Source organism: Microtus oregoni, unplaced genomic scaffold (assembly GCF_018167655.1).
Source record: "Microtus oregoni isolate MIOR12 unplaced genomic scaffold, Mior012 000055F_ref0000237, whole genome shotgun sequence".
NCBI lineage: Eukaryota > Metazoa > Chordata > Mammalia > Rodentia > Cricetidae > Microtus > Microtus oregoni.
The window spans coordinates 2,026,277-2,096,995 of record NW_024543831.1 but is presented as its reverse complement, the minus strand read 5'-3'; the positions used below and the strand labels follow the sequence as shown (position 1 = coordinate 2,096,995).

The following is a 70,719-nucleotide window of genomic DNA, read 5'->3' as shown; positions in this document are numbered from 1 at the left end:
CAGCTCTTTTAGGTGCATACACCTAGGAGTGGACTTGCTGAGTTGTATGGCAACTCTGCTTACCTTTTGGACAAAATTGTCTTTAAATAAGGTTTTGTTTTTAAATCCAGTGATTTTTTTTTAAAGGATACAGTTTTTATCGGATGCAACAGTAAACGAGAAATAGGAAACACATCAACTATGGCTCCAAGAGGTAGCTTTGAAAGACAGTGATATGCCTAAATCTCTCTACCATAGTTCATTTTCCTTAATCTTAAATACTCAGAACCATGCTTCCATGTGTGGCGGCAGCGGCCTCTCTTCTGCCTCTGGGGAACTCTAATCCAGCGAAGAGGGAAGCAGGATCGGTTGTTTGGTTTGTTTGTTAGCAGTTTCTCACCGAAGTACAATGAACTTTAGCTTTTCACTCAGTACCATGTCTCATCCTCTTCTCCTCCCACTGAAACCTACTTTCATTTATTTTTTTTTTCTCACAAATAATTTCGAAGTCTCGAGTGCCAGACCTGAGCTAGGTGCTGAGATTCTGCTTAAGTCTGGAACAAACAAACAAACAAACAGCAACAATAAAAACTGAGTTCTCAGTAACTTTAGCCATCCAAACACGAGGGCCCTTCCCCCTCACAGATAAGAAAACGGAGGGCGTGGAGGAGAGATCCGTATTCTTAAAAGAAATTCATTTTCAATAGGTTGTTTCCTAATTTTCTGAGATATCGCCATACTGATTTCCAAAACAGCTGTACCAGTTCTCACTCCCACCAGCGATGGAGGAGTGTTCCCTTCACCCCACATCCTCTCCAGCGTAAGTTCTCCTCGTGCTGGCACGGAGCAGCCCTTCGCTGCCTTTTCACGGCTGGTGGCGCGCTACTATGTGCCAATGTCACAGTTTGGTTGCCCTTTACCAGGTGGTTGAGATCCTGTTATGTCCTATGCGGGGCTGTCAGGCTTCTGGAAACACATACCTTGTTGCATAAATGATTTTTTTCATTTCTCTTATACAAATACCCGGAAGTGGAATTATTCAGCCATATGGTGTTTTGTTCAACTTTACAAGAAATACTAAGCCATGGCTTTCATTTTTATTGCATTTATGTGTTTATTTGGCATGTATGTGTAGGGGCACACACATGCTGTGGCACTTGTGGAAGTCAGGGGACAACTTGAGGGAGTTGGTGCTCTCCATCCACCATCAGGGTTCTGGGGATCCAGGTCCGATTGTCAGGCCTGGCGGCAAGTCATCTCACTGACCCACTGAACTGTTTTTGTAAAGCGGTTGTGCTATTTACTTAGACATCAACATGAGGAGAGCCCTAGTGGCTGGACGTGCTCACAAAAGCCTGCTACTGTGTCGTTCTCTTTCCTGCCCGCACTGGGCGTGCATTGCCTTTGGTATGGTTTCTAGCTGCAGCTTTCTGATTTCTGTATATGCTAAGTGAAGGGACTCTGACCAGCTTGAGCGTGGCGAGCATGGATCTGGCAGGCCTTCCCGGATTCCTCTGTCTTACTAAACTGTTAGGTTGCATTCTTAAAGCTAGCCACCAAGAAGGTCTCTTTCCTTACTTGGCCACTTTCTCCTCCTGAGGCTGTCTATCAAGATCCAGTTATTGAAATATTGAGGTTCAGCAATGAGAAGCCCCCTTTGATTCACCCAATTAACTTGCCAATTAAAATTAAACACCTCATCCTAACACCGGGTTTCTCCCTTTACCTTTATAAACCTCCATTTTCCTATGTGTCATGTCTGTCTCCAGGACAAATACTCCTGCCCCTTTCCCTTGTCCTCTTTCCTTTCTCCCTCATCCCCTATCTCCTTGGCCACCACATCCTAGCCCATTTTAACACAGACCTCCCCTTTTCTCTTAAAATTACACCTGCAAGGTCATTTGCTATTGTTTTTCTGAAAGGGTCAGAAAGGAGCCATTTTAACTTTCTTCCCTGCTTAATAAAGAATCTGTGAAAACAGGTGTTTGGATGGAGGCTGTGTCTAATCCGGGGTCTGCGAAGGAGCCCCTGTTGTGCAGGGGTCCCTTTACTGAGCATGACCTCTACTCTTTGGTGAAGTCTCACTAAGAATTTTGCCTTCTCACCTTTTTTTTTTTTTTTATGAACAAAATCATGCAGACTTTTTATTCAGGTTGGAGTACAGATTTCAGAGTTACTTCATTAAGCAACAGCTTGATCACACTCCTGCTTCTTTTTTTTGTTGTTGTTGTTTTTTAAATTTATTTATTTATTAAAGAATTCTGTCTCTTCCCCGCCACCGCCTCCTATTTCCCTCCCCCTCCCCCAATTAAGTCCCCCCCCCCCCCGCCAGCCCGAAAAGCAATCAGGGTTCCCTGTCCTGTGGGAAGTCCAAGGAATCCCCACCTCCATCCAGGTCTAGTAAGTTGAGCATCCAAACTGCCTAGGCTCCCACAAAGCCAGTGCGTGCAGTAGGATCAGAAACCCATTGCCATTGTTGTTGAGTTCTCAGTAGTCCTCATTGTCCGCTATGTTCAGAGAGTCCGGTTTTATCCCAGGCTTTTCCAGACCCAGGCCAGCTGGTCTTGGTGAGTTCCCAGTAGAACATCCCCATTGTCTCAGTGTGCTTCTCACCTGTTTTTATCTATTATCAAATAATAACTTTACATGTAGTGATATCTTTAGCACAATCTCAATATCTGAAAATATATTTTGCAAATGTTTTCTTTCAGCCTGTGACTTTTTCTTTTCTTTAGAAATGCCTTTTAAAAGAAAATTTTTCTTTACATATTTCTCTCTCTCTCTCTCTCTCTCTCTCTCTCTCTCTCTTTGATCAAGGTTTCTCTATGTATCCCTGGCTGTCCTGGAACTCACACTGTAGACCGGGCTGGTCTTGAACTCAGAGATCTCCTCAGAGGCTTCTGCCTCCAGAGTGCTAAAAATAAAGGCATGTGCCACCACTTCCCAGTCATTTATTCCTTTTTAAAAGTTGTATTCCGCATGACTTATCCAAAAGTCATTGCTTAATGGAAGAGTGTTTCCTGCTGCTGTCCCCTAGAATTTTATAATTTCACCTTTTACACTCAGCGGCGGTGGAGCACACCTCTAATCCCCACTCTTGAGAGGCCAAGGCAGATTTTGAGTTCAAGGCCAATCCTCTACATAGAGAGTTTCAGGATAATCAGGGCTACACAGAAAAAAAACCCTGTCTCAAAAGCAAACAAACAAGAGCAACAACAAACCCCTGGGAATGTTTAGTTGCTTTTCCTGCGCCTGCATAGTCAAGAACGGAGCCACAGTTCAAGGATGAAGTCCATCACGGAGAAGGAGCCCTGGGCAGTGAGTCCATCACATCTCCTGTCAAGACAAAAATGGTTACTGCCCAGGTCACTTTCCTCCTTTTCCTCAGCTAAGGACTCATGGAATGATGCTACCTCCTGTGGGGGAGTCTGCCACCTCAACTAGCCTCTAGAGAATCCTCCCAGAAATGAGAAGCTGAACTAATAACCTGGGCAGTCTTCTACCAGCATGCCCCAAAGCTTGTCCCCCAGGCCATTCTAGATCCAGGCAAGCTCACAGTCAGTACTAATCACACGACTATTTCAGGTTACTGCTTATACGCGGCATGAGGTGAGGATCGTTTGTTTTTCGCTGTCAGCATCTAACTGCTGAGTTATCCTCTGTCAGAAAGACTTTGTTCCACTAAAGCGCCTTACCTATGCTGCCAAGCAGGGGCTGACTGAAGCAGGCTTGGAGCTCTTGGTGGCGGGAGCCCTAGAAGAATCTGGGGCATTCTTCTACATTAGAGTCAACTCCTCAGCAGCACTGAGATGGTTTAGAAATAATATCCTATACAGTAGGATATAGTAGGCAGTAGATGTCTGGTGTGGAGCACGGCAAACCCCCAAACCGCCAACCCCTAGACAAGAATGAAAGGAGGGTCTTCGAGCAACCACACATATTATCCCAGGACTGACACCCACGAGGTCAACTGAGAAATGTCTCACTGAAGAGAGTAAGGAGGAACTCCAAACACAACACTGGGCTCTGTCTTGGAAGAACTTAAAAAAAAAAGTGTATGTGTATGTGTATACATACATACATACATACACACTACTACACACATATTTATGTATGCATATATATATGAGTGTGGTCAGGTGCTTGCAGAGGCCAGAAGGTAGTAGAGAATCCCCTGAAGCTGAAGTTACAGGCAGTTCACCCACCCATTAAACTGTTACGTAAAGCAGTTATGCTATTTGCACATTCACTGGCCCCCGATACAAGTGCTGGGACTCAGTCCTCTGGAAGAGAAGCAGGTGCTCTTAACTGCTGAGCCACCTCTCTAAGCTATCCTCTGTCACAGACACCACCCCAGAGACCTCTTCTAGTTTTTCTTGTGAGGTGTCAGATGGGCTGTCAGGGGGCTGCCCTGGTCAGATGTGGGACAGAAGGAGAGACATCACTGACTGAACTGGGCCAAAAGCACTGATGCATGGGTCAGAGTCAGGCATACCTGCATTCCTAGGTAGAAAGAACAAAAGAGAAGAGAAGGGGGGGGGGGGGGGGAGAGAGAGAGAGAGAGAGAATGCTATGTTGCGTCACTCATAGGAAGTCCAGCCCAGACTAGCCCCAGAACTGGCAGTCAATGAACTAGGAGTCTGTACGTGAAGGCGGCACAAAGCACTTAGATTATTTAGCACAATGGTTCTTAGTCCTGGCCTCAGAAAATATCATCTGTCAACATTCATCAATTCGCCAGTGGCCAGGTATGGTGGTACCTGACCACTATCCTAGAACTCGGAAGGTTGAGTCTGGAGGATCTCAAGTTTGAGCCTAACCTGTGCTACATAGTAAGCTTCAAACCAGCTTGAATTACATAGTGAGACCTGTCTCACAAAGATCAAAGGAACTCACTGTTATTTGGCCCTTTCCCCACCAACTCTGCGGGGGCGACCTGGATGAAGGTGCTGTTAGTCCTGAGAACCCGTGTTCACCTGAGAGAGGTGGAAGTCAGGAGCAATGTTGGGCAGACACTCAGGTGACTGACTGTCCTCGCTTGCCCAGGACTGAGGAGGTCCCAGGCGGTGAGAAGTTTCAGGTTTAAGGAAGAACAGTCCCAGAAGATGGGGCTTTCGATGCTGAAACTGGGAAGGAAGGTCCCAGGAACCGGAACAAATGGCTGGTCTCATATACACTGTCCAGTGTCTTTCCCAGTTAAGGTGACAGACCAGGTGACCAGTGAGTTGTGGACGGCCAGTGGGTGTCTAGCTATTAAGTTTTTAGTGTGTAGAACCCTTCTGCTAACATCTTTAAAGATCAGCAACAAGGCGGTTGGTCAATCTCCTCTGCAGGAGGCTTATACAGTAAACAGCATAGAGGCAGGGTGGGGATGGGAGTGGGGGTGCTCCATTGAGGCCATATATGGCTTGGTTCAGACATCTGTTTCCATAGTTTCCTGCTTCTGTGGAGTGCACAGGGCTTCTTTCTTGTCTAAATCTTCTTCCTACAACATACTTTCATATACCTCTCCCACGGAGTTCTTACCACAGCCATAACTTTGTACCTCAATGTCTCAGTGTGAGACAGAGCACTGTAGCTCAGACTGCCCCTAACTATATAGCCAAGGATGACCATGAACTAGTGATCTTCCTGCCCCTACCTTCTGAGCAATGGGATTATAGTTATATACCACCTTGTCTGGTGTGTGTGATAATCTGATTGCTGATGCAAAGGTTTTAAACAAGGACAGAGGCCAGGTTCTCTTTAGCTGTTTATGGTCTCATTGTCGGCTAATAGTAAAGTAAGCGACACGCAGAGGTGCCCCACAAATGACTTTCATACAAGGAAGTCTTGTATGAAAGAATCAGGGAGTATCATTACTGATTTGTTAGCCTTGCATCCTTCCGATTTCAGTCCAGCAAGAGGTGAGGATTGAGTCTTTGTCTAGCAAGGTCCAAACCGCTCTGATAAAATCCTCCAGACAGAAGCACAGGCATAGTGACGAGGGTAGTAAAAGCCCTGCTTCAAGGCCTCTTTGGGCCACTTACTGCCCAAGACATGGCTCCTTCTGGAAGTAGAACTACTGATTAGCCTCGTATCCGGCCCCCACACCTTCCTGCTTCAGCAACTGCATCGGACGTCATTGTTAACATCTGTGATGCGTAGGACTCGCCAGGCAGGGTACACAAACTCATTGCAGAAGGCCTGTGGATTTTTCGTCATCCTCACCGCCATCGCCACCATCATGCTCACCCTCATCATCGTCACCATCAGATCGTCACCAAACACACCATCGGTCCAGGGAATATGCTGAGTGCTGCGGGGGAGAGGGGATAAGATAAAAGCCACTAATCAGACATGACCAACATGTGTTACATTCCACAGCTGGGGAGATAAGATAAGTACTTTCCAAAGAAGCTCCTCAAACTGTAGGGCAGTTGTAATAAATGCCAGGCACACGGCGAAGTTGGTAAGGGGTGCCTCGTTTCAGAGGAGGGAGAGAATGAGCTAGAACTGTGGGTGGGACTGGGCTGGGTCACGGTGTTCTCCACTGTGTCACCGTTTCCTTCATGTTTCATGGGCAGGCGTCAGTCTCAGGCACCCTCACTGTACTGCCCAGGTACGCCAGAAACTGGACCGGACTCTGAGGATGACAACACGTGAATGAACCAAGAGACGATCTCATCTGCACCCAGCGCCGGCTGTACGGAGGTGATGTGGTCCTGCCCGATTCTCACGCCAAAGAACACCCAACTACTGAAGTCATCCCTGCTGAGTCATTTCCGGGGAAGCGGCTTGAAGAATCCGCCTGCTCTTTCTGATGTCCCACTTTGCAGCATCTGTCTTAGGGTGCCACCTAGTGACATCACTCGGAAAAGCTGTCTGCGCCTCCCACCTTACCTCATTTACCTACACACGCCCCCACCGTCCACCCCACAAGGTTCCAGCTCCCAGTACAGTAAGACACCCCTCTTTCCAGTCCCCTTCCTCTATGGTATCCTCATTGTGACCCTTGCCCTGAGCATCCCCTTGAAGAAACAAATCATCCTGCCAGCTTCTGGGATTTCTTGGACTTCTAAGGCATCCTTTCTAAAGTTAGCCTGCGCCTTGCAGGTTAGGTGCAGAGGAAACCAGTGCCAGGCTTCAAGTCCCTGAGATGCTGGGCCAGGGCTTATGAGCCAGGGCTTACGTCTCCAATGTGGCCTGTGGATCTGTGTCCTTTTCGAGCTTCCCTTCCTCTGCACTGAGTGCCACACTATACCAAATTCTTGAGTCCTCACTCCCTCAAGTGCCACCAGCTCAAGGCTGCACATGTAGCTTACTTTACCATCAGAAGGGAAGGGCTAAGGTGGTGGTGGTGGGGAGGGCTGTCATTGTCAAATAACCTGAAGCAAAGGAATGGAGATCTATTGAACTGCCCAGAGATGGGGCACTTAGGTGAACATGATATTTGTAGCCCTGGCCTTATGACAGGATGACCAGTGTTCTGGTGGCTCAGGGTTGTTCAGGGTATGGGATCCCTGGGCTGTGCAGACTGCTAAGAGTCTTACTCTCAGGAGAAGTCTGGTGGAGGGAGGCAGGGGACAACTGGCAAGTTAATTAATAGATGATTTCTGTAATAATAAAGCCAGAAAGGAAAATAAAGTGACTGGTCAAAGGCAGAAGAAACTAGTTGGTGGTCCAAGCCAGACCTTAGTGATAAGAAGGATTCAGAGGAAGACATTAAAGAGGAGGTGGGAGAGATGGCTTAGCGGGTGGGAACAGGCGTTTCTCTTGCAGAAGACCCAGGTTTGATTCCCAGCAGTCACGTGGCAGCTTCTCCTTAGCCCTTTATATTCGGTGAACGGATCACACACAAAAATTACTTTACGCAGGGGAGTTTTTCCTTTTTCATTTGGTTCCTCTCTTGGTTTTGGGTGGGAATTAAAGGAAGAACTGAGATTGCCTCCCAGGGAGCAGAGTAGAGAACACTGCTTAGAAACAGAAGTGCAGAGGTGAACTCACACAGGCCTCCCCTGGAAATCCCTCCTGAGGAGGCTCCCACGACAGCAGCTCTGGGAATCTCAAAGACCAGGGAGTATCACCAAGCTCAGGGTCACAGTCTCCACCCCAAGGAGTCAAGTTCTGCCACCTGCCCTCCAGAAGCCGATTTAAACAGCCAAATGAACAGTGAAAAGTAGGAAAAAAAGATTGGTTCTCTGTGGCCACATTGGAAAGAGGCAGAAAGAGGTCCAGTGACCACTTGAAGCCCATTTCAGAAGCCTAAAGTGGAATTAGAATTTAAACAGAGGGCTAGGGACATACACATCTAAGCAGTCCTGGCCAGAGTGTGGTAACCCCCACTACCGACAAATCATTGTCTGCTTCATTCCATCTCGTCCCGTGAGGCGGTCTGACAAGCTGTGCATGCCTTTCTGGGAAACAGGAACCCTTCCCCACTACACCTCCTGCTAGTTTGATGGTCAGGTCCAGGGAAATCCATTTTTCCAAGCCTGTTCCTGGAGCACAGCTGACTTCTTGGATGTAGTCCTCAATGCATCCATGTGCCCTTCTGAATTTGCCTTTGTGTCGGCATCTCATGGTGTCCTGGGCCTGAGGTATTACTGTGATTCCCACTTAAAAGCTGAGAGAGTCCAGAAGGCATCGCGGACCTTGCTGAAGATCAGAGAATTGTGAAGAGGGAGAGGTAGGCTTGGCTTTACCCTGGCACCCTGAACCACACAGGACGGATGCTTCTCCAATCCCCTGACTCCAGTGTCCAGCTGTGCAATGCTTCCTCATTTCTTTCCCGTCACAGCGACTTTGTGCTGAGAGATGAAAGAAACTCGATGGTGTAAACAGCTCTCCACCAAAGGCACTTGGGTCAGTTTCTGAAATTTTTTTTTGGTTGTCATTGAAAGTCCTGGATGCGAGGTTCAAGGGGATGCTGAGGCAGGTTGTTGAGGGTAAGAAGTTTGTTAGAAGAATTATTAACTCCATGGAGAGACAGACAGACAAACAGCACGGTGGGAACTCTGAGGAGATTTTGGGTCCCCAGGATCAGGCACAGACAACATGTCAGGGGCTCTGAAAAGAGGAATCAGGGTGCATATGACTGAAGTGGGGATCTCTTCTGAGGATGTGGCGGTTTCAGAGTAGGAGCCGGCAGCCAGGCACTTTGATTCCCAGGCAAGAGGCTGGGGAAGCAGTGGGGAGCATGATGTGGGCCACCAGTACCCACTTTGATGTACAGTCAGTTCTGCAGAAGAGAAATGCTGGCAGCTGGAATTATGTTAGTCACGGACCCCTTGTCCCCTTGGTGGGGTTCCTTGTCAGTATCTGGGAGAGGGGGACAGGCTGTGGCGGGTGTTGTGGTCTGAGCCAAAGTCTAGTCTAGGTTCTAATGGTATCTTCTCACGATCCTCTCTGTTGGAGCATGATGCCAGCAACGGGGAAGTTAGTCTAAGATACACGACACAGACACCCACAGCGGAGTCAGCCAGGCCAAAATGTCACAAGTACTGAGGTTACAAAGCCCCAATAGGGTAAGGCGAGGTGGGGACACCAAGAAAGCATGTGGCCACTGTGACATTATCATCACAATTTAACCTCACTCTGGGGCCTGGTTTTCAGCGTGTCAAATTTTGAACCCTGATTTTGTGACTTCTCAGAGATAAATCTTCGAAAGAAATGATTCACAACCAAGCCAAAAGTCTGAAAAACTTTACTCTTAATGGTTTTAAAGCCGACATCCCCTGAAGCAAAGCAAGAAACTCTCCCCATGATTCACACAATGCTTTAGAAACACAAAAATAATAAAAAACAAAAAGCAACAGCACAAACTCCCTCCAAACCTCTCCCCACACCCTACCCCCACCGGCTCACCATCAACCCACCCTGCCAGGTCTATTCCAAACAACACAGTACCTGACTTCCTGCTGGCAGGTGACACTATCTGTCCAGCTCTTCAGTGGCAGTTGAAGCCCTTCAGACCTGATGATAGTTCAAGACACAGAGACAAGGCCAGTGCATTCTCTAATGACACATTTATTCATGCGCCATAAAAATCCTGCAAAAGGGGCTGGAGAAATGGCTCAGTGGTTAAGAGCATTGCTTGCTCTTCCAAAGGTCCTGAGTTCAATTCCCGGCAACCACATGGTGGCTCACAACCATCTGTAATGAGGTCTGGTGCCCTCTTCTGACCTACAGATATACACACAGACAGAATATTGTATACATAATAAATAAATAAATATTAAAAAAAATCCTGCAAAAGCACCATCGAGATTTTCCTTTTCAAATTTTTATGTTTCATGTGTCTGGATAGTTTGCTTGCATGTATGTCTGTGCACCAATTACATGCATGGTGCCCACAGAGGGTGTTGGACAGAGTTTCCAGTTCCTCTGGAAGAGCAGCCAGGGCTCTTAACTACAAAGCCGTCTCTCCCGCCCCCTCCCATCTGCAATCTTCTTGTCAACAGAACTGTGCGTTCTTGCTCAGCAGAGGGCCACTCCGGGACGCCAATAGCTTACCCAGTGGGGAGCAACTATGCACAGTGAAAGGATTGATGTTTAGAAGCCTCAACCTTCAATAGCGTCCTTCCTCACCCCATGATGAAGAAAGCCGGATCCTATCACACAGACGCTAGTGTTGAGTATCCATCGCTTCAAGCTCCTTCTGAAGGAGGGACACCAGGCCTTCACCCATGACACCCTTGCCCTCCGTCAGCACACCGTCCAGGCTGTGTCTGAGTCTGTCTGCAGCCCGAAGCCCATCAGGCTCTGGGCCTGAAGTGTTGCTAGTTTAGTGTGTGTTTCCTTGGTCTACCAGCAGAACTAGTTCGTGAGGGCTCCGACGCACCTCACCCTGGCCCTGCGTTAGGTCACCTGCGACTTTCTATGTTGTGTCACGCTGACTTGAGCAGATTCTAGGGTTGGGTGGGCAGGTTTAGGTGCACAAACCTTCCAGCTCTGGCAGAGTCAGGATTCAGTCCTGACTGCAGCACCCATCAACCATGCAGCCCTCCCATCAACCCTTGGGTCTCACTTCCCCATCTGTGGCAAGGACGACTAGTTACTGTCTCTTGGGGTCAGTGCAAGCATTGAGTACAGAGCTTAGCTAGACTTTCTGTCTCTGACACAAAGGAGGAAGGTTTATTTGGATTCGCCATTTCAGAGGTCTCAGAACGTGAGCCTCACCCTTGAAGAGTCTGTGCATAAGATCAGGCACAACATAATGGTAGCAAGAGCGTGTGGTCAAGGCTACTCACCACCTGGCAAACAGGAAGCAGAGGCGGATAGAGAGGGGACGGAAGCAAGACCTATCTCCCAAGAACATGCCCCCTGTGGCCTACCCTCTCCAGCTAAATCTTTCTTCTTAAAGTTTCCAGACCTTCCCAAAACAGCACCCCTAGATGAGACCCAACCCTTCATACAGGAGCCCTGTGGAGGGAACACTTCATAGCTAAACCATAACATGTCATCATGTCTGTAAGTAGCTAGACAAGTGCCCAGGAGAGGGACAGCTCTCTGTAAATCATCACTGTCACCTATGTCCCTTAGCACTGAGCCCAGCAATGGCAGCTGGCCCCTTCCATTGTAGGTACCCAGTGCATGTTTGTGACTTGGGACTGTTTGGAACTCCTTGTTCATCACTTGATCAAGCACAGGGACTGTTTGCCCAGTGTGGACCAGAGACTTGAGGAAGAGGAAAAGGAACATGGGTTAGAGCCCTGTGTGTTCACCCTATTTCACCCCTTTTGATCCATCTGACCCCAGCAGGTGACCTAACCATTCACTTGAAAAGTGAGGCAGATATCAACCACCTTCAGGGTCAGCCCTGCCCTAAAGGAATATAACCTGAGTTACAAATATGGGCCACCTATGCGGTTCTTAAAAATGGAGTACTTGCATTATAAGCTGAAAACAAAACTGCAAGCCAGTGAAATGAATCTCACTATTTTTTCTTTAACTCAAATATCTAAAATATTGTTTTGATAGATCAATTTTGAAAAAATGACATACCATTTTGTATTTTCTCTGTCTCTCTTTGCCTCTCTCTTTGTCCCTCTAACTAGTGTGTGTGTGTGTGTGTGTGTGTGTGTGGAGGCCGGAGATCAGTGTTGGATGACTTTCTCAATTGATCTTTACCTTAGTTTTTGGGGCCGGGTCTCTCACTGAACCAGAAGCTCTTCTATTTGGCTAGACTGGCTGACCAGCAGACCCCAGGGATCCTCCTGTCTCCCCAACTGACAGGATAGACCAGCAAGGCTATGCTTGGGGACAGAACTCGGGTCATTAGGCTTTTATTACAGTGAGCACTTTGCCAATTGGTCGAGCTCCCCAGCCCCGTATTCTTCGTTTCCTAATATGAGCCCTTGAAATGCAGCATGTTTTGTATGTATTGTATGTTTTAGTTCAGACTAGTGTTCAACTGTCACAGTCTCAAAGCACCTAGCATTCGAGACAGCATAGCTCTGGCCTGCAGAAGTATAAATGATCTCACAGGTAAATTAGGGGGTTCCAAACAGGTACATGGTAAATGTTAACATTATCGCTTCACTGTTTAAAATAGATAGCACAGGTGCTTCTCTGAATAGTTACATGATGATCCTTTTTAACAGCCATGTTTTCACTCTGAGAACTTAGAGTTTAGCAGGTACAGGCGGTGGGTACAGCCTCTGCCTGGGTGGATCCAACTTGTGGGGCTTGCTATCGTGTGGCCTGGATAGATGACACATCTCTGTGCCTCACTGACCCATCTGGAAAAGGATTTAAATGGAGTCCACATCTCGGGGAGGTAGGAAGAGTGAAATGAACTCTCGTGTGCGGAATGGCAGTGCCTACATACAGTAAACACGCAGCAGGTAGGTATTATTGTGGTTCTTTTTTTTTTTTAACTGAAAACACAGAACAGTTGGAGGAAATGTTGGTTTATTGATTTGATAGCTTTTTCTACACACACACCTCCAAACCCACTTTTGACATTTCTCTTCCGTGGTTTCTTGATAAAAGGTGGGGCCCCACCTATTTCCTCTTTCGATAAGTTATAAAGAGCCTTTCGTAACTTCAGCTATAAAATGCCTTTAAAAGTTCCTCCCTCCCTTTTCTGCCCTTGTCATCTCTGGTCCCAAAGCGTGACCCAGAAGCCAGATGAGGGTCAAAGGACACTCCTTGAATAAACAAAAATAACAAACCGAAGGGTTTGCCCTTCGGCCCAGCAGCATTTCTCTGATCCCTGTCAACCAGTGGCTGTGTCATGAGCCATTAGCATATGACATCTTGTTTCTGACAAATGTCATCTGAGATGAGATTGTTGATCTAGTCACACGGTAGAATCTCCGCATGTCCAGGATGTGACACCATTCCGTGTGACAGATAGGCCCAGTGCCCTCCTCACTCACCCTGAACAGACCCAGCAAGCTTTGGCAATATAAATATAAGTGTGGCCTGCCTGTGTGTGGCTACCAGCCTGGGTTTCAGCTGAAGCTCTGGTGCTAGGATCCGCGTTCTGAAGCAATGACTGACACACTTGGGTGTACTTAGAGACTCACTTGGGGGAGTTGTTAAAAGTCTTATTCTGGACTCAAGTCTTAGAAAACATTGCTTAAAAGCCAGGCTTGGTGGCACATACCTATAGCCCTGAAACTTGGGGGCCTCAGGCAGGGAGATCGGGAGTTCAAGGGCATCTTTGACTACACAGTGAGTTTAAGAACATCCTGGGCTACATGAGACCCTGCCTAAAAACAAAGAAATAGCATAAGGAAAATGTTATGTAATAGCTTTGGGATGCCTAGAGTCCAGTGTCTCTTTTCCAAGCCAGGGAAGGTGAACCACTGGTTTTGGAGGTGATGTGATTTACATGCCATATGTCACTATGATACTAAACATACCTGTGACGCTGGGGGAAAAGGGCCATGTCTTGGGTCTAATGTCACCCTTGCAGCACGTTAAGGGTGTGGCTTCAGACAAGTTTCTTCCCTCCTTGACTCTCAATGTATCGATCTTGAAAACGGAGATGACAAAGTCAACCCTTGAGCTTATGAGGGTTATTAAGTCATATTACAGATGTCAGATGGAATATTACATATTACTGATGTCAGCACCATCTACAGAGCAAACGGCAGGTGTTCATTCGTTCAACAATGTGCATTATTGCAAATATGCCTTTTTTGGATTATATGCTAGATGTGGACACATGCCAGGCTCCATTCTAGATTTGGGGGCAAAAAAGGAAGGTGCTGCCTAGCTGCCAGGTGCTCCCCACATGCAGGCAGAGAAGAGGAAATAATGAGTCAACAAGGAGGCAGAGGATTCTCCTAGGAATATGAGTCTCCTTTCTTTATTAGTAATAATTATGTAATTATTATTACATTAGTACATCTGAACTAAATACATTATTTTAGATGACAATTGCTACCAATTCAAGAGTTGAGAAATGCCCCTGCTGATGTCCCCTTCTTAACTGTTTCAAGTAAAGCTAGCCTTCAGCAAAGCTCAGATTCGCTAGAGGCCCCAGTCAGGCTGCAAAACCCTTGTCTTACTATGGTGTTCCCAAGTCTTCCAACAGTCCTATGGCTCATTATCTTGTGAGACAGTCTCCAGAAATTTCCTCCAAGGAAGTCATCTTTAAAAGAAGGAAATTTTACCTGCAAAATTAAATATCAAAATGTATTTCAACAAAACACAGGCCCCTTCACCACGGAATCCCCCTTGTGAGAAGCCCACCCTGAGGAAGCCATTATAGAACCTCTCAAGGAGTGTGTGAGGCAGGATGTCTGCTTCAGTACCTTAAGTGAGAATTTTTACTTTAATAGCAATCAAGAGAGGACTTGACTAGGTAGATGTGGTATTTTCAGAAATAAAGCTCAAAACGAGGAACAACCAGTACATACACAAGTTCTGAGAGCCTGTCTTGAACCAGGTGTCAACTTTAGAGGTGCCTGATTGGAGGAAAGTTGAGAAGGGTGCACTGGGGCAGGGGTGGAGAATAGCTTGAGTGTTGTACCAATGCTCATAGTCTGTTACTGAGTGGAAAAGTCAAATATCCACAGAGGACATGAAGAAAGGCAGAGTGGCTTACACATGTAATATCAGCACTTCAGCGGGTGGGGGGGAGTGATGAGGCAGGAGAATTGCTAGGAGTGAGCTCTAGACAAGCCTAGACTAAAAGTAAAACCAGTAAAATTGAAAACACTTGTGGTATGAATGTCTATGCATTTGCAAGATTCACCAAACCGTGCTGAGGCTCTGTAGGGTTTCTGTGTGTCATGCTCTTAGAGCCTTCTAGAGCACTGTGGTGCAAAGTGGGGATTGCAGTTCTGTGTTTTGAATGCAGTGGGTCTGCCTAGTTCTCAATGTGGCAATATTGAGAAGACATCAGAGCTTTAGAAGGTGAGCCTAGAAGGAGGCCTTTACTAGTTTTTTCCAAGTTTTCTGGCTTCCTATCTTGGGGTGTGTTCTGCCTCACACAAGATCTCTCACCATGATGCCACCTGTCAGGAGGTGCTGTAGTTAAGGGACCCACGCTAGACCTGGTACCGTGCTGCTTGGGCTGGTGAGGGACAAAAGAAGAATTTGGGTTGGTGGCAGCATATTTCTCAGCAGAAACCATGCAAGAAGGAAAACTATGGAGTGACATCATTAAAATATTGAAAGAGAAACAAAACACAACCTGGGCAAAACAAAATAAAATCTTCAGATACGTCAAAGTTAAAGGAACTTCCCCCATATGAACCACACTGTTCAGGGAAACCATTCAAGCGAGAAGAAAACGATACTGGGAGGAAATCTGGACCTTTGTATTGGGACACAACATGCTTAGGAAGGTAGTAACTTCGTTAGTAAACATACAGATTTGTAAAAATTAGTTAAATCCCTTTCAAACATAAAAGACCATTGCATTTTAAAATTACAATGTAATATGGAGTTTAGAATATGTGTGAAATGTATAGGAAAAGTATGATAAAGGCTGGGAAGAGAGAGACACATGTGTATTGTAGGTTCCTGTACTATGCATAGGAAATGACACAGTACCACATGAAAGTGAAGATGCATAGCCTATACCCAAGAGCAACCAAGCAACCTAATGACAGAGTTATAGCAAACAAACTGACAACGATTCATCCATCCAGAGAAGGTGGAAGCAAAGAGGACAGGGGAAGTTAGAGAAAATGCGAAGAGGATAAAGACAATAGTGAGATGACAGCCTGGGATCTAAGCATGGGGATAATCATTCTAAAATATGTAGGAAACGCACTGTAGATACAAAGAGACATGTAGGTTAAAGGTAAAAGGACAGAAAAGACATACCATGCTAATGTTGGTCAAGGGAAAGTTGAGGCAGTTATATTACTATCAATCAAAGTAAAATCAGAGCAAAAATATTACCTCATATAGAGAATTTCATGTCATAATAAGGGACATGAGCTAATCAAGAGGATTGCTAATTCTTACTGTTTATGTGCCTTCGAAATGGCTTGGTGGATTAAGGTGTGTGTAGCCAGTTCTGAGGACCAGAGTTCAATTCCCGGGTGGACCCAGTGGTGAAAGGAGAGAACTGATTCTGAGTTGTTCTCACTCACTGTGATGAGCGCTCTCTCTCTCTCTCTCTCTCTCTCTCTCTCTCTCTCTCTCTCTCACACACACACACACACACACACACACTCACATACTCTAAACAAATCTGAAAACAAAGATTTTTTTTTAAAACAGAGAAAATGCAAATTATTGGAGCCAGGATTGAGAAAACCTTTCTTACCAGGCTCTACAGATAATTAGAAAAATAACGAAGCAATTTTATAAATAAATCCATGTCAAGAAGCTGAAGATAATGAGCAAAATGGACAAATTCTTGAGAATTAGAAAGTACCACGGCTCACTCCAAAGAGACTCACTAACCTGAGCAACCCTGCAACTGTACAGTGACTCAAAATTATCATAAAAAATCTTCTCACATAGGAGCCTTCAAAGGTAAAGTTTTCAAAATATTTATGGAAGAAATACTGCCCATTTGACACAAACTCTTCCAAGAAATGGAAGAGAAGGGGCACTTCCCATTTTATGAGACAGGCGTTACCCGAGACCAAAATGAGACACAGAGAAAACCAGAGGCATCGTGATACCTCAGATGAGCGCAGACAGAAAGCTTCCAGAATCTCAGCCAGCAGAACCCAACAACACACTGAAAGGAAAACAAGTTACAATGAGGTCAACTTTATCCTAGGACTTGGGCGCTAAATCAACAGTGAAAACTTCCTCAATGCACCCCACCAATGTTAACGAAGTAGAGAGATAAAACCGCATGTTTATCTCAGCAGATTCTGGAAAAGTACTTGGCCAAAGTTAGTACATATTCCAAAAACTTAGCAGCAAACTAGGAATAGAAGATAATTTCTTTAGTTGATTTTTTTAAAACTATACGTGCATGTTCAAAGCCCATTGTCACTCTGCCAGCAAAAGACTGAATTTTGGGGGCCTGGGGAGACGATGGTTCAGTGGGTGAGAAGCTTGCCATATAAACCTTAGGACCAGAGTTTGTGTCCCCAGAGCACACATAAAAGCTGATGTGGTAGCATTCACATCTGTTAGCCCTGTGCTTCTATGGGTGAGTGTGAGGACTTACAACAAGTTGTCCTCTGATGTGCAAATGCATAAACACGTGTGCGTGCACGCGCACACACACACACGAGTCTGGGTTTAACCCTAAGATTAGTAACAGATGAGGTAACAGGTAGCAAGACTCATATATCAAAAAGGAAAAATAATCTGTGATACTGTTACACACTAGTACAAAAAGCCAGAAACCAAAATTTATAAAACAGTATCATTTATCATCACCACAGTTTTAAATATGTCACCTTTCTTTAGTTATTATTGTGATTTTGTTTTTGTAGACAGGTCTCACTATGTAGCCCTAACTGGTCTGGAACATAGTATACAAATCAAGTTGATAGACCACCACCTACCTCTGCTTCCCAAGAGCTGGGATTAAAGGCATGCACCCCTGCATTAGAGTTAAAATCTCAACTAGCTGTATGGTAGTCATCAAGCTTCAATGACTCCACAAATTTAAATCATTAAGAGACCAGGCTACAAATCAATGAAATGAGATCAGAAATGTTTACTGCTCAAGGATGAGGAGAAGGAGGAGGAGGAGGAGGAGGAGGAGGAGGAGGAGAAGAAGAAGAAGAAGAAGAAGAAGAAGAAGAAGAAGAAGAAGAAGAAGAAGAAGAAGAAATCATGCTTCTAAAGAACCCAAAAAGCATAATGAACATCTAAGAGATTTTAACCAAGTGAGAGACATAACTAAACATGTGAGCTGTGAGCAACTGTGCTCAAAGGGAACTCCGTAACCTTAGATATACAAACTAGAAATGAAGAGAAGGTGAATATTCATGATCTAAGTGGGCACCCCAAGATGACATAAAATCAAACCCAAGGCAAGCTGTGATAGAGATAAGAGCAGATATTTATGAATAGAAAACAGGGTTAAAATTCAAAATTGGGGGCTGGGAGCTGGCTCAGTGGGTAAGAAAGAACATGATTGTGGATTCCCAGCACGTGAAAAGCCACATGTGGGGTTCGACCACTAGTGCTAGGAGGCAGAGGCAGCATCTCTAAGACTTTGTGACCGTGAGCCTAAGGGATGAGAGACATGAACAACTGACAACTGGTGAGCTCAGGGTCCAGAGAAAGATCCTGTCTCAAAGGAATAAGATGTAGAAAAAGAAAAGACACTTCCTTGTCTTGCCTTTGTGTCCATGCCCACACCACACTCACACACATAAGCACACACACACACACACACAGAGAGAGAGAGAGAGAGAGAGAGAGAGAGAGAGAGAGAGAGAACAGCACAGAGAGTAATCCTGTCTCCTATAATCAACTGTCCTGACGTAAACATTTTACCTTACTGTGATACATTTGTTCAATGAATGGATCTATATTACTACATTATAATTAACTAAAGTCTTTGTATGATTTATATTTCATTTTCTGTCAGGCATCCCTTTATATTCCTAGATATAATATTCTGTAAGTTGGCATATCTCCTTAGGGTCCTTAACTGTGGCAACTCTCAACCTTCCCTTGTTTTCGATGACCTTGATAGTTTTGAGGCTTAACGATCAGGCTGTAAAATGGCACTTCTGTTGGAATTTGGTTGATGTCTTCCTCGTGGCTATCCCTGGGTTCCGTGATGGGGAGCCAGTTTACAAGGAGAAGGGTCACTTTTAATCATCACAGTTTCTTAGGGATGTGTCTTAGTCACTGTTCTATTGCTGTGAAGAGACACAATGACCAAAGCAATTATTATAAAAGAAAGCATTTTATTGGGGATTAGCTTGCAGCTTCAGAGATTTAGTCCATTATCATCAGGGCAGGAAGTCATGTGAGCAGAAACTGAGAGCTACATCCTGATCCCTAAGTAGAGAGAGGGAGAGCAAAACATGCTTGGCCTGCTATGGGCTTTTGAAACTTCAAAGCCTATCCCTAGTGACACCCTTCCTTCCTCCAACAAGGCCACAACTACTCCAACAAGACCACACCTCCTAATCCTCCTAATCCTTCTCAACTAATCCTGATGACTAAGCATTCACATATATGATCCTATGGGATGATTCCTATTCAAGCCACCGCAGAGTGCACGCTATTGACACAACTAATCACTGTTAGTTTCTGTTTGGAACAGCTGGCTAGGGTAGATTTGCTAGCCTTCTCCACTATAAAGTTATTCACACCCACATCTGTTGTTTTGGGAAGGACATCACCACGTACAACCTAGAGTTAAGGAGAGAGGTGTTTCATCCCCTTATCCCATACAACCATCAATTTCAGACTGTTTATGTAAATTATATAGACTTTCATACGTGAGAGCATTACCTTACCTCCTAGTTGGGATGAACAATATATTTTTAAAGGATTTATTTTACTTTTATTTATGCATATGTGCGTACATACGCCACATGTGTACAGTGTCCATGGAGGCCAGATGAGGGCATCATGTCTTCTGGGACTGGAGTGCCAAGTGGTTTTAAGATACCTGATATGAATACTGGGAACCAAACTCGGGTCCCCTGGAAGAACAGCCGCACTCTTAACCACTGGGCCATCTCTCTAGGCTCCAGGAATGTTTTATTTTGAACTTGTATTAGCAGATGAGGGTTTGTCCAGTAATGATGTGTATTGAAATAGCAGCTTGGCTGAAAGCATTTCTAAAGTCTGAACTAATGTTTGCTGGGCACTTGGTACCATGTGCTCTCCTGCACATCTTTCCTTTGTGTGGTTTACTATTCTGCATAGAGAAGCAGACTCAGAGAGAATTGCGTTACTTGTAAGCCCCATGTATTACTGTACGTCTTACAAATACACCTTAAAAGTAGGAGTGAGTTTCTTGATGCTCTCCACGGGCATAGGTATAAGCCCTTCCATTCTTTCTCCCTCCATCTCTATAGTCATCCATCTTCTCTTCCCTCTCAGCCTGGTTATACAGGAACTAGGTGTTGAGATGGCTCTAGAGTCTACCACAGAATCCAGGCTTGGGTTTTCCTGTGGACACCCAAGTGCTCAGACATAAGGACCCGGAGGCTTGAGAGCCCGAGTTTGAATTCATACAAATCCAGGTGGGGCTGTGCATGCCCTACAGTCCCAGACAGCAAGACCCTGGCCACCATAACAGCACCCCACCTCCACCTCACAGAAAGTGCCCTTGCCGCTCTGGGCATAAACAGCATTCACACCTATGAGGACTTGAGAGATCTAGGAGCCTGATTCACACTCTGAGCAAAATCCCCCACCCAGATGTTTAAAGGCGAGAGGGCATAGAACAAGGGGAAGATTCAGAAGCCGCTATGGTTGGAAAAAAAATCCTAATATGACCACCTGTGGACGGTTAACCCAACTGCCCCCACAACAGCTGCTGGGGAGTAAGGTTTGGTAAAGTCTCAGCAATGTTAGGATTCAAGCACTGATACTCAAGGTTTGGTCCTCCTCAGGGCTATCTCTAGGCTCTGTGCTAGGTGCCATGATGAGGAGAAAGGGTGCTTGGGTACAGAATTTTACTGGTTTTTTTTTCTAAAACCTATAAGGATGTGGGGTGGGCAGTAGAGGGTTATATCCTCACTTCACCATGGACATTAAAACTCCCAGAAGCAGTAATTCTCTAGAAATGTTTCTGATCAGTGATCACACCATTTTATTCCACATTGGGCTTTTGTGTGGATGAATTGACTAGAAGGAAGAGGAGGACAAGGATGAGGATGAGGAGGATGAGGATGAGGAGGAGGAGGAGGAGGAGGAGGAGGAGGAGGAGAAGGAGGAGGAGGAGGGTTGGGCGCAGTAGAGCCAATGTTATGAAAAAATCAAGGGACAAATGGCACAGTGGGTAAAGAATGCTTTCTGTGCAAGCACAAGGTACTGAGTCTGAATCCCCATCCCCTACATAAAAGCCACATGTGACTGTGCATGCCCTTGTCACCCCAGCACTGGTGGGGGACAGAGACAGGAAGATCTTTGGGGCTTGCTGGCACACAACCTAGTTCCAAGTTTAGTGAGAGACCCTGTCTGAAAAGAAAACTGTAGTGAGTGATAGAGCAGAATGCCTAACGTTCTCCACATGCCCACAGGTGAACACACTCACACAATTCATCCACATACCAGTCACAAAAAAGAATTAAACTTAAGCCACCTCTATTAATTCCACTCCCAGGATTTGGAGCACCCTGGTTGATTAGAATGCCCAGTGAAACCCAAGGAGGGCCCCAGAGATAATACTGAACACTCCAAGGTCCTGCATCTAGTAGGTTTACTGCCATCTTCTGGATAGTTGTGCCTGGCATGGGACCCTTATTTGGAAACCTTATTTAGGTGGCATGTGCCCAAGGAAGTCGTCTAGGTCAAGCCTTTCAGTCTAGAGGAGACCACTTCTGCATCCCCACTAGCGTGTGTCTGACGTCTGCTCCCACTTGTCCTACAGTGTAGACACAGAGGAGTCAGGTGAGGTCTGTACAACTAGAGTACCTGGAAAAGGACTGATAATCAGAGAGATGAAGTTATGCTCTCATGGTCACACAGACAGTGAGTCAGCAGGCTGTACAGTGCAGAAACCTTCACACCCCTCCCCCAGGCACACAATCCCTGCCTCAAGAACGAAAATAATACCTTTATCTTATCTTCTTCCATGTAACCCCAAACACCATGCCTGCCACATCCTAGGATCTAAAATAATGTTGACTGAAGTTTAGAGGTCTGGCTGCCATACCAAACTTGGGGTTTCCTTGTTGAACCACTTGAGCCACACTGGGCAGAAAGTAGAGACAACGCATGGTCAGGTATAGGAAGAGGCCCTGGATGCAGAGCAGTGGCCAATGGCAAAGACAGAGGTAAAGGTCGGGAGGGGACACATCTCACTGGTTCCCAGTGCTGGTTCTGTCCCTTCTCTGGACAATGCTGTTCCCTACTTCTTTATTTGGTAACACCAACTACAATCTGTCCCCAGTTCTCAACTGTAGCAATCCCCTCATCCATCACGGGCTGGTTTAACACCACAGATGAAGACAACTTGGCATTCCAGCTGGGTGATTATTTGATTAACATCTGTAGTTTGCCTTAGTGTCCAACCTATGACTTACAGGTCACATGTACAACTCTTGAGTTTGAACTTTGCAGATGTCAATGTTTCCATAATGTCAAAAATCCCAGGAGGACCCTACATTGCTCACAGTGGTTGTCCAGCATCCTCAATTGTCTAGCACTGAGCAAATGTTATGTAAATGTGTAATAAAGTGAATCAGTTCAAAGATGATGATTAGAACTTGATTGGTCTTAGTGATGGATTGATCCTGTGCCCCCTACCCTTGTGGTATCCACATGAATCCTGTGGTAATTGGAAAGAAAATGACCCCCTACGGGAAGGGCACTCATGGAAGGTGTGGCTTTGTTGGAGGAAGTGTGTCACTGTGGAGGTAGGCTTTGGGGTCTCATATATGCTCAAGCCACATCCAGTGTCTCAGACTGCTTCCTGTTGCCTGCAAGTCAAGATGTAGGACTCTCAGCTACTTCTCCCACACAACTATGTCTGCACGCTACCATGTTGAACTGTGATGGTAATGGACTAAACCTCTGAAAAATGTGAGCCACCTCAATTGAATATTTTTTCCTTTATAAGAATTGCTGTGGTCATGGTGTCTCTTCACAAAAATAGAAACCCTAACTAAGACGATTTCCTTAAACTGTAAAAATCATCAACTACACAAACAGGGTCTTTGCAGGTATGGCTGAATTAAAGATTACAAATAGGAAGAATTAGCTCTGTATTCAATCACATGTAAGGTCTTACATTTTTGTTATAAAAGCGAGGCAGAGGGAGATTTTGTTTGCACACACATGCTTGCACATATACACTTGCACACACATACACTTGCACACTTGCACATACTCTCACATACATACTTCCATGAGGAATGTGACTCCCCTTACCTTAACTTTGGCATAATAAACCCAGTTTGGGCGCCTTTGTTCCAGCAGCCACAGGAAACTAGAACATATGGACCTTCCCCTTCACCCCAACCGGCCTTCTTGCCAACAACGGCCTCTGTGCCCAGACAGTGCAGATTGAGAGAAGAAGGAAGAATCAAAAATAGAAACAAGAAATTGGGAAAGAATGAAAGAGGAAGAGAGAGAGGGTGAGGTTAAAAAAGTCTAGACATCAGAACACAGGGATAGGATTGCTCCCATGTGGGAGAAGGAATCCACACTGTAGGAAGAAAAACCCAGTGACCATGCTTGCCCTGTCCCTGCTCCATGGACACCCCTGAGTGGAGGTGAGAGAGATGGAGATTCCCAAATCCTTTGTCTACTGGTCTCTGTTTGCCAGCCACTAGCCATGATTCACACGGAGACTCCAGCCTGTGGCCAGCTGAGCCTCTCTCACACACTGGTCTCACAGGTTTCCACCATAACAGCTTTGTTCCCACCCCATCACCTTTGCAATATTGCTCCCCTCTGCCCAGAACGTTCTCCATCCAGATACCCCCATGTCTCCTTCACCCACTCCGGGTCCTTGCTCAGAAGTCACACACTAGAGCGGTTTTCCCCACTCACCCTTTTCTCACGTAAACATTCTCAGCAGCACACACCACTGTCTGGCTTCCATTTACACTCTGTTTGGTGGCCTAGACGACAGCCAGAGCATGACAGGTGCTCGAAAGCTGATTCCTGGGGGAGAGTCTCACTTGGGAGTGACTGGATCAGGATGATAATGTGTTTGCTTCAGAAACTGCCGGCTCATCTCCCACGGCAGCTCATGAAAACTCTGCCAGGGCATTTCTGCAGCTCCTGCCTGTATTTGCTCCCAGGGCATCTTCCCGAGGGATAGATGATCCTAAATACCTGTTCACAGGCCCCATGGCTCATCCTTTACCTGCCAGACTCCCAACTGGTTTATGACTGGGATTGCCTTATGGGTGACTTTTTGTCTGTGGCGAGTGTGAGAGGGGTGGAGCCATGTGGACCTAGGTTTTAAAAAAGCAGAAAAAGACTCATTTTCCTCTGCTTTAAAATGGGCAGATAAAGTAATTATAGCAAGTTACCCAATGCAATAATGTTAGTTTCCTTTCAGCTAAAAAGGCACAGACCCTTTTTATACCCAGCTAGTTTGCCTGACACCCAGCTGAGTCTGTGCAGTTGAGCTAGTCACCTGATAGGGAGGAATGCCACAAGGAAGGCAGAGGCCCTGACATCAAACCAGGACCCCGGAATATTTGTGCTACTGACTTAGGTTTTCATATGCAGAGGCTAGAGGGAGGAAAATTCAGTGGAGAGGCAAGAGGCATCGAGTCATAAGCTCAGGACCACGCTGTGATAGAAATCAAGCCAACCAGAAGGATCTTGGAAGCATGCCCTAGGACAGCCAATGGGCAAGCACCCAGCAATCTCTTCTGTCACTTATAAATGGGACACAGTAGTGACTACCTAAGAGAATTTAATGACTCTCGGAGCAGCTGCTCCCGATTTCCAGCTTTCCAAAGTGCACCTTAGACTTTCCGCAGTTTGTAACATGAAGCAGGAGTCATCTCTCTGAAATGCCATACCTTGTATCAGATATTAGTAAAATGTCTACATATTTATGAACACTTGATTTATGTGTGGGGTATGTGTGTGTTTGTGTTTATGACTTACTAGATCCAAAAATTTTTGTGAATTTCTGAGAGTCATCAAAATTTTAAAGGTTTTGCCAGGTGGTGGTGGCACATGCATTTAATTCTATCACTTGAGAGGCAGAGGTAGGAGGACCTCTGTGAGTTCGAGGCAAGCCTGGACTACAGAGCTAGTTCCAGAACAGCCAGGGCTACACAAAGAAATCCTGTCTTAAAAAAAATTTTTTTTTTAAAGTTTTAAGTGTAAAAGTGGTCTCATCACACACAAGAACTCTAAAAACATGCCACCAAAAAAATAGTTTATTTTTCTTTCATGGGTCCTGGTAATTTTCCAGTTGTGTTTTTGTTTTTGACAACCTGAGAAGAAGGTCTGGGGCAGGGCAGTGCCTACAGAAAGGCCGTTTGGTGCTGGTTATCAAGATACCTGGGAACATGCCTACTCCTTTCAAAGTAATGAAGGTGTCTCCCTGTTTGAAACGTTTGGGGAAAGAAGGTGAGAAGACCATGGCTGGCTGTTCTTCTGTCTCCAAAGGTCAAGACACCACAGAGTGAGCTTGGGGGTGAGGTGTGAACCTGACATTGTCTTAAGACAGCTCTTCCTCTCTAAGTTTCATTTCTGGCAAATGACAAGTGCTTCAAGACTACCCTGAGGTCTTAGCTTCCCTCTTCCATGCCTTTCTCCCACGCGCTCAACTGCTGGCTACGTGCACGCTTCTCACCCGCCCTCCCTGGCCAGCCTCCAGTTACCGTTTCTTGTATTTGTTATTGATTCTGTGAAAACGTTAAAATGTCACTTTCAAAATGTCCTAGGAAGAGTGACGAGCCAGGACAGATGACCTGACATCCTAGCAGGGATCCTGAGGATTGGGGCCCTGGAAAAGGGATGTCCAAACGTAAGAGACTGTGTTTAGTCCACACTGGATTGAAAAAATACCCAATCTATATTAAAAATAACCATAGGAGCCTCAATGCCTTACGTGATCTTAACACTTTCCTCTAAGCTGACCATTCTTGTATTGCATTGTTATTTGTTGGAGGTCTTGATCCCCCAAAAGTACCAAAGTCTGACACATTTTTTAATCCCACTGTGCTTAGGCAAGGGTATCTGACAAATATTTGCTCACTTTAATCCTGATAGGTTGGAAAACGTGTTGCCATATACATTTTACAGCTGAGAATTCTGGGATATGAGAAATCTGTGACTTAGACAAAGTCACTGATGACAACTGACAGGCCTAGAATTGAACCCCAGTCTGGGGTGTTTCTATCCAGCATACTCACTGCCCTCAGGGCTGTGACGGAACACAGCCTTTAAATTCTTCAAGCCGAGAGGTTTGAAGGGGTCGCATGTACTTTCTGCATCACATACTGGTACCATCTGTTAGGAGTCTCCTGTTTTCTGGGTGAACTTGCTTGCTCATGTACAAATTAAAAAAAAAAAAAAAAGAAGAAGAAGGACAAGACAAGCCTGTTGTTTGAAAGAAGCCTTGGATATCCACAAGGAGTCCAAACCGAAGTGCTGTATGTTTGGTTCCACAATGACTATGGAGTGTCTCCTTGGCCTGCCATTGGTACAAATACAAACCTTCATTTGCATGAACGGCTGTGCTATGATTGAGGAAACACCTTTCCTTAGAAAAGATAGAGAAATGGTTTCCTGAGGCTGAGTTTGAGCTGATGCATGTCTTAGGATCACTGTGCTGAAGTTGGATGAAACGAATCAATGGGATTCACCACTCTCTGGGTCACTGAAATGGGAGCTAAACATTGCCAAGCATTGTTTAATAGAGCCGAACATTGTCACATGCCGTTAGTACTATTAGTTCTGCCTTGAGCTTTTGTTAGGTCTTTAGTTAAAACATTCCTTTTAATGCTTTGTGTGAATTATTAAAACCATCAGAATCAGGATTGTCGGCAAGCCTTTCCCTTGCTCCTGGCTTCCTATTTTCCAAGCATTCTTCTTTGGAAAGCTGGCTGGCTGGTCTTATAGTAGCCTGGTTCCTTTGAACACACCGCAAATGCCTTGCGGAAGCAACACTAAAGTCAAAGCTGGGTTTTGCCTCAGAACCATGGTGCTCCAGCCGTGGCTATTTCAAACAACTCACACCCATCTTTCACGCTGTCACAAGCATTGGTAAACTCTAGCAGCAAGTTCCATCCGGGTCAGAGGAGGAATAGTTCCCCTTGGTAGCCCATATTTTTCATTTACGTGAATGGCTATGCCGTGACTCATAGAAACTTCTTCATACCCCACTTCTGGCTATGTAACAAACTGTTTGGCTGACTTTTGAGTGGGCTTGGAAATAATCTCCTAGGCTTCCGGTGCTGCAACATAGTGCCCAATAAAAATGATTCTGGAATGACCTTCACTCACTCTTGATTCTTGTCATAAGAAGTGGACTGAGTTGGTCGCATGAAGAAGAGACGTTTCAGTGGGAGCAACAGTACCTCGGTGGTGGTGGCACCGCAGCAATGGCAGAGGTGCCAGTGCATAGATGGTAGTAACAGAAATCGGGTGTCCGAAGAAGTCCAGAGAACAGTCAGGAGGGGAGACAGTGGGGAACAGAAGCAGGGTAAGCAACAAGATACAGTGGAAGTATAGAGAAAACTTTAAGGACCTGAAGTCAAAGGACTATAGATCATAGAAGGAGTTACAAAGCTCTGCCTAGTCCTATGGGTAAGAGGTCTTGACACCTGATATAGAAATATAGGGATAAGGGTCTTAATACACAAGGCTCAAGACCTTAGGCATTGCTAGGAGTCACGGGTCCCCCAAAGGCAAAGCTTCAGAGTTCTAAAACAAGTTGGTACTGACTACACTATAGCAAACTGCTGGGAGCCAAAGCCTGCACTAGTTGCACCAGGCACCAAGCCATTGGCAGTTAAAGCCCACAATAAAAGCCCCCCCCCCACTTGAGCATTTAGAGCCATGAACGTCTAGTCTCTAGGGCAGTGGTTCTCAAACTTTATGTTGAGACGCTTTAATACGGTTCCTCATGTTGTGGTGACCCCCCAACCACAAAATTATTTCATTTATTCTTCATAACTGTAATTTTGTTACTGTTATGATTCATAATGTAAATGTCCAATATATGACCCTGTGGAGCGGTCAAGACCCACGGGTTGAGAATCGCCGCTCTAGCACCCAGACCCATAAACTTCTAGCTCTGAAGGCTTGGAACTGTAAGCTCAGCTCATACGGTTTGGGCACTTACGGAGCCAGGTCTGTGATTAAATAGCTACCCCTCACCTATTCCAGCCAGTTGATTGGTAATATAAGTACTGTTTACAGAAGCCTAGACAGCCCCCATGCTGGCTGACCTGGTCTCTTTCTCTCCCCAGGGGAACCACTGAGGGAAAGGCCTCACCTGCCACCACCTGGACCACAGCTTCTCTTCCACTTAGTATTAGTTAGGGTGAAGGCAATGTGTGTCTTGTGTGGTCCACGGGAGTGGAATCTTACCACTGCACCACAGCTGGGAATTCCTCTTGGAGGATGGCGAGGTTCCTAATGTGAATCATCTTGAGGTAAAAGAAATAAACGAGAATGCGTGGGTTCTGGGAACAGAGAAAAGGGCCTCCTCTTTTATGGAGCGGCCTGGAGAAGTTGAAGATAGGGAGTGTTAGCCTGTCCCACTGTATAGACTGCCCGGCGTAGAATGGAACTGGCGTAGAATGGAACTGGGCTGGTGACCCTCCAGGTGCCTGTCCTGAAGCGATAGATTTATTGCTTCAATATAATTATAATTGCCATGTCCTGAAGCAAGTATAAATGGCAATATCTTGGATATTTTTGATATCTGCACATGTCCCACAGCGTTTTAAAATGCATCATGTCTGTGTACATGCCTGGAGCAGGCTGCCACAGCTCAGAAGTCTCTATGTGAGACAGAGAGACATGCTGAGAACCTGCCAGGGGGCTCTGGTCTGGAAGCCCAGCAACAGATCAACTTCCTTGATTTGGAAGACAAGGATTGGGGATGCTGTTATTTTTGAAGAAAGAGGAAATGATACCCTCAAAGACAGGAGAAGTCAAGGCCATCTGGGTTGTTGGAGGAAGGCATGCTCTCCTTTTAAACAGCTGGGGACATTTCTGTGTGTGATCTGTACTCAGGTGCTTCTATCTGAGTTCACAAGGAAGGGACAGCGCATGGTCCATACCCTCTCCTGCCAAGATGGTGCTCCGAAAAATCACTCAGGTGAAGGGAGGAATCCCAAGAACACAGGCCCCTGTCACACATAGCCCATACCACAGCCAGAGAGAAGCCACACAAATCCAGACTGAGGGACAGTGGACGGGCTCCGTCTACACCAGGTGGCAGGTTCTGCTGGCTATTTCTGTTAACCACATTTGCTCCACTGGTGAAGGCTACCTCAGTCATCTCCATATTTTTATGCCCAGCCCTCCAATAGCCCAACAAGATTATAATGGTTTCAGTCATGCAGAGGCTAGTAGAGGCCCAGGACCTTGGGCTAAGGTCACAAAGCTGGTAGTGGACAAGCTAGAATGAGGTGCTCCCTTTCAAAGGCCCATGGGTTCTGCTTTGAGTATCCATCAAGAGGAGGATCCTTGGCAGAGTGTAGGAGTGAGGAGGCTTTTAGCCCGAGTCTGCTGCTTCAAGCAGCCAGCAAGACTTTTACCTTCACCTGGAAGACCAGCATATCTCCCCGGTTCTTTCAAGATAGCTGGCAGGACAAGCTACCATAGACAGCAGAGTTCCACAGGCTGAGCTGCTGAGACATGACAGGCAGAAGAACTTGAATCTGGAAACCATGGCTTGAATTCTGTGGAGTGAGTCACCAATTACTTAGCTCCACAGTCAGTGTTCTAATTCTATTGAAAATGCAAATCTGCTTCTGTCAACAAAGCAACCCAGCTGAAGTGCTCACGGCAGCAGCAGCACCCTATTCAAGTCCCAGCTACTGTTCAGAGGACATCTCTTCTGAGCCCCATCATACTTAGCCAGGAAAGTGTTGGGCAGAGAGCGAAAGGGAGTGGTCATGAATTAGTTTCCACAGATCCATTCAGACGGCTCCTCCTGGGACTAGAACCGGACTGAGCAGGCCTGGAGCACTGGCCTAGCCTTGGCAGGCCCTATACCTTGCACTTAATCCTTCTCACCCCAAGGCCTGCCAAGTTTCCCTAGGCATCTTCCTCTTTTCTGTCTCTAGCTCAGACTCCGTGGCCCCGGGTTTCTCTGTTATGTGCTGCTCTGTCAGAATGATCACAAGGCCCGGAACTTCCCCAAACCCGAGTCCCGAGACAAGCTGTGCCTGCAGAGCACTGTTTCCTGCTGCTCAAATGACTGAGCCCTCTACCCCTGTGAAGTCCATGGAGACAACATCATCACAGGGACCCAGATGGAGCGGAGTGAAAGTGATACAGCGGAGCCATCCGGACTTCAGAGGTACCCTAAGCGCTGCCTTGGAAGCAAGATGTCTGCCTAACCCGCCTGGGCCCACCACCACACCACCTTCTCAGTCCTGAGCAGCACCCCCCCCACACACACACACACACTCATTCTCCTTCAACTCACTTGACATTGTGATTTGCAAGGATTCTTCCAAGATTCAAAGGTGCCATTGCCAAAATAGGAAACAACGTAAGTTCTAGGGTCTAACAGCCCAGGACTGACCTCAGCTCTGCTGCGTACTGCGTGAAGGAAATCTCTGCCCTCTGCCCTGGTGTTCCCATCTACAGAACACCGACTGCTGGGGCCCTCTCGGTGGCTGACAGAGCGGCACAGGCAGGGGCAAGGCCTGGATTTAGCATCCACTACTGCAGCTTCACGAGGGTTAAAACCAGTCGTACTTTCCAGTCACACACTGGGAAACAGTTGTCCCATGTTCCCAGGAGAAGGAAAGGGGATTCCTCAGCATCTGGCTGATTCCCGCTACGCTGTGAAGTGTTTTGTGGAGTCCTTGGTGCACCCAAAGAGTTCGAGCGCGTGAAAATCCTGTTACTTATCATCTGTTCCAACACAGGTGCTGACGGCAGAACCTCAGAGCGGATTTGTCAGATCCAAAGAGCAGGCCGCACTCAACACAAAACAGCACAAGTGTGGGTCCTTCTAACAACTTTACTTTTCTAAGGGGTAGGAATTGTATGCCTGGTATAGCGTCTCCCCTGGTTGCTGTGGAGGAAGGAGGGACAAGGGAATAGCCTGCACTCAAAGCTGGTTGGGCCCTGAGCAAAGCGTCAAACTATGTCAGCCCCTCAAAGTGTCCCAATCTCTTCCTATCCAACTGCTACTCGCCTACTGCCAACTCAGCTCTCAAGTCTCAGCTACCAGGCCACCTCCTCCAGGAAGCCTTCCCTGTTCTCCGCCCTGCATCCACTTGTTAGTCTGTACTTTCCTTACCAGAAACTGCAAACATCCCTACTCACTTTCTGCCTCCAGCCAGGTGGTTTTTAGAGGAAGGGGTTTGGTTTTGGTAACACTTTCCCCCAGCATCAGCTTGTGACGGTAAGCATTGGTCTATGAATGAACAATCTTGATCATCCTTCAAAACAGCCATGGAAGGGGGCTTTAAACGTCTTACAACTCAACGAAAAACTAAAATAAAGGCTGCTGAGGCAGTAACACCACAGTGCTCTCTTTTGAAAGGGTTATTAAGGAGCCAGGCCTTGGTGGCACACGCCTTTAATCCCAGTTGTAGGGAGGCAGAGGCAGGCAGATCTCTGTGAGTTTACGGCCAGCCTGGTCTGCTAGAGATAGTTTCAAGACAGGCACCAAAGCTACAGAGAAACCCTGTCTCGGAAAATAAAGGGGGCGTTATTAGGAACAAGGAAGTGACGCCTGGGTTCTTGTGTCATACCCGGGTACTCCCAAGCAATGTATACTCTTACCAGTGGAGGGACAGGTAGTATAAAAACAAGTTTTTTTTTAAATAAATCTTCACACATTAAAAAATCTGAGGCTTTCCAACTTAGCTAATGTGAGGGTGTGGTAACAAGGCTGTCTGTCCCCTGAGGGTGGTCCTGGATAACCATGTGTTGGATGCTGTGGTTCACAGCTATTATCCCCAACTAGCCATGAAGCTAGGGCAGCCTGCCCCCCACTGACAAGCACCTTTTTTAATGAGCACCCTCAAGTACAGAGCAGGGTCCCAGCCCACTAGGTACACACTCGGTCCAGTCCACTGGGCATAGTTCTACCCATTCCCATCGTGTTTAAACAAAGCTCGTATCTCCACAAGCCATGGGGGGGGCGCGCATCATTCGTTCCCAGGTCATGCACACAACGCTCGTGTCCCACACCCCAAGTTGGAGCCCCTTTCTCCAGGTACAGGGGTGTCCAAATTTTTTGACATAGTGACAGGACCTTGTCATTTACAAAGTTCACACTGGAGAAACACTCAATTCGATTGCCGGGGGAGGGGACCCTTAATAAATATCTCATATCTGTACTGTTTTCAGTAAGTTTCCAATTTTAAGTGAGGTAGGACTGGGAGTTACACTGAGGATCATGCAACTTGCTGATTAAAGGTAGGATTAAAGGTCGCCCATACGTGCTCCACACAGTAGTGTGTCTTCAGTGTGACCAGTAGGCCCCAAGGGGAGTTGGAAATGTCCTCTTAAGAGCAAGAAATCCTAGTGACTCCAGCCCACCCCCCCCCCCTGTGCCCTCCTAGAACAAAACAGGGTTTCCAGGACAGCATATGTATGTGCCTGGCAGATGGGCCCGCAGGTGCTGTGCACATCTCGATTAAATTCGGTCGAGATTCACCCTGAAATTCTGTGAGTACTACACTCCTGTGGTAGCAGTGCCGCCTGCCAATAAGTGAGGTGGACAAAGCCTGGTCTCTCCCACAGTGACATCATTGGTGAAACAGGAAGGCAGACTGAGGTCTTGGCCACCGAAGAGATACTTGGGTGATACCAGGTCTCAAGACATCAGGCCAAATATCACCTCTAACCTGCAGATTCAAGACAAGAACAACCTAAAATGTGCGGGGGATGTCGTGGACTCCCTCCAAAAGTATGAAGTCAGGTAGGGGACAGTCTCTCGCTGTCTCGCTGTTGGTTTAGCTGAGAGCTAGGGCAACACCGGGACTCTCACAAGTGTCCTCACACACCTGTGCTTTGGCCTGGCACAGTCAGTCAGGCTTTGCTGGCCACTATAGCTCTGCTCCCAACCACAGTAAAAACTTACAAGTTTCTACACCCTGGCCACCTGCGCTGTGAACACACACACACACACACACACACACACACACACCATGCGGCCAGGCTGCCCCATGATGTTCGGAGCCAAGCAAGCAGAAGGGCTCAGCTGCACTTTCACCTTGAGACCAAAACCTCAGGAGATTCGCCTTGACTAGACTTAGACTACAGAGGTTTCCGAACTCCGCGAAATGAGGGCGGGGCGTACCGAGGCCCCGCCCCCAGGCGGCGCTCCTGCCGGGCCCCGAGGACTCAGCGACAGTCTTCAATTCTCACAGTCGCGGCCGGCGGCGCAAAGGCCGGCTCCGGCAGACGATGCGGCTGTGCGCCCAGGATGCTGTCGCGTTTGCTCCTGCTCCTCACCGCTCTTGCCAGCCTGAGCCAGGGCTCCCGCGCACACGGTAGGCTCCCCAGAGCTCGCTCTGTTGCTTTCAAACTTACACTCCACGGAGAATCGGCTTGGATGGCCCTCTCCGGACCTCCGCGATTCCCAGCTCCGGCTCCTTCACGCTGGCAAAATTGGGTCTCGGGCTCACTATTGTGGAAGTGGAGGAGGCTAAGATTAACCGTGGCAGCTCTGGAGTGGCCATCAAAAAAATGTGTCAGGTCTATAGTTCCCATCCCGTTCCCCTGTTCCCAAATCTATCCACCTCACAGCAAACCATAACTTAACCCTTGCTTCTCTGGGGCTCTGACACTTTCATGACTTCGCCACTTCTTAGACTCCTCTCCCCTTACTAAACCCTACCCTACCATCTCACCCCCATCCTTCCCCTTCTCCCATCCCTCACTCCCTGACCATCGCAGGTAGTCTTTAGCCCTCAACTCATTGCGGCTGCCACTTACCCCCCTCCCACTTTACCTAACCCTAGGTAGGTTTCAGTGGCCCAGGAGAGATGAAACCGTGGACATAAATGGCATAGAGGCATGAAAACTGGGGTCGCAAAAACACTTCTACAGGACTCCAAAATTTGAAGTAAAATCCACACAGCCAGTCATGTGATCTACAGCCACATTGGGGATGTGTGGCCAGCCCAAACACCACAGACATGGGCTTAGTTTTTCACTCACCCTCCCAGAGTTTTGCAACCGAAACACAGTCTTGAGATTCAAAGGCAGTACACGAAAGAAAGCCAAGGGGGCAGGGACGAGTGTATTTTCTGAGAATGACAGCGTCACTCAAAAAGAAACATGACTGTTGGAACTGATAGTTTTTGAGAAGAAGGGAAGTGGGTGCAGAGCAGCCTTCAAGAGAAGTCCTCTTAAAGGGTCAAGAAGGCTGGAGAGGAACAAGGCAACTGTTGGCATTGCACACTCTTAAGCTACAGACTTTAAATGGCAGAATTCATCAACAGAATTCCCTCAGCCCCAACACATTAGCTGAAGGGAGCAGAATGCAGGAGTCTGGAACTAACTCTTTGCCAGTGTATCGACCCTGTACAAACCGCCGTCTTTCACGTAGCAATGAAATGGACATTCTTATTTGAATCTCAAGACTGAGTTTCTTGCCTTAGAGACCTCTGGGAGGAGGTCTGGGGCCACAGCTGACTGATTCACTCTGCCTCTACATCCAGACTCACCTAGGCATCTGGTTATAGCTAGAAACCAGGGAATGGGGAAAGCCCCAAGCCCCAGATCCCAAGATGTCTTCTGTGTTGGAACACACAGTGATGTCCACAAGCAGTGTCTGTGTATCCAGGAAAGGCCAGGAGGCCACGGCTTCAGGGCAGGGCTGGGATGAGAACTTAGTCTTGGGATAGTGCTAGAACAAGGACAGGGATTGGGCAGAGCCAGGGACTGGCTCACCTGCGAGCTCACGGCTCACACACATACCCCTCACTCCCAGCCATCTTCTTAGAATGTTTCAGACTCAGGTTACCCTTGTCAGTCCCTCAGGAGCCTTCTGATCCCATACAGCTATAGATATAAGGACAGGACACTAGCTGTGGAATCAAACACTTTCTGGATATAGGTCCTCACTGTGCCCCCTTACTGACTCCACTGCCCTTGGGCAAATCAGTTGACTCTCTGGGCTTTTGTTTCTTCCTTAGTAAAATTTGCATGTGTCTAGCTAGAGCCCAGAGCTGCTGTGATCACTAAATGGACCATAGTACCCAGTATGTGAATTATAACCCTTCCCACTATCACCACCCTCTTCCTAGTCCCTGGGGACAGCTGTGCTTTCTCTAGTGTTGGCATTCTTTTCCCCCTAGGGACAGAGCTGCCCAGCCCCTTTTCTGTGTGGTTTGAAGCCAGATTTTTTGAACACATCCTCCGCTGGACACATATCCCAGTTCAGTCCGAAAGTACCTACTACGAAGTGGCACTCAAGAAGTAAGAAAGCAGGGCCCAAGGGGTGTGGGGGTCCAGAAGGAGATAGGGCAGGGACTAGGTGGCTGAGTTACTGTTGAAATAAGACCAGAAGGGACTCTGACACACCTCTTTGACACATCCTTGCTTAAGCATCATGAGTTGAGCAGTGTGCTGGGATCCCCAAGGTGGGTAGCTGTTGGCTCTGAGGGCTTCCTAGGATTATGGGAATGTACTCACAAGTGTAACTAGATGAAAGGAAGAAGGGGGATTCAGAGTGGGCTACCACATTCTTGTGGAGTAGTGAGTTACTCAGCTTCCCACCCAGAAGCCCTCTAGACCATGGATGTCAATAGGGACCTTGATTGAGGAAGAGGGAGACTCTAGGACTAGGGCCGTGAGGGTTGCTGCGCCCTTTCTGTCGTTATGGGAACGTTCCACCCTGGCCTTTTCCTTCCCTCTTAAGGGAGAGAGGCATCGGTCCAAGCTGCCTCCCCAGTGCCTGCCCTGCTATCTCCTCAGGTACGGAAACACAACCTGGAAAGACATCCACAGCTGTAGAAAGGTCCAGGCATCGTCCTGTGATCTCACCAAGTTTACCCTGGACCTATACCGCAGCCGTGGCTACCTGGCCAGAGTCCGGGCAGTAGACAACAACAAGTATTCCAACTGGACCGTCACTGAGACCCGCTTCACAGTGGATGAAGGTGCTTTGCCTCTCCTAGACCTAGAACATGGCCTTCTGGGACCCTTCCAGTCAGGAACTCCAGCCTAGAGCTTTTCTGTCTGATCTCACGGCTGACGATTTCAGATTTCTCAGATGCTAGAAAACCTATAGCATCTGTAACACATTCCCTATGAAGTTCTTATGTGGGATAGGGTTGTAAACCCAAGGCCCGGTCTTTAGGGTGGTAAGGTTTGACCCGGGAGTCGGGCTGTGGATGCATCCTTAGTTCTCAGCCTCATGCCTTTGCCCCTCTCCCTCTCAGTGATTCTGACGGTCGGGAGTGTGACACTGGAGGTAACCCATGACCGCGTCTTTGGGACGATCCATCCTCCCAGGCCCCAGATAGTCCCTGCAGGTGACGAGTATGAACAGATCTTCGAGAATTTCCGCAAATACATGGTTTCCATCCGAAAGATTCAGGAGGAGAAGGTATGAGGTTCTCCAAGGCCACCAGACCAGGGCTACCTAAACTAGAATCACTGTCATATCCCCACTGGGGAGCTTGGCACACACAGGAAAGAGAGGTTATGGGGATCCAGGAGGGAACTGATAGAGGCAGATCTCTCAAACTATTCCCGGGAGACAGTGAGGAGAACACGCCTACCAACAGCAGTGAGCAAGGCAAACACAACCACCCTTCAGTGTTTTCTTCCACATTGTAGATAAGGACACAGAGCTTCCAGATGTACTGAAACCCAACCCCTGCCGGCTAGACTCCATCAGATGCTCCTACCTCAGTTGTTTCTAGTACTTTCTGTGAAGAGCTTCCACTTCTATAGAGCCCTTTGCTCTATTAAAGTAAAAGCAGTGGGCGGGGTGATGGCTGAGTAGGTAATGAGCTTTCTATGCACGAGCATTAGGATCTTAGTTCAAATACCCACAAGCCACATAACGCCAGACTCAGTAGCACACATTTGTAATCCATTGCTCCTACAGTAAGATGGAAGCTGGAAACAGACTCTGAGAAAGCTTTAGGCGAGCTAGGAGTACCCAGTGGCAAACAATAAAGAGATCTTGTCTCAAAGTAGAAGACAAAGACTGATATCTGATTTATCTCTGACTTCCATGAATGTGCTGTGGCACACACACTGCATGCACACACGCGCGCGCGCACACACGCACACAAATGCACACATACATGTGTATGCAATAGATATCTCACACACACACACACACACACAAATGATTAGAACAAAATTAGACTGGGTAGTTAACAGAGACGATGGGCTGCACTGACAGTCACGGGATTTGTTATCTTAGAAAAAGATGACTGAAGATACTTGGCAGAGTGCTCTCTAGAGAGCCCCACTCCCCCAGGGCTGGCTCACTTAGCAACAACCCCTGTCTGACATCTCAAAGCCCTGGGCTCATCTCCAGCAGAAAACCAAAACTAGGTCCCTCCCACTCTCAGCTTCTGTGTACCACGCATAGAAGGATTGTTTACTGTTGTTCTTGTTGCCATTTCAGAACACAACCATGACAGTGGAACAGGAGAACTTCTCCCTCAAAGTCCCCAGAGAGATGGGAGAGTTCTGTATCAAGGTGAAGCCCTTGGTGGAAACCCGAAGTAACCGAGCAGAATGGTCAGAGGAGCAGTGCTTACATCTCACGGAGCAATGTGAGTGACCCAGACTGCAGACAGAGGGTGCTGGAACTGTCCAGAACAATCCAGAAAGCAATGCTCAGGGTGGCTGGTGCCCACACTGGGCCCAGAGCTTCTACATAGAGCTGTCATTCTTCACACGACCCATGGGAGAATTTGCCCCATCCTGCTTAGAATTATCCAAAGTTAAAAAAAAATATCATAGGACATAAAAAGATGGTAAAATCTTAATACATTTTGGTTATGTCAATCACAATGACATCCCAGCATGCTTGTTTCTCCGTTTCATGTGCACATAGACATTCAAAACAGAACTCCCGTGGCTCAACTGAGCCCTGGCAACTTCTGCGTTATCTGAATAGTTTAAGGCTTGTTGTACAAATAGCATGGTGCCCCAAAATAGTTCAGCAGAACTGTAACAATTCAAAAGAATTCAAAACACAAAGTCAGTCACTACCCAGTGATCACCAACAATGATTCACAAATCCAGAAGGCTTTAAGGAAGTAGGAAGATGGCTCAGTCCATACAGTACTTGCCCCACAAGCGTGAGGAGGTGAGTTCAAATCTCCAAAACCCATGTAAAAGTTGGACATGGTGTGTGTTTCTGTGATCCCAACCGCCCTCCTCAGAAGAGGGGCCAGAAAGAGGGAGGCTGTGTCTCACTGACCAGCCTAGCCAAATCAGTGAGCTCCTGGTTCAGTGAGAGACCCTGAAAAACAAGGTGGAAAACCAGGCACAATGGCACAAACCTTTAATCCTAGCATGCAGGAGGCAGAAGCAGGTGGATCTCTGTATGTTCCAGAACAATCTGGTTTAAATAAGTGAGTTCCAGGCTAGGAATGTTGCACAAGAGACCCTATGCTGCCCCCTACCCAAAAGAAAGAACACAAGCATGGTCCAGGAGAGACACTAATGTTGACCTTTGACCTGCACATGCATCCCACACACATGTGCACATACAACACAAACACAACACCACTACATCATACTACACACAAACCCACACACAGCTCAAAGGACCCTATAGATAGGAAATCAAAGCCCAAGTTTCAGCAAAGCAGGAGGAATTTACCAAGGGTCGAAACTTTCTTAAATATCCAAATCAAGGTCCAAATACTAATTTCTCTGCTTCACCAAATAGAGATTAAAAAACAGATAATCCTGACCAAAGTGGAATAATTTAAAAAAATCTCCAGAATAGCATAGTTGAGGCAGTTATAAGGGATTCTTCAGTTTTTTCTTTCTGTCCATGATAACTTGCTGGGGGTGCTGGCATCCAAAGTGTGCCTTTTCTCTGGGCCACAGCTTGCTAGAATTATTACCAGTCCTGCCAGCAGAACCTGTCTCGACAGCACCTGAGCAAGATCAGCCACTCATCCTCAGTAGTTTAATAAAGACTCAGAGTGAATGGCAAAAAAAGGAAAATTTATTCAATGTGGCCACATGGGGACGAGAAACAAACATGACTGGTGGCCCTGAAAGCCGATTTTCCAGGGTATTAAGGGCATGAGAATCAACATGATGTTTATGTTTAGAGTGAGGGAGGTACATACAGAACTAAGCAGACCATGTGAGGGTGTGTGGCCCCTCCCATTATGGTGTGTGGCTCCACCCATTATCATTATCTCAACTTCAGTCTCTCCCGTTGGTCTGTTGTCAGAACTGTGGGAAATCTCCAGGAGACAAGTTCCCCTTGACTGGCACCAGGCTTCGGCCTTCTTCTCCCAGCACAATACTCCTAGGGAAAGCCTGCTGTTCCTATAGTCAGATAGCCAAAGGAAGGGTGTTCGAGAGTCTCTTCCGAATAGCTTCACTCCTGCCAGGAGGTGACACTGGGGTCCTTCCACCTGAGCACAGCTGAGCTTTCCAGGGACCCCTCTCACCTGTTCCTGTTTGGTCCTCCTCAGGGCCATTGTGGGAAGGGCTCCTCCCTGCCCTGAGTATCCCAGAAGACACACTGCTGACCTGGCTCCCTGACAGAGCTGCTGGAGTTAGCAGAAACTGGTTCCAGGCCCTCAGCCAGGGGCCCAGGCCCTTTCTCAGGATGGGTTATCAAGTGTAGTTGTGTCTCATCCTTGAGAGCCTTTCAACCCGCTGACTGCCCAGAGGGAGCCGTAGCTAGCAAGCCATGGCAGCTGATATAAGTGTACACATTGTACCCAATGTGTGCCATGGGAGTATCCCATCCAGCAAACATGAAAGGGACTCTTAACAGAGTTGTGGTATATTCCAGTGCAGCTCACTGTCGTGAAAGACCCAGCGCAGAATAAATAACCAAGTGTATGTCGGCCGCTTTGTGTGCTGCTGGGATTTTCATCATCCTTATGTACAAAAGGTTTGCTGGAATCTTGGCGTTATTGCTTACATGTGACCTAGAACGAGGGGCTTAGTGTCTCAGGGCCTCAGGATCTCAATATGTAAAATGGGTTGATGCTGGCATTGACAGCTAAGGGTCAAGCAACACGGGTGCGGTGTCTGACAAGCATCCTGAGGCGGTTTCGTAACTTTTCCCATTAAATACAGACAGTGGGACTCATATTCTTTATGATGGATTTGTTAGTTTATCCACAGCTCGTAAGAGGTACAGCTGGGATTTAGATCTAGGTACAGATGCCTCAGGCTCAGCTCTCACCTACCATTTTCTCCTGCCTCAGTGTTTCATTGGCCATTGTGGTAGTCCCCCAGAGGCAGAGCCCATGTGTCACTGAAGGAACTGGTGACAACCGAACCTTTCTAGGAACCTAGATACCTCTCGGGCTCTGATCCACCAATTGCCTATGCGGATGACCTGGGGCCATTCACCAAGTATGTTCTGATCATAACCAAGGGATCTCTGGTGACTGTACCTTTTGTGCCTCAAACCTATCTTTCTGGGTCTGCAGATTTCACCTTGACCAACCTCAGCATCCTCTTCACTTCCATCCTGATACTCTGCGGAGCCCTGGTCTGCCTGGCTCTCCAGCACTACATCCGGCGACGCCCAAGGAAGTTGCCTGCAGTCCTGGTGAGTGCTCTGTCCTTCCTATATTCCTGCATGGTCAGGGCATCCTCATCCAGCAAGCACACACTAAACCCAGTCTGCAGAACAGTGCCTCTGAGTAGCCCAGAGACCGCATGCACACGCAGGTGCACACATGCTGAGTTAGCACGGTTTTGTCATCCAGGCAACGGCCTGTGGAGTAGCTGCTCTACACCATGAATTGGTCCTGGTTATTATCCTCATTTTAACCAGTGGTAAACTAGGTTGCTTGTGCTCACAAGGTCACACAGTTGGGAGGGGTTGTAGGGGAGGCTTGTTATCATCCTATTGTGAGGCTGCTGAGGGAGGAGTCTGCAAGACAGAAAGAGGGCTAGAGCGGTCCCAGAGAGGAGAGAGCAGAGTGGAGAGCTGACCCAGAGAGGAAAGGGCTTGTGGGGAAGCCAGGACCTCCTTCCTCTGTCAGACAGAGGCATATGTGATAAACCAGCCTCCAGAAACCATCCTATAAGAACTCTAAACCTCTACTGGTCTCTGGCCTGGTCTCAGGCTGTGTCAGAGGTGGCTAGCCACAGCCCCTGGACCCTGGATATTATATGCACTATTAATGTATGATAGATGGCTGTAGACCATGTATATATGGATCTAGTTGGACAGGCACTGGGAAGGGAAACAACCCTATAGAGGAGTCCTGAAGTCTCTAGGAAAAATAAGGAGACACCCGTACACACATACATACAGGGAGAGGAGGGGGAGGGAGAGGAGAGAGGAGAAAATAAATGTATGTGTGTGTGTGTGTAAAGATGCTATGGCCTGGCCTAATCAGGGCCTTTGCCTAGGCAAGAGTCTGTTCTCAGATCAATGACCCAAATGTAGAGAACTCAAAGGAAGAGATGGGCGAGCCAGCCCTTACAGTTCTCAAGGGTTTACTAGTTCTTCCTGCATCTAGCTAAAGTTTGCCCTCGTCATCTCCGTGCTCCCGGGAGATTCAGTTCCCCAGACACATGCCCCTTGGCTTGTTCCAAGGGAATCTTAACTCATAGTCTGTGCAGGGCTAGGAGCCTGGGTGCTGGTAGTTTGGGGTGAATGAACCACACTGCTGAGCCTGGCTCTGTGGAGAGTGGGATCCAGGAAGTGGGAGAGGGCAGCCCTGTCCCTGGAGAGGCTCAGGGATGAATAAAGTGGTGTTTGAGCTAACTACAGAGCATCCTCCTGAGTTACAAGTGCTGTCATGGAGGAAACTGGCCGATGTAGCCTTGAGGGGTTCCCGGTACTTGATGCCAGCCCGTGCCAGCCAGGTGTAAATGTAACATGAAATAGGCAGAGATTAGAGATTTCCAGATGCCCAGAATGACAGACAACTTCTTGTTGATTCCTTCTGAGCCTGTGTGTCGTAGCTTTGCTGTTCCCATGAGAGCTTTGCTCCTCAGATTTAAACTGCCCAGGTCCACTTAACAGTTGCCCCTGTCTGTGGGGGTGACGTGGGAGAGAGCCCTGGCACGTTCCTGAATTTACTCTGAGCCATCTGCCGATTTGAGCTGAGCCTCCAGCAGGTCATTGAAGTCAGTTCTATGTCAGTTCTGTGAAGCAACTGGGGATCGCAAATCCAGATAGCTGTGTATAACTCGGGGTTTGTACTTTTTGCTGGTGACTCCTAGTGTATCATCTAAGCTCTCTGAGCCTTGGGTTTTTCTCGAGGACACAGGGGTGATGAAACTCCTACAGAATTGCCAGGGAATATGATTCCACCCAGCATATATTTATTGAGAGTCTTTTACTTAACCCGGACGACCCAACCACTGCACACACTTCATCTTCGCCATCAGAAGGCGCGTGCTGTCATTAATTCCATCTATGGATGAGAAACTAAAGTTTAGAAAAAGGATATTGGCTCAGTGACAAGCTGCTAAAAGATACCACCTTCACCGCTAATCACTGTGGCCACTATGGACCTAGTTGGCCATAGTGGCCATAGTAACAGGGACACAACCAGGAGGCATTGCTTTGGAGTCATTAAGTGTCAGGGAAATGCGGGCAGGGGCGCAGCAGAGTCAATCAACAAACCTGACTAGTTCCGGCTCAGCTCAGGCGCTTAGAGAGAGGAGTAAGACTGGATGGTCACTGCCCCTGGAGTTCACATTGCAGTGTCTTAAGTAGAGTTGCTAGGGCTGCAGTGAGATGCTGGGACCAAAAAGCAAGTTGGGGAGTAAAGGGTTCATTGACCTATACTTCCATATTGCTCATTGTCAAAGGCAGTCAGGACAGGAACTCAAACGGGACAGGATCCCAGAGGCAGGAGCTGATGCAGAAGCCATGGAGAAACAGCTGACTGACTTGTTCCCCATGGCTTGCTCAGTCTGCTTTCTTTTATTTAATAGTGAAAATTCAGATGTATTATGATTGGTATTGAAATTTTTTTAATTTAAGAAAATTTATTTTCATGATTTTATGAGTGTTTGCCTGCATGTATGTATGTATGCATGTGTGTGTACCATCTGCATGCCTGATCCCCACAGAAGCCATAAGAAAGCATTGGACTCCCGGAACTGGAGTTAGGGATGGTTGTGAGTCACCATGTAGGTCCTGGGGACCAAACCCAGTCCTTTGCAAGAGCAGCAAGTGATCTTAATCACTGAGCTGTCTCTCCAGTCCCTGATGAGTACCCAGGATCACCATTCCAGGGATGGCACCACCCACAACGGACCGGGCCCTCCCCTATCAATCACAAACGAAGAAAATGCCTTACAGCAGATTTTATGGAGGCATTTTCTCAACTAAGCATTCCTCCTTTCAGATATCTCTAGCTTGTGTGTCAAGTGGGCATAAGATCAGCCAGCACATAGAGGAGCTAAGTTTAGGAAGAAGGAAGGAAGGAAGCATGGGGGAAAGGCTGCAGCACTGGTTTGGCCTGAGTGCCTGCAAAGTCCCTCTGAAGAGGTGGCATCCGAGCTGGACAAAGAGGACACAGACATGTGGAGTGCTAAGAGTATCCCTAGGACAGTGGTCAGCAAGGGCCCTGTGCCAGGGCTGCCCTTGCCTTGCTCAGGACAGGAAGGGTACCACCATGGAGAGAGCAGAGGAACAAACTGAAAAGTGTTCAGTGACTTCTCTGTGACCCTTAGCAACTAAGCCCTTGACTGCAAACTACAAAACTCAAAGGATGGCAGGATAGAGAGATGGGGTGGGATGGGATGGGGTTAAACGCACTGGGACACCTCGCTACTTACTCCCCGTGACTAGCGTCAGTGACTTCCCTGCGCTGCACACACAGGTGCTTACTTAGCAACTAGTTCTTACTTGGGGCTGGTGTCTGAAGAGTTTGAAATACACCTCAGTATGGGCCCAGCTTTCCAAGCCTCATCCAGGCCGCAGAGATTTCTCCAATCTCAGCAAGACCCCATGAAATGTGGCCCTGGGAACACTAGTTACCTGTGTCCCTACCTGGGCTAAACCATGAAGCCCCCTTGGGAGAAAATTCTAACGCCAGTACGAATCTGAGGAGCACCATGCAGGCTGCCCAGGCTCTGTTCCCACTCTACACCTCCCCCACAGTTGCTCACCTGACACCCGAGAAGGTCCTTGCAGGCGGCAACACCTCTCACTGTATAAGTCTCATTGCTTATGGCAAAGGCCTGTGCCTGGCAAAAGCAACTTGAAGAAGGGAGGGTTTGTTTGGGCTCACAGTTTGAGGTGCAAGGCCATCACGGGAGGGAAGGCGTGGCAGCGGGAGCGTGCGGCAGCTGGTCGCATTGCTACAGTCAGGAAGCTGAGAGGTGAATGCTGGTGCCCAGCTCACATTCTCGTCTCTTCACCCCAGGACTCCAGCCCACGGGATAGTGTCATATCCAGGGTAAGTCTTCCAAGCTAACACCCTTATAGACATACTTTGTAGAACCACGTGGTTCTCAATACAGTCAAACTGAGCATGACAATCGTCACACTCACCCTGCCTCTCCTCCCAGGTCTTCGAGAAGCCCCATGACTTCCTCCCAGTCAACCCTGTCTGCCCAGAAACTCTCAACACTGTCCACATCCTGGACCTGGAGGCCTTCCGGAAGGTGTCCCCAGAGCTGAGAGACTCCGTCTTGCATGGCAGCACAGATAGTGGCTTTGGTAGTGGCAAGCCTTCACTGCAGACTGAAGAGTCCCAGTTTCTCCTCCCTGGCTCCCACCTCCAGGCACAAGGGACTCTGGGAAAGGAAGAGCTTCTGGAGCTACGGGACAGCTGTGGGGACAACACAGACAGTGGGATCTGCCTGCAGGAACCCAGCTTACATTCCAGCATGGGGCCCGCCTGGAAGCAGCCGTTTGGATTCACCAGTCAGGGCCAGGAAGACAATGACATTAACTTAATCCAGAGTTCTCCAGGACAGCCTAAGAACACGCAGAGTGACTCTGCCTTGGACCATGTCCATATCCTAGAACCTGGAGTCTCTGAGGAGAAAGACCAAGTCACGGTGACATCCCAGGGCTACCAGAAACAGACCCAATGGAAGGAAGGGGCTGCAGACCCAGCAGGACACGTGGACAAAGAGCTTTCCTTGACAGATGACTTTGACCCTAAACTCAGGGTGTGTTTGCAGGCTGAGTTAACTTGGCCTCCACCAGCTCTGGCCAAGGGTTATTTGAAACAGGAATCCCAAGGGGTGACCCCGGCACCAGCGGGGACCCAGAGTAAGCAATGGAGTCAGCTGACTGAAGAATGGTCACTCCTGGGCGTGGTTAGCTGTGACGACCTAAGCACAGAGGGCTGGAATTTTGCCCCTAAACTTGCCCCTCTGGACTATGGGGCAGCCCCTGGTGGCCTCCTGGATAGCTTTGACTCTAACCTGGCCACCCTGCCGCTGATCTCCAGCCTGCAGGTAGAGGAATGACATGGTCTAAGGGCTCGTTGTATTCCAGCCATGCCTGCTCTCCTGCCTGCACTAGGAGGGCCTAGGAGTCAAAGAAATGTGTGGGCCTTTTTCTACAAATCCACCAAGGCCAGCTAGCCAAGCCCCTCAGGGCAGGAAAAGGCCATCTTGCTGGGCAAGTGTCCAGTACATGGGAGGTTGTGTCTGCTTCTGCTGAGATGGGCCCTGCGGACTCCAGCCTAGCTGAGCAGGGTGGACAGAGACCTCACCTCTCAGGGCTGGGTTCTGTACTAGAAGAACCTGTGTTTGGGAGGAACCCCAGGGATTTCTAGATATGGTAAGGTTACCAGGCTGAAGTCAGAGCAGCCTGGAGGTCCACAGAGGAGTAGGAGTAGCCAGCCTCCTGCAAAGTACAGAGGGAATAGGAACCAGGCTTAATGTTGTCACGGAGAGATGAGCCCCGAGTTGGACATGGTACCTGTAACTGGAAGATCTTGAGGTGCATGCCACCCCGAATGATCAGCCAGCTACTTCAGAACCATGGGGCAAAAGGGACTGAGACCCACAATCTGTGACCCTTGTGGGGTGTCTCTACTATCCATCTGCAGACATCTCCCTGTTTTGACATCTGTGTCCCCCTGGCTTATCTTCAGTGGCCAAGCCATTGCTCCTTGCCACTCACTATCGTGCTGACAGGCCAGACAAACTATGGTTGTCTGTGTTAGCACACTACCGTTTATGTGGCCTTTGGGTGTAGACACTGGCCCAGCCTTAGGACTTAGATTATCTGTATTTGCTGCTATTTTCTAAATACAGACCCAGAGAACAGGGTCCTGGGCTGGCATGACCTTGGTCCGGCAGCTTCTTCAGAGGACTAAAATAAGAGTGAATTGTTAGGAAGTCCCTCGTGCTGAATGTTAGATAAGTTGGCCCGGGGGTGATAGTTTTGATCTTGCCATCCTCTGGGCTAGGAGGAAGTAGACTGTGGAAACCATCTGCTCACAGGTAGCTTCTGCCTCATGCCAAGGTCTCAGAGATCTTGCAGAGATCTTGCCAAGATAGCTGCTAGTAACTGGGGCTCAGGGCTGGTCCCACTTCCCTAGACTGTATTTGAGACCTGCGCTCAAACAAAGGCAGTTTGCATCCGCCAAGCAAGGATGCTGGAGAAAGGGCAAGGCTGCTGATCCCTTCACAGTGCCTATCCCTGAGCCCGGAGTTTCTCTGAAACCTTCCGAAAGCAGGCTGTGTGACCTTAGAGAGTCAGCCATGAGCTTGCCACTCTGCCAAGAAGGCCACAATGCCAGTCTGGTACCAGAGCTCCTTCTGAAGTTGGAAGGACTCCTTGGGATTGCTTGGGAACCTTTATTTATTTATTTTGCTCCCTTATTTATTGAAGAGGCAGCATAGCACAGGCGCAGGGCTTAGGGTCTCTCAAGAGCTCTAGTTTTGACTGCACTGTTTCTAGCTGTGTGACCTTGGGCAAGTCACAGTTTCCTCTTTGCGCCTCAGTTCGTGTCTGTATGTAAAACTTGAAAAGTTTCCAACAAGCCCAATCCCTCAGACTGTGAAGTCCTACCAAGAAAATGGACATAAATGTGCCCCCAACGGCGAGCGAATGGTGCGTGTTTTCATTCCAATAAATGGGTTTTTATGAAAACCATCAAATTTCTCATGGTAACTGTGGACCACTGGTGAGGAGATAGTCTGCGGACCTGGGCCCGCGCGGACAGACCCAGCTTCAGCATTAACTGTGACCTTGGGAAAGGCACGTGTTCTTTCACAGTTTCTGATTGCCCAAAGGTGACACGAAAGTGACAGTTGTCATGGTGAAGTCATGGGGTTGAAATGAGATCATGGATGAAAAGAGCTTACTGTGGTACCCACGTCTGGCATTCTATGGGTAAACATCTGCCAAGGGCTGTTAGGGCCAGAAAGGGAAGCAGACTGCTTTTCTAAGAAACAGATGAAAACGACGGAGAGGGGTTTGGGGTGTTCTTTCAGAAGACTACATGGTAGAAAGTGCACCCCAGTGTTTGGGATGGGAGTTCTGACCGTGTGAGACTCCAGGACAGGAGTGAGCCAGATCTGTAGACTCTGTGCCTGCTCACCTTACCCTGAAGATGTGCCTGGGTGGTTCCCATAGGCTGGAAGCCTCGCAAGTTCTGTTCTAAAGGTGTTTTCCACAACAATCAGTGTGTGGGTTGGCACAGCTCCCTGAACCCAGTCGTGTGGGTGCAGCAAATCTAGAGGCCGCGCCTGAGTCTTGGGTGTCGATGTGTCTGAGATCATCAGGACACCACGTCCTTTCCCACTATCTCCCATGAGCCCTCCCTGTTCACTCTGAGAAAGGAGATCTTCTGGAGACACAGCAGTCTCCTCTCCTGCAGAGAACCTGAACAGCACCACAGTGTGTGTGTGTGTGTGTGTGTGTGTGTGTGTGTGTGTTTGTGCAGCATGGGCTTACTTCTGCCTTGGGGACCTTCTGGCTGGGTCAGAAAAGAGAGGAGCAATGACCATTCTTTCTGGAAATGGTGCTGGGAATGGCTTCTTCCCCATGGACAAGCTCCTGAGGCAGGTGGGAAGGCGCCTGAGCACTGGATAGATAAAAGAGAAGAGAAATTATCATTGCGAGAAGCAGGCTTGCAGAGATGAGGTGTGAGTGTCAGCAGGCCTAGATCTGTTAGTGGGAGAGTCATTTGGTTCCTTAGTGAAGCTAGGGCTTGTGGGGTGTCTAGAGGACTCTTCCAGGCAGCAGCTGATGGAATACTTCATTCAGGCTTCTCTGGAATTCAGATTAAAGTCCCCAGTGGAAGGCCACACTTGGTCTTCAGCTGAGCACTTCCTTCAAGGGCTTTTCCAGGCTGAGGAATGTGTGGTTCTGGGTTTCTGTGAGCTAACGGAACTTCCTCTTAGCAAAGAGAGAAGGGAAATGGGCTCACACTGACAGTGGAGGAAATTCTGTGAAACTGTGTTTTCCCAAATTCGTAAATAACTAGAGTCGAGAAATTGCCTTGCCCTTCCCCCTCCCTCGCCACAAATACCTCTGTCCTCCCCCCATATATACAGTGGCAGAACTTTCATCCCTCTGAGAGGTCAGGTCACACACACAGAGCCTACACTGCACCTACAGAACGCTCAGCACCTCAAGAGGCTGGGTACCACCCACAGAGCCTGCACAGCACCTGCATCATAGGCTGGCAATTCTCAGAGCCTGTCATGGGAAGAGAAGGGAGCCTGAGCTGTTGCTTGCCTGAGGCCACACAGAAACTTGAAGGGCATGTCCAGGCAGCCGATGCAATCGCCCCCCACTGATAGGATACCAGATACTGAGAAACCTGACTCACTCATTTCCTGCAGTGCTCATGGGTTTGAGGGTTTCTTTGAAGCCAACCCACAACTTAAATTTAAGTGTATTGCTATTAATGAGAAGGCCCATGGTGCCTCTCACTGACAGAGTGATCTGAACTTGGTTGGATTTCCCATAAATCTCCAAACAGGGCTGGGACTCTGTAAACACTGATGAGAAAGGACTGGGTAGGATGGAATTCATGTTTGTAAAAGGTGACTCTGGCCAAAGTACAAGTCATTCAGCAAAGGGGACTGGGCAGAAAACAGGGAGACCTTTATTAAAACCAGCCATTTCATCTTGATGGCCTTTCTTGCCAGCCCAGCGCTCCATTCCTTTAGCAGTTACCTTCCACATGCCAGATGTGAGATTCAGCCTTCACTCCATGGAGCTGATTATCTGGATATGAAGGGAAACGCCAAGCATTTGAGTATTAACGGGTGTCACCATCTGTGATAAAGAAACCAGTGTCTTGCACCAGGGATGAGGCAGGGAGTAGATAAGCAGGGTGGGAAGCTGCCTTCGCTCTGGCTATGGGAGAGCACCCAGCAACGGGGAAGGGCTTTAACCAGAAGCATGCTGGCAGCTGGGAAACTGAAGATCACTGTTCTAGCTCATCCAGCTCCCACTGAGGGCCTCTTCCTTGTCTACAGGTAACTTGAAGCTTTACCACCCATGATGCAAATAGACTCGGGTCTCTTCCTCTTATGAAGACACTAATCCCATCATGAAGGTCCATCCCCATCACATTAGTGGTTAGGACTTCAATATTGAGGGGTGGGCGGGGACACCAACATTCAATCTATATGGATGTGTGTGTGTGTGTGTGTGTGTGTTGAGCAAGGGCAATGGGAATTGAGAAGGAACAAATTCATATGACACTTCATAGAAAGCAAGATAGGACAACAGGCTGGATAGAAAGAAAAAGAGTCAAGTGTTAAGTGCCACTTGAACCTGATAGAGAGCAGTGCATGGCATGGGTACAGAAGAGGAAACATGGTGTGGCTGAGGCAGAGATGTTGGGGACCTAGAAGATGCTGAGCTTCAGCTCAATAGTGGTATTTCATTCAGAGGAAAGATATTTAAGTAGCTGTCAGGATGGGCCTGGCACTGGATTAGGGCTTAGGACTGGGTATTTTGAGGGCAAGTGTTCTGTGTTCTCTGTGAGCCTTGCATTGTGGGTGGATCTGCTGTCGTGGCACAGAGATGAGAAGACAGGTCTGGAGAGGACTCCTGGCCATCTCCAGCCTGTGGACTCTGGCTATTCACCTAACTCACTAGCTCTAGGAAGAGCAGGCAGTCATCCTATTGGCCTACAGTGGCTAGAACCATGCCTGAGCTCAGCATGTGCACTGCAGACCCCAGCCAGCAGCCTCGGGGATCTTCAGACAGCCACAGCCCATAGCCAGGGGTGACATAACAGTCAAGCGTTCCCTGTAGTGAATTATCCCACCCACAGAGTTGAGGGACTCTGGAGTGGGCATGAGCGGGGAAAGGCAGACACAGTGCCACCTTCCTCCTTCCCCTCGTAAGCAGCTTTTTAAAAGAGCAGCCCCACTCACACTCTACACACAGTATGCATGATGCATGAGTGGGCCACACCGTACAGCCCTGCAGCCTCTGCGGGAACTCACCACCCCTCAACACAACAGATCCCATCTTTAGCCACTGTCCAGAATCCCCCCAAAATGCATTCGTGGGGAACCCCAGCAACTCCTGCTTCCACAACTGCCAAACCACATTTATTTCTCCACTGCCTTCAGCGGGGTTAAAGTGGTTTACCCCTCACATCTCCAAACTGGAGTCACCACTTTCTTTCTTAATTCCGATCGTCTCTGCTGGTTCTCAGAATGGTTAATAACAACCCCACACACACAGCCAAGGGGATCTTGCAGATTTTGCCTAATGGAAAAGGGACCATTATATGGTTCCTCAGCCTGGCCTCTTTGGTGGTCTTGCAGCCATCCCATCCTGCTTCTTCCATGCCTGTCCATCTGGAGTCTTCATCAGCCCTCTCTGGTACCACTTGCCATAGCCTCCTGGTCAGGTTTGTTTGTTGTTTTTGCTTTCCCTCCAGCATCCCTTGCCACTAAATAATCTCAGCTGTCTGCTGAGCTGAGGGATTGAAAATGCACATTTGAGCTTTGAATTCTACTGGCCAACGTGTAAGACAGCACTCAAAGCCTCTGCTCAGAAGCTTCTGCAGAACCACCCTCCTGGTTCCTGTCCCTACTGATTTCTTCCCTTTCACACCCTCACCGCCCCTCCCCTCCAGCCCTCACATCCACCTGCCTTCCCCCAACAAACTGCGCTGCTCATGCCTCTGGTCTTCTATTCATGCCAGTTCCTCAACCCCAGAAGCTCTTCTTCCACTGCTGTTTCAAGGTTGCCCATGTGTCCTCTGCAAAGCAACCCCTGGGCCGCTCAGACCCTGAGTGTGCTTCCAACACGCGACTTGTCACTACGGGGCCACCCTGGGAAGATGAAATGGGAAGTGTGAAGTCTCACTTTTGGTGCCCTCCACACCTGCAGTGGTATGAGGCACCTCATAGGTGCTGGGTGCACTCAGGTGTGTGATATAGTAACTACGCTAAGTGGAGGCAGGAAGGTTCAGACATGGAGTCCGTGACAGGCCGTAGAAGATCTGAGCCCAGGATACAAGGCTAGTAAAGAGCCAGCATAGGTAGTACAGCCACGGCTCTAGACCCTGGGATGGTGTGGAGTGTGGGAGGCAGGGCAAACACATGGTATGTCTTCACTCAGGCTGATCAACTACTACAGCAAGCTCCACTAAGACTAACCAATGACCACAGCAAGACGATTGGGCTGGAGAAGCCCCAAGAGCATCCCCAGGGAAAGGAAAGTCCACTTCCCTGGGTTCTAGGCATGATCTGTTCTTTACAAATGAGTCTGTCTGGACCTGAGCCTTTTGGTCTGTCAAATGGGGATAGTCCTGAAGCTGACTATTTTCCTTAGTTCTCTGGGCCCACGACTTTCATGCAAGGTCCTTTAGCCAGCACTCATTCCAGCTCGCTGGCCACAGGAACTCCTCTTGATTGATCTCTGGGCCTTCTACGCCCAGTCAATGGTAATGCATAGTAATGAGTGCTCAATAAACTTTCGGTGCATAAATGAATGCATGAATGAGTAGAACTCTTCCATTCATGTCAAGGAAGCATTTGAATGCAGGTGGAGGCAGTTCGAGAAGCATCGAGATGATTATGGTCATGGAAGACTGAGAAAAGCAGGTGCTTGGGAGACGTTAGTCTGGGCCTAGAAGAGAGAGAAAGAGAGAGAGAGAGAGTTATAGGTAACTCTGAGTGGAAGCTCCATTTCAGGTTTGTCATCCTCTCCTCTTAGTAACATGATTCTATATTTATTCCCTTCCTGTTTTCTTCACCCTACTGGGTATTGTGGGACTTAGGACTGCAGACCAAACAGGAGACATAAAGTAAGTGAAGACATCCAGGAGACAAGGCAAAGAGGCCTGCAAACATTCAGCATGCATTCACCCACTCTTTGGGCAAACATTCATCGGGTATCCACCATGCCAAACCTCCCTAGACTGTGACAGGCAGTTAGGCATGCCCCTCCTGGCTGGCTCAATTCTGCATGCATGTGTATGCGCACACACACACACACACACGCGCGCGCGCGCGCACGCAGAGAGAGAGAGAGAGAGAGAGAGAGAGAGGAGAGAGAGAGAGAGAATGTCCATTCACCTCCCCACCACCACCCTCACCCCAGCTTGGTGGAACCAAAGTTACCCACTGGGAAATAACTTCACAGCTGGAAGAAGCCTCAAAGTTCTCAAAGCCAGTGGCAGCCTTACATAAACAAGGTCTCTGGAGCCCAGAGAGCCTCAACCCAGTCTAGAAGGAGAAGAACTGGGTTTAGAATAGAAACCGAGAGACTTCTTCCATTTCTCACACACCCTTCTCCCAGCAGTCCTCTGCTGGTGTCTGAGAAATCCTAACCTAGGCTTCGGGGAGGGGAAGCAGAGCCCATGGCTCTGCAAGAGACGTTAAGGAGAGAAACGTACGGGAGAGCGGGAAGTGCAGGGTCCACAAGGGCAGGGTCCACTATGGCCTTGGCCTCCAGCACAGCCTCGCTTATTGTTTTGCTATTTTGCTGCTCCTCTGGGCAGACAGAACATTTTCACTTCTGGTCCCCAAGTGTGAGAATTCACCAGGCCACTGGCTTCCTGTTTTGTATCAGCTTTTGCTCAAACATCACCAATTCTAGCTGGGTTTTGCTCACTAAGCAGTTTTTAAAAATAATGATACTTCCATCTGCTCCTGTTTTGGCCTTCTCAAAGCCATGGAGCACTTAGGAAGGGGCACCATAGATTGTGGTCTTCTAGGTCCTGTCACCTACCTTATCTACCGACACTGGCTTGGGGCAAGGCCATGCAGACTCATAGAAGACGCTATGGCTTTGTTCACGTGTTAGACTGTCCTGTGGTGGGAAAGCTCTCCCTCTGTGTGCTCCCTTCTCTAGAAATGTATCTGATCACACACACAGGGCGGGATGTGGTTGAAGGCGGGCAGGAGAAGACAAGCGTAAGCTTTAAAAAGAGCACCAGGCACGGAGCAGGCTTGGAGCAATGTGCGAGATGCCTTCGAGAGACTGAGGAATCCTTTCACCCCGTGTCCTGAGAAGTTCCTGCCTAAGGCCAGAAGCACACAGGGCACAACGGGGGACCTGGAAGAGACTTAAAGCCTAACTCTGTTTGCAGGAAGTGCGTATGAAACAGGAGAGACCCAGTCCATCTCCAGAGAGGCAGGATTCCCCATGGGGTCTAGCCCAGTAGCTGGAGGAGTAAAGAAACTTGGATGGATGGATGGATGGATGGATGGACTGAAATCATGAAGCTATGAGAGCCAGAGAGTATTTATAAGTAAAACCAGAAGAGAATAAGGCCTATGAGTCTTGAAGAAGGCTCTGGAATGGTGTGAGACATGAGCCAGAAGGAAGAATGGGCAGAATGTGGTGATTTGAGAAATCAAAGAAAGACTAAAAAGGAAAAGGAAGACCAGGAAGTTGGTGAGTGAGAAGCTCAGAGCGGAGATCAATCCCGGCGGGCGGGGGGGGGGGGAGCTGAACCCTGAGAGCCCCCAGCCATCACTGTGAGGAGTTAGTATCTCACTGGAGGGAGGAGCCAGCTTCTTGGAAGCTGGGCGTCAGAGAGTAGCTGCCCCTTGACCTGATGCTCCAAGCCAACACCCCAGGATTTAAGCAAAGTAAATTCTACTCCACCTGAGTATCTATTTCCCCTGCCTCTGTTTCCCTACCTGTGAGGCTGAAGTAAGACCGGGTACCTGGAGCCCCTATCCTGATCAATCTGTGCCCAACAAATTGAGTATTTGCCTTTCAGATGCTGACTAGTTTAAGATTGATCCAGGCTTCAATCCCACCTGATCTCTGCAAGACACGGGAAAAACTGGATAGTAGTTAGAGTACCAGATGACTGGCATCTAGGGGACCTCAGCAGTCACCTTTTAACAGCCAGCTCCTACATCTGAGTTGACACTTTATATGGTAATTGCATCCTTTAACCGTCTTCTGGGCAGCGTTAGGGTGCCCAGGCCACTGGTGTAAGAGATTAGTTATTAATAGACAAGGGAAGAGTCAAGAGAACCTTCAAGAAAATAATCTTATCTTTTGCTTTCCCAGTGCTGAAATAGATGCCCAAATAAGTGTTGTGACCAGGCTTATGGCCACACAGCACCACGGGACAGAATTAGACCCAGATCCTTTTATACAATGGCCAGTCCTTACCCTGATCAGCCCTGAGGTGAGGCTGTGTCCCCGAGGCCACAGATTCTGCTCAGATTCCACTACAGCCAGTGAGTGCTGGACAGTCCTGGGCAAAGCATGCTACCTCTCGGACTCCCTCAGTCTTCCTATGTGTAAAATGGGCCAATAATAATCTCTGTGTCACAGGGTGGCCACAAGGCTCAAAATGCGAAGTATGCATGAAAATATACTGTGTAAGCCATCCGGTCATCCTCAGGCTGCTGGACATCCTTTTCTAGAATGAAGGCAGCCCTCTGTTTCTTCTCCAACCAATTCTATTCCATAGTAAGCTGACTTATTCTGCTTCATTTGAAGGGTTGCTAGAGACCTCTGGCTACAAAGGGCTCATCCAGTTTGGGGAGGAAACCTGGCCATTGACAATAGAGACAAAAATGAATGGTGTCTAGTCTTGAGTCCTGGGGTGAGTCTCAGTAAAGACAGGGGATGAGGGCCACAGAGTCTGGGTGTGGACAGGAGGGTTGGGGTGTGGGACAAGAGGACATTCTAGGCTGGCACAGCCCTGGGAAGGATATTGAAGAAGAGCAGGGAAACAGAAACTGTAGCCCACAGCACAGCAGGCTCTCCAGTGGGGCACTGAAGGAAAAGGGAGGAGGCAGAAGGACTGAGGAGGCCCTGTCATGGTCAAGGATCTGACTGCCCCATCAATGCCCTGCCTCGCAGACCTGTTGCTTGGTTTCTAGTCCATTTCTGAGAAAGCTCGAATCTGCCCCTTCACCGCCTTCAACAAAGGACTCCTAGGGCGGAGCCACTGTTGAGGACGAAGAAAACTGCTATGCCATGGGCCTGCGGAAGTAAGGAGAGCAAGGGCACATAAAGGGAACACAGAGAGCGTCAGCAGGCTCAGAAAGAGGAAGCAGTTCTCTCTCGTTTCTGCTTCTGGGCATGGGAAATACCCACTGTTCTCCCAACCTCCAACAGCTGTTCTTGTCCTCACCTGAAGCCACAACACCTGGGCCCAGGACTACCTGGGACTCCAGTCTAATCATCCTTTCAAGTTTCCAGAAGGTTTCTGGGTCCTGGGCATATCCAGGGCACCCGATAGGCCCCACAGACCATGCCAACCATGACAGATATTGAGGCTGCATAACCTGTGAGTTCAAAAGTGGAGTCCAGCCTACAGAGCCGGTATCCAAGGCAAAGGGGAGCCAAAGACAACAGGCTCTCCTTTCTCCATCTCTCCCAGGAGTTCTTTGAGGAAGGGAGAGGATCCAAAGCCATGAAGGCTCCCTTTCTACATGTTTGGTGCATTATATCCAAGCCCATCTGAGCTGGGAATAAAAGCCGCCCCCCCCCCCCCCACCAGACCCTGGCAGGAAGCAGGAAGGACCTGCCAAGCCTGGTTCTTTCCTTCCTCCACAGTCTGCTATAGGCCAGAGAGAGATTAGAGTAACAAAAACCAAAAAACACAGGAACTTCAGCAAAAATGAAGATAAGGAGAGCAAATATGGCCAGAGCTCCCCTTCCTGCCTCTGTTCTGGTCTCCGCATCCTTTAGCCTTGAACTTGGGGCCAGTTGATCCAGTGGCCGGCTTGAGCAACACAGGCCTCCTCAGCACAGGCAGCAACCACAGCTGCTCCACATTCAGCCTCTCTGGATGGAACCACTTTATACGAAATACCTACTGAGCCAAGTCTCCTAGCACCAGCTCCGCCTCTTCCAGTAGGTCACAAGCAGAGGAGGAAGTGATGACATGTTCTACAGTCCTTGTCTGTAGCTGCTTTGTTCAGCCTCAGCCAGGGGCTCCCCACTGCTCCAGACCTCCATTGCTTTCTGCTACATGGGGTTGGCTTTACACGGGACAGCAGAGACCCAGGGATAGACCCCACCCTGTGCCCCGTGCCCACCCCAGTTCAGGGACCTAAACAGGGAAATGGTTTCTCATTGTTCTGGTTGTATGTAGTGGGCACTGAGGTCTCTCACTAGAGGGAGAACCAATCAGAGGGAGACAGCCATGGTGGGGAAGGGTGGAAAATGGCCAAACCAAACACAGAGATTGAAAGGTCAAGATAAAGACCCAAGGTCAACCTTCAAGGAAGTTTGTCACTGATGGAAAAGTTAAAAACCATTTCTGAAATCACTCCTCTAACCACAGAACTCCCTAAAGAAAATGACTGGCTCTCCAGCCCCTGGTATCAACTTTACAGAATGAAATGGCAGGAGATTCCACATGACAACCTACTCTGTGGAGTCTGGGGGCCCTTTCCATTCTGGGCTGCATAAGAGAAGAGGAGGAGGGCAGGCCTGGCTATGATTCCTGAGACTCTCTTTCCTGGAATACAGGTCTTCAACCCTGGGGCACAGTTTCTTCTCCAAGTCCTCTGAGAAAACTGCTAGGAATAGTCAGGCCCATCCACAAAGGCCCAACTCTACGAGGGCTGTCAGAGGACCCAGAGAGGGCTCCTCATTCTCCATACTTAGGGCCAGGCAAGTCTTTCTGGGCCCAGGAAGACTGAAAGGAGCTCATGATGACTCAGGAGCCTTTTTCTGGCATAAAGAGAAGAGACGCTAAAAAGAAAAGATGTTTGAGAAGGGCTTTGCTATGCCATCAATCTTGCCTGGCTCTCCCAGGAAAGAGTAGAACTGAGTGATGTGTTTGTGTGATGAGTGGTCCTTGGTGCTGGGCTTGACAGCCTCGACCCTCTTAAGAGCTAATGTAGACATCAGGCCCCACTGAGGAGTCTGCCCTCCTACTCACCTCTCCTGACCTCCAGAGGCTAGATGCATCTCTATCAGACTCTTTCATTGGAGAACTTCATGTAGCCGCCATCTGGACTGCTCATGTGGCCACTGATGGTGAAAGGTGGCCCCACTTCCAAATCCTTCAGGTTCCTGAGACAGAGTTCCAATAAAGCGGTTGAAACTGAGAACTTGGCCTCTCCCTGGGACCTGTCTCCCTAAACTAGAACCTACAGAATGGTTCCTAGAAATAAGGCCATCTCTAGGTCACTGACTAGTTGACTTATCTTTCCAGTGAAGACTCAGCTCATCTCTCAGGGCCAGAGGAGAAGCAGGCCTGGTCTATGGCAGGGAATAGGGAGATGATGCACCCCCAAGAGGTCTTCCTGATTTCTCTTCCTCAAATCCATGACTTCCTTTGATTGTTCTTCTTTTTTGAATCCCATACTGTGTCCAAGATTGTATTTTCTGCAATCAGGCTTGTCTCCAGCATTGACAGGGAGATGCTTAGGGACAGTGAATATGCCAAGCCATCTTTGTAGTCTTGGAAATAAATACCATAAAACTTGCTATAATAAAACTTTTCTTAATAAATAATAAACAGATGGGCAGGGAAGTGAGTGGATGGATGGATAGACGAGTAGTGTGTAGGTGAACATGGATGATACACACATGCTTGGACGAGTGCATGGATTTATATGTGCATCTATGAATGCAGAAGTACATGGATGCATGTATGGATTTGGGATGAGTAGTGGGGTTTGACGGGTGGATAAGTAGAGTAGGTGCGTGATGCATAGATGAATTGGTAAGTAGTGGGGTGGGTTGATGATAGATTGATGACTAAGTGCGTAGGTGGGTAGGTTGATGGATGGCTAGCTGAATGGTAAGTGTACGGATGAATGAGTGGGTAAGCAAGTTTGTACATAAGTGGATGAGTGGATAGGTTGATGAATGCATGGGTGGCGTGGTCTTTGCGTGAGAGTGAATGCTGAGATGATTGCCATCATCAGGGCCTCACATGGTGCTGTCTGTAGGCATCTTTGACTCTGAGAACTTTTCTAAATGGAGTATTTCTGGTTTACTTAGGAGAGAGCCAGGGAAGGGAAGCAGTAAGTTCCATTTCTGTCTCTTAATTCTTTTTTCATTATATTTAGCCCCCAGTGCTAGCCCACCCAGATCTGTCTTGGATGTACTCACCGGATCTGGTATAAGTTGAAGACAAAATTAGGCCCTGGGAAGACAAGCAGAAAAGAGAGTTAGGATCTCCAGGGGAAGTGACTGTCATCTCTCTGGGAACAGCTGGTGCTTCCTCCTCACCTGCCCAAAGGGTAAACAGGCTGACCTTGGGGTGTAGTGGGGGGAGCTTTCAAGACCCTTCATGGTCCTTCCAACAGGAGCCCTGATTACCCTTGGAAGGAAGCACTTCTAGCCCCCCTAACAACCAGACCTAGGCTTCACCCCAGCTCCATGTTCCAACCCTGTAATTTTCACCACATATCCCTGTCTGCTTCATGGAAGCTGGGGGATGATAATGTCACTCAGTTGGGAGAGTACTTTTCTTGCATATGAAAAGCCCTGGGTTTCTTCCCCAACACAACTTAAACTAGGTGTGGTAGTGTACAGCTGCAATCCTAGCACATGGGAGGTGGAGGCAAGAAGATCAGAAGTTCAAGGTGTCCTTAGATGTATAGGTAATCCAAGACCAGCCTGGGCTAGAGGCTATCTCAAAAAAAATGTAGGCTGCAGTTGAACCTGATGGCGCTTGACTAAATTCCCAGAACTCACTAGTCTGAGTGAGGCAGGAAGACTGAGAGTTTGAGGAAAGCCTGGTATCCATATCAAGACCATATAAAAATAGGGGGAAAATATAATAACTTCTTCATGGTGTGGAATTATAAAAATACATACCAAGGGAAAGGGCACTGGGACATGGTAGATGCTCAATAGATGCACACTTCATGGACACAACACACAGACACGAGTGGGGGGTGAAGGGAATGACAGGGCACATGAGCAGACCCACAGACAGAAACTGACGCATAAGGAACCAGCCTGGCACCCTGGCCTTCCAGGCGTTGCCCTTGGTCTTGGGGAGTTCAGAAAAAATAGAAGCTGGCTGCTTCCTCCAGTGGGAGGAGCCTCCATTCCCTCGATAAAGGCCCCGCCTTCCCATCCGAGCCCCACCTCAGCTGCTCAGACACATCTTCAACCACTGCAACCGCCAGAGGAAATATTTTTGCATTCCTCTCTGCTGAAAGGCTTGCCACCCCGCCCAACCTTGCCAGCTCATAATCTGCTCTGATGATCTACTGGTGAGGAAGGGCAAAGCAGAACTTGGGGCTGTTTGGTATGGGTGGGGCTCACTCACCATCCCAGCAGTACCCGCGCTGGTACCACTTGGCCAAGCTGTAGCCGAGGATGGACACAAGCATCAGGGACAGTCCCACACCGAGGATCATGCCCAGTGAGCTGATGGAGTCCTCACCTGCAGAGAAACCATGCATCTTCACATACACTGCACCAAAGCCCAGCCTACCTTAAAACTTCCCTCCTCTTCGTCCCACTGGGATCAAAGCAAGAGTCCTCCAGAAGCCTGCCAGGCTAAGCTGGCTGCTTCAGCCCAACCTGCTGTGGAGGCAATATCTGATACCTGAATTTTAAAACTGCATTCATGTGATAGCTTCAGCATGTGGATCCAAAGGCTCAACACCCCTCTGGCAACGATATTTCAGAATTGGGGGGATTCCTGAAATCATGAGCATTCTACTTAATAGAAGATGCTCTGCCTTCTTGGAGAAGAGCCTAGAAGGCTAACCTCAGCATGATCTTGGTGGCCAGGAGACCCCCAAGAACACAGTCCACAGGCTGCCAGGTCTCTTCTCCTTTCACAAAGCCCGTGTACCCAGTGCACCCAAAGAGCACTCTGCTTGCTCTTTTCTCTTGCTCCTCCTTCCCTTTTGTGGTCTGAACTCTCTGCTAAATTTATATATTATTTGTAAGGTTAAACCGAGAGCAGGAGACGGAGTGGTTGGAAGTGTACAGGGAAATGAGAGGACCGAGCAGAAACAGAGGAGTGGCCAGGTTCTGAGACTGATGGTGGGTACACCACAAGGCAGCTCATCTGTGCCAGGACAGGGAAGGAAAGGCAAGCTGTTAAAACAGGATGGAGAAATAGAAGGACTCCCTGTGTCCATGGCCTGTGGGCAGAGGCTCTAGGGATGTCGCCATGAGTCTGGGAAGTATGTTGGTTGAGCATAGACCTTGGGAGCAGGCTAGTGCTTGAAGTCCAGCACCATTGCCTATATAAGGTGGGAGCCCTTAGTCCCTTCACCCGTCTAGATTTCAGCAGTTCTGATGGATTATTATTATGGATTACAGTATACAAAATGCACAGTTATTGGAACAATTATTGGGAATGTCAGGAAAAGAGGACACTTAGGATCAGACCTGGCACACACCACGTGCTCAATAGATATTAATGATATTGTTATTGTTGTCATCGTTATCATCATCAGATCCATCGAATATGCAAGTGTTATCAATCTAGCACTTCACGTTTTGCTACCCAAGCCACTTTCCCGAGCTCCTTGATCGTTCTTCCCAGTAAAATAGCCAGGTTAAAACCAGATATGGCACCACTTAGGAGGCAGAGACAGATGGGTCTCTGTGAGTTGAAGGCAATACTGGTCTATATACTGAGTTCTAGACCTGCCAGAGGTACATCATGAGAACCTGTCAAAACAAGAAAAGACGGGTTATTATTCTCCACTCCTGAAGACAAAATGACTGTCAAATGCAGAAAGGAGGGGGTCTCTCTTTCTAGTCAGAGCTACAAGAAGACAGAGCCCACTTAAGAACAGTGCCTGGGTAAATGGAATCTCAGACAGCCTTAGAGGGCTGCTGTGCCCGGTCACAGCCTGGGACAGTCAACAGCTCATTATCACCAAGAGAGGCAGCGAAGTCATAGATTCCCTGCAGACCTGAAGAAGCTACATAGAGGGGCCTCAGGACACCTCTGCAGTACCGTGCCTAACTGATACTCAAACCCATCGCCATGTAGATCACCATGGGTGCTGGTGGGAGTTGGTGACACCAAGAACTCTTGTTTTGTTTTGTGTTTTGTTTTTTGAGACAGGGTTTCTCTGTGCAACAGCCCTGATTGTCCTGGAACTAGCTCTTGTAGACCAGGCTGGCCTCGAACTCACAGAGATCTGCCCGTCTCTGCCTCCCGAGTACTGGGATTAAAGGTGTGTGCCACAACTGCCTGGCTATACCAGGGACTCTTCATTACTCTTCCCAGACCCCTTCAATCCCTTAGAACAAGCTGGGAACAGGAATTTCCAATGCTACTCAAGAGTCTGCCATCTGAGAAAATTAAGATTAAAATTAGACATTAGATTCTAGGAACAACAGAGTCACATATGAATTTGTCAACTGGCATTTGTGCCTGCTGCTAATGGCCAGATACTAAAGATTACAAATGTCTCAAAAGGGATTAGCAACCATACAGAAAGGCTCGGTGGAGTGGGCTTGTGCTCTTCAGTACTTCTGCAAATGTGTTAGGGCATAGCATCCACTGCTTACCCTCTTGAAGCAGAAAACAGCCCTTTTCAGACACCAAACCTATGGTATCTTATCTTGAATATCCCTGCCTTCAAAACCATAAGCAACAAATTCCCACTCCTAACAAATTAGCCAGTGTCAGATAACAAAGGACTACAGTGGACAGAAAAACCTGTAGAAAAGCACTGTACTAGAAGTGGCCTCAGTGGGGACAAGTGCAGGATCAGAGCCATGAGTAAACCTGTGCTAGCCCAAGACGTTTCCAGTCATCCCACAAGCAGTGGATGGCATATTTCCTGCACAGCTACCCACTTTATAGAAATAAATAGAGGAGACAGAACTCCATACTCTCATGGAGGAAACATTCCAGTGAAAGGAGACGGAATGAGAGAAAGAAAGAAAGAAAGAAAGAAAGAAAGAAAGGTAGGTAGGTAGATCAATATGTGAGACGGCGGTGCACACCAGGGCAAACACACAGAGCAGAAGAGGTAGAAAGCCCTGTGGGGGTGGAGGGGAGAGTTTGAATAATGTGCTCAGGGAAGCCTCAGGAAGGAGGAGTGGATGAGCAGATGTTCAATGGAGGTGAGAGAAAAAAAAATGCCAGGTAGACATCAAGAGTGAAAAATGTCCTCGACAGAGGAAGCAGCAAGTTCCAAGAGAACTGTGACACTCTGTTTGGTGAGCAGTGCAGGAACGGAGTGGGTAGTGGGAGCCATGTTATAGTGCTTCAGACACAAAGAGGAGAGCGCATACTTCTCCCTGAGCAAACTGTGTGGTCAGTACAGGATTCTGAGCAGAGGCCATCTAAAGACAAAAGACCAAAAGCAAACCAAAATCCCTACACTTAGGCATCCAAGACACAACTAATTGGAAGCTGGTCCCAGTGACACATGGTGTCGAAATATTCGGAGCCTGATCATAAGGACCCACAGTGCACTGCGGAAGGGGCCAGTCTTGAGAAGGACAGCCTTCACTTTAAACTGTACTGCTTAACAAGCTAGTGAGATGCCCACCTATCTAAGCAGATATAGACGGTTCACAAATGGCCTATGAAACAAGACCAGATAACCACCCCCCCCTCCATCTACTATAGAGAAAATCTTTCTCCCTCTTGGCAATATGTTCCCTGCCCCCAGAACTCACACACTGCCTTCTACCATATATTCCAATAAGTTCTCACTATCTGTTCATGTACTGGGTTAATTATTTTTATCACTCACATCACTGGCCTTTCTAAACACTGTGTCATGTGATGGAGGACATGATTGACAGAGGGCTAACCCCAACTGTAAATAAAGATAGAAAGGGGTGACACCGGAGGATAGTCAGGAAGCTTCTGCAGAAGCTCAGACAAGTGGTAAACACCATAGTAAACCCAAACCGGTAACCAAGGTCAACACAAAAGCAAGGTCATTGTCCTAGGTAACCAAGGTCAACACAAGGTCATTGTCCTAGGTTGCTCTCTCTTGCTGTGATAGAAGACTCTGACCCAAAGAATTTTAGGTGAGTAAAGGTATTTGACTTTTACTTCCAGGTCACAGTTCATCACTGAAGGAAGTTAGGGCAGGCACTCAAGGAGAAACCATGAAGGAATGCTGTGTATGAGCTCATTCGCAAATTCTGCTTAGCTTTCTTAGACACCCAGGTCTAGGGATGCGTCCGCCCACAGTAGGCTGGTCCCACCCACATCAATCGTCAAGCAAGACAATCTCTCATTGATATGGCCACAAGCCAATCTGATCTGGGAGGTCCCCCCTATTGAGTCACCCACAGATGACTCTGGGCTGTTATCAGGGTGACAGGTGAAGCAAACTAGCACCGTCACCTATGAGAGAGAGGACAGAGATTCCAGAAGCTCTTTAATAACTAAAGGCTGGTGACAAGAGCAGAGGGACAGGAGGCCCACCCTTCACGGGTGAGTAGCACTAGTGGGATTTTGAAGAGTTTTATCAAAGAAAGGTGGCCAGAAATAGAAAACACTAGAAGGAAAGCATGAATAGGGTAGTCACTGGCCTGAGCTCGGAGGCGAGGGAAGGAGGTTCCAGGTCTGTCTATGCCTCCTTTGCCCCACCCCCGTTTGTGCCTTCTGAGCTTGCTTGCAGAAACACTAATTACTCTGATTTACTCTCTCGATTTTTCCAATCTGCTCATTTAATAGACATATTAAATACTTAGTCTCCTCTTTATATCCTTAAATTTTTATCATAAAATATTCCTGCTATAGGCATACAGAACAGCATGGTAAGCAACACTGAGCTAACTTCTAATCACCAAAGATCATAAAATCGGGCCATTCTTGCTTATTAGAGATCTCAAGCACAGCGCATAACTGGTCAATGGGCAAGGAGAACAAGGCCTGTGAGTGCTCAGCCCTCAGCGGGACGTCTTTATCAGCCCCTCACTCAGCCAGCTGAAGAGGACGCTGTCTTCTGGGTACAGTGTGGCTGTTGGTCTCATAAGTTCATAGCAGCTGTGGTCACCTACACAAGACCTGGGCAGGAACCAAGGCAGCCAAAGTTCTAGTGAGAAGGGGGAAGGGTCTCCCTAGGTCCCACTCATAACTGAGGAGCTGCTGGCAGTTGGTAGTTGCTGGAGAAGGAAAACCTGTTCTCCTGTGGGGATGTGGACACTGGTGGGTCGCCCGTGCTCCAAGGGTATGTCTATAAGGGCAGCACTAACTAGACTTAGTGACTTATTAGAAGAAAAAAGGGGACATGAAGTTGAGAGGCAGATGTGATGGCAGAATGCCAGGGAGAGTTGGAGAGGGAGATGGGGGAGCAATATATCAGATTTCATTCTATACATGAATGAAATTCTCAGAGAATAATTTCTCTTGAGAGCCCACTTTTAGACTAGCCCTTCCTTCTTTTCCACTTAAGTAATCCCTCTCCCAAATTCGGCATTTATCTTTCCTGTGCATATTTAAAAAGCTGTCCCTTCATAGTTTTTATATAAATTGCATAAAATACACTATGGGCCATTTCCACTCCAGTCACTGTGGAATAATGAGGACCAGATTCGCTTTTGGTTTTTCAAGACGATTTCTCTGTGTAGCCTTGGCTGTCCTAGAACTCACCTTGTAGACCAGACTGGCCTCAGACTCACAGAGATCTGCCTTCTAAGTACTGGGTTTAGAGGGATAGGCCAGATTTCCTTTTCATCTTAAATGACCAGAACTCCAAATAAAGTGTATAATGGGCGAGATGGGCTCTATACTTCCTAGGAGAAGAATGTGAAACCAGGAGGACCACTCTACATCCGGGTGTGGGCACATGACCAACTGCCCCATGCTCCCACCACCACACCTCCACAGCCATGATAGATTGAATGATCACTCTGCATCTGGGTGTGGACATACGATCAACAATCCTGTTGGGGACTGTGGGCCCCTAGACCCTGAATTTCCTGTGACCCCCTTGCCTGCTGGAGTAAACAACTTGTTATGCTTGCAGCTGCTTTGAACAAAACAACTTGTTTTCCTGTGCTTGCAGCTGCTCTGAGCACAAGACCCTGATGGCAGGTAAGTGGTTTCTGGTGGCTTGCAGCTGAAGGATCCCGAGAGCTAGGGAGTGGCCATTGGTCAGGGAAGGCATCATATAAGCTGCCCTGGAACACAATAAATAAACTTGGCGTTCTTGGGGAATTCAAGGATGAACGGTTTCTCTCTCTGTATTTGTGTGTCAATCTCCAGCCCCTTACCCAGCTCACGAACCGTACCATACTTAATGTGTAGTGCAGGCAGCATGCTGCAGGACAATAGTACATATAGTAGCACAGACGCTACCCTACCCATACTCCCATCACCATGCCTCCACAGCCATGACAGACTGTGAACGATCACTCTGCATCCAGGTGTAGACACATGACCAACTGCCCCATGCTCCCACCACCATGCTTCCATAGCCATGATTGACTCAGACCGTGAACGAAAAATAAACCCTCTGCCTCACTCCAGCTGTTCTTGTTTTGACACAGCCATGAGAAAACAGCTGACCCATTCACTCTGCTTTCCATATGGATGCAGAAGAAAAGTAATGCGATGACCAAAGAAGAAGCAGTGAGAAGAGCGCAGACCCCATTTCCATCTCCCTGCAAGCTTACATTTTATTAGCAGGTGCACAGATGACTTTAACGACAGAAAAATGAAGAGTTTTCTAGGAAGTGGAATTAAGCACCATTTTTATTTTTCTGCATTCAAGGATCAGCCCTCGTCAAGTCATATTTTGAGCAATTTTAACGGCAGAAAGCCTTTGCCTTGTGTTTCCTTCAGGCTTTCTTTAGTATGTTTATTACACTGGCGTGTGTGTGCCCACATATGCCTCAGTATACTTATAGAGATCAAAAGACAACTTTCTTCCTTCCACCATGTACGTCTGGGAATTGAACTTGGGTCATCAGACTTGGCAACAGGAACAGGTAGGTACCTTCACCTGCCAAGCCATTACGGCGACCCTAATATAAGGTTTTTAATTTAAAACTCTGTATCGTCTTTAAGGCTGCTGTGTCAGGATCACAGACCTGAGAAAGTCTTTATTATCATAGGTGTGTTTCTTTGTTTCTATTTTTAGCCAAACTTCAGCCTGTGACCTGTAAGAGATCTGTCTGTCTCTTTCTGTCTCTGTCTCTCTGTGTATCTCTCTATCTCTCTCTGTCTTTATGTCTCTCTGTCTCGCTCTCTGTCTCTGTCTCTCTGTCTCTGTTTCTGTCTCTGTCTCTCTCTCTCTCTCTGTCTCTCTCTCTCTCTCTCTCTCTCTGTGTGTGTGTGTGTGTGTGTGTGTGTGTGTGTGTGGTGTGTGTAAGTTTAAATGTGGAGACCGGAAAACAACCTTGGGTATCATTTCAGAGTTCACACTGCTGCTTGCTATTGTGGGAGACCAGTTTTCATGGGCCTGAAGCACTCTGAGCAGTCTAGGCTGGCTGGCCAGCAAGACTTAGGGCTCTGTCTCTCTTCACCTCCCTCCCCAGCACTGGGATTACAAGCGCCGACCTCCATGCCCAGCTCTCTTGACATAGGTCTTAGAGATGGGGTTCAGGTCCTCAGACTTGCAAGGCAAACATTTTGTGAAATGAGCCATTTCCCCAGCCCCTATGGTGATTACTTTTAATTGTCACTATCTCATTCTTTATTTCCTGTCCTACGATTTCCACGTAAGTTAAAACAAGCTCAAGGGTCACAAGGTCAAAAGTGGAAATGGAGACACTCTACAATCACCAGGCTACTTGTCACACGTACGACAGGAGAAGGGAGCCCGCCACCTTACGATGGCACAGCCTCAAAGACAGATCACTCGGCGAATGTCCCTTGGAATATGTGTCCATTGGGCTGTCAGCTGATGACCAGGCTGTGACTATGACTGGAAGTGAGGAGCTTCCTCTGAAATTCATATTTTGTTCTGGATCCATCTGAGCTCTCAGCAACACCCGTGGATGCCTTTAGTGCCACAGGACATCCTGCACCCAAGGAGCGTTTGTCCTCATGCTCAGAGGGTTTCTAGGGAGCTCTCATGTGCCAAGCTCTGTGCCCAGTCTACACTAGGCAGAGAGTGGTCATGGCAGAGGAGTCCTGACTTCATGAAGCCTGGTCCATGGGAAGCCAGTTAGTTAATCACTCTAGGGATCATAGCTGTTTGCCGAAGAAGTACAGTGGATCAGAGTGCCAGTAGAACAGGGGAACTGACTAGTCTAGGATGACTGAAAAGTGTGATGCGTAGGCAAGACCAAGAAGATAATGTGAATTTAAAAAAAGTGTGGAGCAGCAGCATTTTATATCCAGAAAACAGCATGGACAAATAGCTGGAATAGAAACAATGGACAATTAAAAAATACTGAAAGAGTAGTGTGTGAGGCTGGAGCATACCCTGATATGGGGTTAGGGTATGGAGTAGGGTTGGTGTGGAGTGGGGCTGGAGTGCGGTGTGGCTGGTGTGGAGTTCAGTGTGGCTGGTGTGCAGTGTGGCTGGTGTGGTGTGCAGTGTGGCTGGTGTGGAGTTCAGTGTGGCTGGTGTGCAGTGTGGCTGGTGTGGTGTGTAGTGTGGCTGGTGTGCAGTGTGACTGGTGTGGAGTGCAGTGTGGCTGGTGTGGTGTGTAGTGTGGCTGGTGTGCAGTGTGACTGGTGTGGGGTGTAGTGTGGCTGGTGTGGAGTGCAGTGTGGCTGGTGTGGAGTGCAGTGTGGCTGGTGTGGAGTGCAGTGTGGCTGGTGTGGAGTGCAGTGTGACTGGTGTGGAGTGTAGTGTGGCTGGTGTGCAGTGTGGCTGGTGTGGTGTGTAGTGTGGCTGGTGTGCAGTGTGGCTGGTGTGCAGTGTGACTGGTGTGGTGTGCAGTGTGGCTGGTGTGCAGTGTGGCTGGTGTGGTGTGCAGTGTGGCTGGTGTGCAGTGTGGCTGGTGTGGAGTGCAGTGTGGCTGGTGTGCAGTGTGGCTGGTGTGGTGTGCAGTGTGGCTGGTGTGCAGTGTGACTGGTGTGGAGTGTGGCTGGTGTGCAGTGTGGCTGGTGTGGTGTGCAGTGTGGCTGGTGTGCAGTGTGGCTGGTGTGCAGTGTGGCTGGTGTGGTGTGCAGTGTGGCTGGTGTGGAGTGCAGTGTTACTGGTGTGGAGTGTAGTGTGGCTGGTGTGGAGTGCAGTGTGGCTGGTGTGGTGTGCAGTATGGCTGGTGTGGTGTGTAGTGTGGCTGGTGTGGTGTGTAGTGTGGCTGGTGTGGAGTGCAGTGTGGCTGGTGTGGTGTGTAGTGTGGCTGGTGTGGAGTGTAGTGTGGCTGGTGTGGTGTGTAGTGTGGCTGGTGTGGTGTGTAGTGTGGCTGGTGTGGTGTGCAGTGTGGCTGGTGTGGTGTGTAGTGTGGCTGGTGTGGTGTGTAGTGTGGCTGGTGTGGTGTGCAGTGTGGCTGGTGTGTAGTGTGGCTGGTGTGGTGTGTAGTGTGGCTGGTGTGGAGTGCAGTGTGGCTGGTGTGGTGTGCAGTGTGGCTGGTGTGGTGTGCAATGTGGCTGGTGTGGTGTGCAGTGTGGCTGGTGTGGTGTGCAGTGTGGCTGGTGTGTAGTGTGGCTGGTGTGGTGTGTAGTGTGGCTGGTGTGGAGTGCAGTGTGGCTGGTGTGGTGTGCAGTGTGGCTGGTGTGCAGTGTGGCTGGTGTGGAGTGCAGTGTGGCTGGTGTGGTGTGCAGTGTGGCTGGTGTGCAGTGTGACTGGTGTGGTGTGCAGTGTGGCTGGTGTGCAGTGTGGCTGGTGTGGAGTGCAGTGTGGCTGGTGTGCAGTGTGGCTGGTGTGGAGTGCAGTGTGGCTGGTGTGGAGTGTGGCTGGTGTGGAGTGCAGTGTGGCTGGTGTGCAGTGTGGCTGGTGTGCAGTGTGGCTGGTGTGCAGTGTGGCTGGTGTGGAGTGCAGTGTGGCTGGTGTGGAGTGCAGTGTGGCTGGTGTGGAGTGTGGCTGGTGTGCAGTGTGGCTGGTGTGGAGTGCAGTGTGGCTGGTGTGGTGTGCAGTGTGGCTGGTGTGCAGTGTGGCTGGTGTGGAGTGCAGTGTGGCTGGTGTGCAGTGTGGCTGGTGTGGTGTGCAGTGTGGCTGGTGTGGAGTGCAGTGTGGCTGGTGTGCAGTGCAGTGTGGCTGGTGTGCAGTGTGGCTGGTGTGGTGTGCAGTGTGGCTGGTGTGGAGTGTGGCTGGTGTGGAGTGCAGTGTGGCTGGTGTGGAGTGTGGCTGGTGTGGAGTGCAGTGTGGCTGGTGTGCAGTGTGGCTGGTGTGCAGTGTGGCTGGTGTGTAGTGTGGCTGGTGTGGAGTGCAGTGTGGCTGGTGTGGTGTGCAGTGTGGCTGGTGTGGAGTGTGGCTGGTGTGCAGTGTGGCTGGTGTGGAGTGCAGTGTGGCTGGTGTGGTGTGCAGTGTGGCTGGTGTGCAGTGTGGCTGGTGTGGAGTGCAGTGTGGCTGGTGTGCAGTGTGGCTGGTGTGGTGTGCAGTGTGGCTGGTGTGGAGTGCAGTGTGGCTGGTGTGCAGTGCAGTGTGGCTGGTGTGCAGTGTGGCTGGTGTGGTGTGCAGTGTGGCTGGTGTGGAGTGCAGTGTGGCTGGTGTGGTGTGTAGTGTGGCTGGTGTGGTGTGTAGTGTGGCTGGTGTGGTGTGTAGTGTGGCTGGTGTGGTGTGTAGTGTGGCTGGTGTGGTGTGCAGTGTGGCTGGTGTGGTGTGTAGTGTGGCTGGTGTGGTGTGTAGTGTGGCTGGTGTGGTGTGTAGTGTGGCTGGTGTGGAGTGTAGTGTGGCTGGTGTGGTGTGTAGTGTGGCTGGTGTGGTGTGCAGTGTGGCTGGTGTGGTGTGCAGTGTGGCTGGTGTGGTGTGCAGTGTGGCTGGTGTGTAGTGTGGCTGGTGTGGTGTGTAGTGTGGCTGGTGTGGAGTGCAGTGTGGCTGGTGTGGTGTGCAGTGTGGCTGGTGTGGTGTGCAGTGTGGCTGGTGTGGTGTGCAGTGTGGCTGGTGTGGTGTGCAGTGTGGCTGGTGTGTAGTGTGGCTGGTGTGGTGTGTAGTGTGGCTGGTGTGGAGTGCAGTGTGGCTGGTGTGGTGTGCAGTGTGGCTGGTGTGCAGTGTGGCTGGTGTGGAGTGCAGTGTGGCTGGTGTGCAGTGTGGCTG

At 48.4% G+C, this 70,719-nt stretch overlaps 2 protein-coding genes across 3 annotated transcripts; one reads left to right on the top strand and one right to left on the bottom strand.

Moving 5' to 3' along the window:
* Positions 1-33,555: 33,555 nt before the first annotated feature.
* Positions 33,556-47,326, top strand: Il10ra (interleukin 10 receptor subunit alpha). Of its 2 annotated transcripts, none has more exons than XM_041638613.1 (7): positions 33,556-33,662; positions 35,475-35,595; positions 36,094-36,278; positions 36,561-36,727; positions 37,766-37,916; positions 40,785-40,906; positions 44,842-47,326. In XM_041638613.1, the coding sequence occupies exons 1-7, from the start codon at positions 33,596-33,598 to the stop codon at positions 45,751-45,753; spliced, it is 1,725 nt and encodes a 574-aa protein (XP_041494547.1). In that variant the 5' UTR covers positions 33,556-33,595; the 3' UTR covers positions 45,754-47,326. The 2 variants fall into 2 exon arrangements, with proteins under 2 accessions (XP_041494547.1, XP_041494548.1); XM_041638614.1 differs by having other exon boundaries at positions 33,596-33,662; positions 35,481-35,595.
* On the bottom strand, positions 39,606-60,031 carry Smim35 (small integral membrane protein 35). Its single transcript, XM_041638615.1, has 4 exons — positions 59,946-60,031; positions 58,775-58,808; positions 57,594-57,727; positions 39,606-39,660 (listed from the first exon to the last, which is right to left on the bottom strand). Exons 1-3 carry the CDS (start codon positions 60,007-60,009, stop codon positions 57,628-57,630), a joined length of 198 nt encoding a protein of 65 aa, XP_041494549.1. The 5' UTR covers positions 60,010-60,031; the 3' UTR covers positions 39,606-39,660; positions 57,594-57,627.
* Between the last annotated feature and the right edge of the window lie 10,688 nt (positions 60,032-70,719).

What these genes read in the sequence shown, in the direction of transcription:
- Il10ra (XM_041638613.1), top strand. Translation starts at nt 33,596, where the DNA reads ATGCTGTCGCGTTTGCTCCTGCTCCTCACCGCTCTTGCCAGCCTGAGC. An exon ending in CCAGGGCTCCCGCGCACACG is followed by an intron (nt 33,663 to 35,474) that starts GTAGGCTCCCCA and finishes TTTTCCCCCTAG; the next exon opens with GGACAGAGCTGCCCAGCCCC. An exon ending in GAAAGATTCAGGAGGAGAAG is followed by an intron (nt 36,728 to 37,765) that starts GTATGAGGTTCT and finishes TTGCCATTTCAG; the next exon opens with AACACAACCATGACAGTGGA.
- Smim35 (XM_041638615.1), bottom strand. Translation starts at nt 60,009, where the DNA reads ATGCTTGTGTCCATCCTCGGCTACAGCTTGGCCAAGTGGTACCAGCGC. An exon ending in GCGCGGGTACTGCTGGGATG is followed by an intron (nt 58,809 to 59,945) that starts GTGAGTGAGCCC and finishes TTGTCTTCCCAG; the next exon opens with GGCCTAATTTTGTCTTCAAC. An exon ending in TTCAACTTATACCAGATCCG is followed by an intron (nt 57,728 to 58,774) that starts GTGAGTACATCC and finishes ACTCTGTCTCAG; the next exon opens with GAACCTGAAGGATTTGGAAG.